Here is a 72089-nt window from a genome sequence, read left to right as displayed (position 1 = left end):
TGATTCCCCGTTATTTTGCTTTGTAATCCAGGGCAGGATTTAGGGTTGTGGGTTTTGAGACACCAGCTGCCCCATTAGAAAAGCCGGATAAGGGACACCCTGAAGGTAGGGTAGCAAGGTAAGTTCTTGAGTGGCCTAGGAGTTAGGGAACTGGCTTGGTGACTGCAGGGTTGTGGGCTCAAGCCCAGCCCTAAGAACATCCATTTATATTAAACAATAGCAGGAGAAAACATTAACTAACATGAAAAGAATGGGGAAAAGGCGAGACAGCAACAGGCCATAGTTTAATCTGGAAAAAAAAATTCCATTTGCAGTGACAAATGTTAAACCTGAGCACCAAGGATGTACTGCGGTTTATTTTTATTAGTCCACAAAGGAAACATTAATAGTTATATTAAAGCTGAAGTCAAAATATTCTGAAATAACATTGCCCACGTTTACACGCAAGCCGTTATTTCAACATCATGTCAACATAATGTCGAGCTGGAGGACTGCTTACTCTGACTCCTGTAACCCTCATTGTAGGAGGAGTAAGGGAAGTTGGGGGGAAAAGTCTCAAAATCGAAATAAGCTATTTTGACTTAAGCTACACAGTTAGTGTAGCTCAAATTGTGTAGCCTATTTCAAGTTAAGCCCTGCAGTATAGACGTGTCCTAGAGGTACAAACGTGAAAGACAGATTTACTCCAGTTTCTAAAAAGGACACTGATTATAGAAGTGAGATTCTGTACATAATTCTCCTCCGCCAACCAAGTTTCAGGTAAGCACCTGGGGAAGTTGAAACTAAACATTCTTTTGAGTGTGTCACGAGATAGATGGGATGCAGGTCCAATAGGATTTTGGCTGCGTTAAAGTATATTGCATTTTTTTTTAACTCTGGTCTCAGCTCACTCGTTCACTGATGCTGTGTATATAGCGATTTCCTAGTTTACTAAAAACTCATTAAAAATAATTTGTGTCAATATTAATGGTGTTTGTTTGCATTTTGTATTCCACAAGCAATGAAACAAGTATAGTCCTTTTGACTCTTGCTTAGTCTTTTTCACTTTGTGCACGTGTTGTACAAAGTCAATGTTAATTTATTTAGGATCCCAGCGTTAAAGGGGTGTATTTTATAAAAGTGGGAAAATGAATACCAAACTATTTCTGATTACATGAAGGTTCATAACCCCAGACTTGCCTTTTTCTGATTTAACCTCAGTTTTGGACATATGCAGTAATAACTAACACAAAACCAGAGAGCTGCCACATATGAAATATGCAATGTTGTTTGGCATTCAAATGGCAACAGACTGGCTCCAATTCAAGTATTTTTATGCAATAGGAGTCTAGAGGAAAGTAGATCTCAAACACTACTGGAGAAAAGTGCCCTCTCTCAGGCCCTAATGTTTTTCTCCACACTCATAATCCCAGAATATTTTTCAGAATATTTAGAGCTGGCAGTTGTGGGCGCTTAGCACCTCTTGGGAACAGGCTTTTAGTAATTATAAAATTAAGTATGTAGTTCAATGAGTTCTTATACCCACTTCACTTCTTAGCTCTACTCATTTCCCAGCAGAAATATGTTAATTATTTAATCTTCTCATCTCCGGATTTTTCCATCCGTTAAGACATTCCTCAAGTACAATTCACTCATGTTCTACTTGTAGTTTAAGCAAGTTGAGCATAAACCAAAAAGGATTAGAAGGAACCATTAATAAAAAAAAAGTATCAGTTTTGTCATGGTGTTAATTATTTGCTGTTTCAAGGCCAGAGCTTGGAAACAGCCAGGATCTATGCCCACCAACACTTCTCCAAAGCTCTTGTTTCTTCTCCAAAGTCTCAGCTATCATTTTTATAAAGTCACAAGGTGTTAACGTTGCAAAGAAATGCTCTTCTGCTCCCAGGAGAAAAGATGACCCACATATGACCAATATCCAGAGAAGCCAGCAAAGAGCCAGACACAAGAAATCTCCAAGAGTGAACGGTCACATTTTTCTCAAAGAGAAGTGTATTTAGAGGCCCAGCAATGATCATTTAAATGTTAACATGGCTAACAATTTCATTCCTCGAGGAGGAAAGTGACAGATCTACACAATTCACTCTGAGCAGAGCCGTCCCATGGGATGGTTCGGGGCAGCAACCCCAGGCCCCATGCTTTGTGGGATCCCACAGCTGCTGCAACAACCATCCTAGGGACAGGTGTCAGGACAACCAGGAGGATTACCTTAAGGGGAGGGGCCTGGCACGGCGTGGCAGCAGGAGTCAGGCCCCCCGAAGCTCACTGAGGCAGTGGGAGCTGGAGTGACCTGGTAGCTTGCTCTGCTGCACCTCACCTCTCTGCCCTCTTCCAGTCCACTGCACTCAGCTTCACTGCAGCAGGTGAAGTGTGGGGCAGAGCCTGTGGCGGTGCAGGGGTTGGTGTGTGTGTGGGGGAGAGATTGCCTTGGGTCCTGCACCTGGGATACTGGGGGTGGTTGCTCCAGGCCCCAGGAACCACTGGGGATGGCCCTGACTATCTAAGTTGGTTCTGCAAGAGGGTGTGTAAGATACCACCACTTACTTCCTCTCCAGAAGGAATCAAGCCTAAGGATCCTCAAAGAGCTCATGGGCATATCAATCTCCAATGAATAGCACAGAGCTCAAGAAACCAGGCAGAGTCAAACATCAACACAGTCCGGTTTTAAACATCAGCACAAGATAAAGTGAGCAGCATCAAATGTTTACCACTCAAACGGGCAGAACACATGCTGAAGGCAGAGTTTGGGTACGAATTCCGCTGCTGTTCCCTACCCCTACCTGATTCCATTTAAGGTTAAATGCTTTACCATAAGATTAACTTGTCACTGTCCTTGACTTAACAATGAGAAGTCCTGTGGCACCTTATAGACTAACAGATTTAATGGAGCATAAGCTTTTGTGGGCAAAGACCCACTTCGTCAGATGCAAGGTGCCACAGGACTTCTTGTTGTTTATGCAGATTCAGACTAACATGGCTACCCCTCTGATTCTTGGGGCATATCCTCTGGCTCCCTTAGTATTGTATTTTTCCCCATGTTTCTTTAGGCAAAACTACCATGTCAGACCCTTAAAAACTGAGTGCACGATAGGTCAAATACATCAGACACAGAGGTTTTGTCATAACTAGGGCTGGCCAAAACCCTGAATTTTCATTTCTTGATCTCAGTTTTACAGGCCTTGGGGGACAGGCTGTAGGGATAACATATCAATGTATTAAAAATGATTCCCCCAAGTAGAAGTGACTCCCCATAATTTGTTCCCCACAACTTAAAGTGTTTAGATTTATTATTAATTCTTCTTATTATTATTATTTGTTAAGATTGTTAAATGTTTAGATTTATCATTATTATTGCCCCTTTAGAATATAATGTATTAGGTCATGTAACTTAGAACTGTTAAGAATATAATCCTATGTAGCCAGAAACAGCCCCTCTTCCCCCCCGCCCTGTGCCCCAGGGCATGTTCAAGCTTGTGCAAGGGGCTGCTTGAAATTGACATTGCAGAGATACATTGTAACAATGCATTGTCAAGCCACTAACTCTGCTATGGGAGCCAAGCCCTGTAATTGACTAAGGGCATTGTTACATAATTGACTCCTGTTCTCTTTAAAACATTGTAACTTTACTCAGCACTCAGAGAATGTTTTAAGCAATACCACCCAGAAACTTTTGTAACTACAACTTTTATTATTATACAAAATACTGTATGAATGTATGAGAGAGTGCTTGGACGATGAATAAATGGTTCTGAAAGGTGCCAGCCTGAGAATACAGCAACAAAGGGCTGAAGAAGGCATCAGGTGCCAGTGCAACCAAAAGGTGTCAAGTGGAGAAAACCAAGTACTGGAGGTCCACCTGATGAGATCACTGACGAGCACCTGGCAGCCACCCTGGAGACATCAGCATGATGCAGCAATTTCCATAGACTGGCATGGGAAGAAATTCCTATAAGAACTGGACTAAAAAACTATGGAATCAGAGTCCAAGGTTCTGCTGCCATCCTACCAGGAGCTTCAGATGCGCATCTGATCAGGACTTCGCTCCCCACTACCATCACTTGTGTACAGAATACCTGGCCAGTATTCTGTCATAAGCAACTTCCAGGCTGGTAACTGTAACAAATACACAGAACCTGAATGAATGGATGAATAAATGTTTATATGTATAAGGGTTAAGTAGTTAAACAACGTTGTTTGCTTCTATCCTTTCTTTATTTTTTTTATTATTATCTTTACAATAAATGTGGCTTTTTGCCTTATCCCCCTCATAAGATCCTGCTTGCTTTTATTTGTTACAACAAGGCCAATCCTCTACTACAGACAACCCTCTAACCTGAAACAAATTCTTTCCAGTAACCACAGAGCACACACCTCCATCACCACCACACAGGAACCCACCCCTGCAATCAACTCTGGTGCCAACTCTGTCCACACATCTGTACAAGTGACACCATCACAGGACGTAACCACATCAACCATCACATCAGAGACTCATACACTGCACATCCATTAATGTGATCTATGCCATCAAGTGCTAGCAATGCCCCTCTGCTGTGTATATTGTCCAGACTGGACAGTCTCTACAACAAAGAATTAATGGACACGAATCAGATATCCGAAATGGGAACACACAGAAACCTGTTGGGGAACATTTTAACTTGCTAGGTTACTCATTAATGGATTTGCAAGTGGCTATCCTCCTACATAGTGTTTTCAGGAACCAGCCAGAGAGAGACTCTGTGGAACTGGCCTTCATATGTAAATATAACACATTCACTCAAGGATTGAACAAAGACTTGTCTTCGATGAGCTGTTATATTCAACACTCAAATGACATCAAAAGCTAAGTATCAGGCATTACAGCCCACACTATTAGCCCCATTTAGCACGGACACTCTAATTGACAAGGGTTTTTTGGTTTGCTTTTCCCCTCCTCCTCTCCGCTCTTTTTCTGCTATATATTTGTGCCCGAGTCCCTTGCTCCATCCTTCTGAAGAAGTGGGTTGTGCCCACAAAAGCTCATGATACTATCTATATTTTTGGTTAGTCTGTAAGGGTATGTCTACACTAGCCCCCTAGTTCAAAATAGGGAGGCTAATGTAGGCATTTGAAGTTGCAAATTAAGTCCGGGATTTAAATATCTCGGGCTTTATTTGCATCTTCCTATCCGGGCGCCATTTTTAAATCCCTCCTAGTCCAAACTAACTGCCCGCGGTTACACGCGGCAGTCAAACATTAACTCGAACTAAGTCCTTAGTTCGAGTTAACTGTTACACCTCGTGTAAGGACTTAGTTCGAGTTAACATTTGACTGCTGCGTGTAGCCGCAGGCAGTTAGTTCGGACTAGGGGGATTTAAAAATGGCTCCTGGACAGGAAGATGCAAATAAAGCCCTGGATATTTAAATCCCGGGCTTCATTTGCAACTTTGAATGCCTACATTAGCCTCCCTAGTTCAAACTAGGGGGCTAGTGTAGACATACCCTTAGGTGCTACAAGAGTATTCGTTATTTAAGTTTTTTTTAGTTACAGACTAACACTGCCACCCCTCTGAGAAAGTGTAAGTAAATTTTTATTGGAAAAGAGTGATGACTCCTCAATTGGAAGAGGCAAATTCCCATGAAAAATTTCAGTTTTGACAAAACTACACTTTTGGAATGAATCTGCTCCATCAAACTTTTTTTTCCAGCAGCTGTAGCTGTAACCATAGTTAACATGACACCCTTAACTTGATGATGCTCCAGTGTCTTATTCATAGTTGCCACTTGAGGCCAATGGAGTGGTAGGCATGTTTGTTTCATAGCCTCGAGCAGGGAGAGTTTTGTTCCTTACACTACTGGTGTACAGTTGAGTGATGACAATTGCATCTGCCTATATATAGCCTCAGTCTGACATTCCTAAATCTGTATTATTGTTTCCGAGGAGAAAGCACATTTCCCCCCCTTCTGCTCATTTCTGGTGTCCATTTCTCTCAACTTAAAAAATCCCTGTAAGGCATTGTCTACATGGAGCTATTCTAAAAAAGTAGTTCTGCTTTAAATACACACTCCACCCTTAATCCAAACTAATTTTTATGTGTAAACTAGCTCTAATTCACTTCTCTCAAGCTATTTCCCATCCTGTAAGACCCCATACCTTAGCAATCCTCCTTCCACCAGCTTATTCATTAAGCTCGCTTGTTTCTCCCATTGCGATGGCTCAGCACGGGCATTTATGTGTGATGACTTTATATGAAAGTTTCAGGGTTTTTTAATTAATATTTAAATGACAGTAAAGATGTTATAAAGCATCACTGACAACATATCATAGAAAACCTCTAGGCTCTGTATGAACACTCAATCCCATTTTCTCTTAAAACAATGCTTCAAACATAGCTTCTCATCACAGGTCACATGTGGAAAGGGAGGCACATTCCACCCCATAAATATTTTAGCCCTTAATGCACACATTTATCAGAGCCTGAGAGGCCCTTTGCTCTGAGAGTGCTTTCTCCAAACACATTCGGAGTAGGAGTGGGTTTGATGGCATGCCTTAAACATTCCAGACATGAATCCAAGCATTGTCTCACTGCATCTCAATATGTGGGCACACCCGGGCTGCATGAAGAAAACCTGGCTAAGTGTCTCCAGACACTGAGAATGTGGGCGGTGCTCACAGGCAGAAAAGAGGCAAGACATGTAGAGAAACTGGAATTCCAGAAGACTGATTACTGTGTGTAACTAAAAACCCACTGGTATCACAAAGGTGGTTACATTTCTGATGCACAGCTTGACTCTATGTGAAGTAATGTAGCTGCCACATTGCAGTTACCTTCCCCTCACTCATGCAAACATATACACCTTGGAATGCACGAGCAGATCCAATCATCAGCCTAAAATGTAAGGTTGTCTCTGAATGGAATAAGTAGTTGAGACTAGAGGTGTCACAGCCTGTTTAATTGGTTAACCAGTTAAACAAAATGTGAAACATTATCTTTAATTGGTTAATTGATTAAAGGAGCAGGTCCCTGACCACAGTAGGCCAGGAATTGCACCAGTCTCTTCTGCTTAATCATTCACATCCTTGTTCACACACACACACACACACACACACACACACACACACACACACACACACACACAGGCTACATCTATACTGCACCTCTCTTGTGCAAAAGCTTATGCAAATGAAACAGATCAGCATATTGCCATGCTTCATTTGCATAATTAATTAGTTGTGTAGATGGCTCCTTTTGCACAAAACCTCCCTGTTGTGCAAGAGCCATTCTTCCTCAAAAAATAAGGAAGAATTGCTCTTGATCAAGAGGGGGGTTTTGTGCAAAAAGGAGCCATCTACATACCTCCTTTTGGAGCAGTTTACAGAGCTCTGTTTTGCGCAAAAGTGGCTCCTAATTAATTATGCAAATGAAGCATGGCAATATGCTAATCTGTGCTTCATTAGCATACACTTTTGCACAAGACAGGTGCAGTATAGACGTAGCCTAAGAGTTAATCTCACAACAGCAGAAGGAAGCTTTTCAGTAGTGGATGCATGATGAAAGCAAGACCTCCAAAATCCAAGACCCTTTCAAACAGGATCATTCTCTCCTAGGGATATTCTTACCTTCAACCATCCAATGCTCTTATCTTAAATGGACCCAGGCCAGAATACATATTTCAATTTAACAATTGCTGTGGTGAAATCTGTCCTAAGCAGCAATCCATTTGTTATAGCAACTTGCCTTCAGATGACAAAAGGAATACTGGGAGTACCAGACACGCAGGAAATTCAGGCCAAAATTTCCAAAAGCAATCACTGATTCTGCATGGACAACTTAAATGTCTGGAATACCATTTTAGCAATTGCTGACCCATACATAATTCAACTTAAAATAATTTAGACCTTCAGATGCTCCTCCACCCCTGGAAAAAGTCCAAATTTGCAAAAGCTGGGCACCCAAAATCAGTAGTGACTTTTGAAAATTTTGACTTTGGCATGTAAGTGAGACATATTAGTACTGGTGGTAGTAGCAGTACTAGTAATCATCATAATACCGATACTTAGATATACAGAGATTTCCACCTGTATTTCTCAAAGCAACTTATAAAGGAGGATCAGTACAGGCAGTCCCCGAGTTATGAATGGGGCTTTTCTCGCCCCGGAGGACTGGAGCGGCGGGACGCCCAGATGCGTTGCAGTCCCGCCGTCCCCGTCCTCTGGGGCGAGAAAAGCTGCTCCACGTCTCCCTGGTCTGCTGGGGGTTGTCTCTGAATGGAATAAGTAGTTGAGACTAAACCCCCCCCAGCAGACCAGGGAGACACGGAGCAAAGCCGCGGAGTGCGCCTGGGCTGTCCCGCTGCAGGCGTGCTCCAAGGCTTTGCTCCCCGTCTCCCTGCAGATCAGGGAGATGCAGAGCAAAGCGGCGGAGCACACCCGCAGTGGGACAGCCCGGGCGCGCCTGGGCTGTTCCGCTGCGGGCGTTCTCCGCGTCTTTGATCCCCGTCTCCCTGGTCAGTAGACCAGGGAGACGGAGCAAAGCCATGGAGGATGCGGGCGGTCCCGCCACCTGAGTCTCCCTGGTCTGCTGGGGGGGGGGGGGGTGCAGCTAGTGCCCCCTCTCGCCCCCCAGCAGACCAGGCTTTTCTTGCCTATGCCTGGGGTAGAGCAGCTGGGACGCTGCCGGGTTGGTCCCGCAGCGCCGCTCCTCGGCGCTACTGGAGCAACCCGGCAGCACCCCAGCTGCTCTGCCCCAGGCGTCCCCAAGTCAGCCGCTGCTGAAACTGACCAGGGGCTGACTACAGGAAGCCCGAGGCAGAGTTGCTCTGCCCCGGGCTTCCTGGAATCAGCCGCTGATCAGTTTCAGCAGCAGCTGACTTGGGGACGCCTGGGGTTCTTAAGTTGAATCCGTATGTAAGTCAGAACTGGCATCCGGATTCAGCCGCTGTTGAAACTGATCAGTTTCAGCAGCGGCTGACGCCAGTTCCGACTTACATACAGATTCAACTTAAGAACAAACCTACAGTCGCTATCTTGTAAGTAACCCGGGGACTGCCTGTACTCTTAACAGTCAAATTAACATCTTTGAGCTCTTACTTTATATTTTTAGATGCATTATGCAGACATTAACTAAGTGTTCAGCACCACTAGTTTGTAAAAAAGAAAAATCACTATTCTGTTCTCCCTCTTGCACAAGATTGATTAATTTTGGACTGAAATTAACAATGTTCATTTTAAAATGAATTTTTCTTTATTTTTCATTTTCGCTCTTGGGTTCCCAGACCCAACCCTTTTATTTTTTTCTCACCTCTTTTTTTCCCCCAAGGAAAAGGTGGGAAAACAGGTTTTAAAAAAGAAAAGTATAGTGAAGAAAAAAAAAACAACCCATGTATTTGCAAAAATATCTCAGCTCTCTGTGAAAACCTGCTGTTTCCTTCAGTTTCTATTTTTCAAACCCAAGTTTGCTGTATACATTTTAAACCAGGGTTGGGGAACCTCAGATTGAGGAGCCAGATGCAGCCCCTGACTTGCCTAGATCTGGCACTTGAGGCTCAGGGCCCCTCCAGCTTGGGAAGCCCACACTGGCGCTCCAACCCCCTCCCCGCACTGCCACCCACAAAGCTGGGCACACAAAATCTACTAGCCTGGGCCCCGCTAGGCTCTGGTGCGTGTGAAGGGAATGTGGGGAGTGCCTTTCTCCTTCTCAGTCGGGGACCATGTCAGTGAGGGGTTTTTGTTTGTTTTTGATTTTGGTTTTTGGAGGGTTTTTTTCTTCTCACTCATGTGTGGCCCCCGATTGATTTTTCTGTGGATCAGTGGCCCCCAACTCAAAAAAGATTCTCCACTCCTGTTAAACCTTTAAAAACAATATGATTAAAGCAATCAGTTAACAAGAAAAGGCTGATTCTTTGGTAGTCCAGTCTAACTTTAAAACTTCCTTTCATATACCAGTCTTTAGCTTAACCTGCTCTCTCTGAAGTCAATGAGAGCTTTGCCATTGATGTGAATGGCATAGGTCCCCCAGTTTTGTATATAATTGCTCTCTGAGTTACCTAATTTGACACAGGAAAGCTGCTGCCTTTCTTAACTTTAGGAAACTGTATGTAACTCTGCCAGAAAACTGATTCATTTGTTATTAACGCAACCCATATTTAGCAATGTGTCCACAGCATAGAAAGCATTTACTTCCAACCCCAGTACAGTTGAATCCCCGCGGACCTCTGGATTCCATTTTGCATGTCCAAATAAGGAAAAGCAAGAATTTTAAAAACGCAAACCTGGCCTGAAATCCCTCCCACCCCAGGCTCCTAGAAGCTATTTTTAGGTTTTGAAAAACCTTTTGTCAAACTTCTGAGGATGGTGCAAACCATTGATTTTATTACTGACCCCTGCATACCTAACCTGCAATATATCCTGTAGCATGTATGTGGATTTTATGAGGGGGGTTGGGATGCACAGAGATGGGAATAGGAAACAATAAGGAAAATTGCAACAGCATACAAATCAAAGGTTCAATGGAACTGTAATCCAGTTACTATGTTGCATTTTGGTCCCTATATTAAAAAAGAAAAAAATATCAGAGGGACTGGTTCACAGTGATTAGAGGCATGGACAACTGCCAAATGGAGATAGTTTGAGAGAGCACTTACCTTAGGACCGCGTTTCTCAAACTGTGGGTCCCAACACAGGGGGGGGGGGGTCGCGAGCAACTTAGAGGGGGGTCGTGGTATCTAAGTTTGAGAACCCCTGCCTTAGGAAAAAGGAGTCACATCAGAGGAGACGACAAAAGTAAGACAAAATATTTAGCCGTAGTATTATCATATCCCCTAAGAGCCCCAGTCATGAGCCAGGCCCCCATGGTGCTAGGTGCTATACAAACACAGAAGAAAAAGATGATCCCTATCTCAAGGGGCTTGCACCCATTATGTTGGTGGGCAGCAGCATACAATTCTATATTACAAGTGCCTCCATGTAAGAATCTACTGTAGCAAAGGGCCAAGTTCCAAGTAATCTCCACAGAGTATTCCTTTTTTTGTGTATAATCTGCTTGGGCTTTTGGTGTTCGAGATTTTAATTCTTTTTGTGTGTTCATTGGCTAGCAGGCATGATGGGAAGGCTTTCTGCAAGAGAAAGCCTAAGGTTTGCAGCTCTTTGAGAAGATGGTCAGACACTGGATTCACCTGATCGCCTTGGGAAACGTGTTCCCTACCCAGATCCCCTCAATCAAGAGTGCCTTATCTCTAGTTCTCAGGCACTTCATCCTGGGCTTTGTGATCAGCAGTATCCCAGGGGGGCTGTCACAGTGAGTCATAGACTGAAATTTAGTCTCTCATGTAGCTGGGGCCTGAGCCATTTATTTCTGAAAATCAGAAACAAGTTCTTAAATTGGCATCAGAAGCTCCCTGGCAGCCAAGGAATAAGTCAAATATGCTCACAGAGGCCTAAGACATAGATCAAGTGAGCAGCTATTTTTTGTATGAACTGAAGCCTCTGCCTTGCCAGCACATTCAGCTTTAGACACATGGCAGCAATCCAGCCGGATGGTGATGAATGGATTGTGCCTGTGTCCAGGTCTTCATCTGTGAAGACGGAACCAAATTTCCAGCAATCTGGAGGTGAAAGGCACTTTCAGAAACTGATGCTACCTGGTAGATCTCAAGGCTTCCCACCACTTTCATTAATGGGGGCTGTACACTTTCAATGGCAGGGGGACATAAGAGCTCAACTGATCCTTCAAAAGGTTTCCCTTTTCCAGACAGCATCACTTAGATCTTAGGTTCAGGATCGACCAGCTGCTTTTCATCTAAGATCTTATTTTCTCATGGAACGCTGACATTTTACTCGTCTCAACTTCTCTTTCCCACTGGTCCCCTATTGTTATTAAAAAAAAAAGAAAAAAAAAAGCAGGGATATTATCAATCTCTGCAGGGCCTGGCAGGTGTGGGTTTTGGAAAGAAAAAACAAATTACCTGTCACCTCAATCTCAGTTGTGCTGAAAGGGAACAATTGCAGCCATGCTGCTGTGCTGTGCCATCCTCTCCTGCTGTCTCTCAGTTACAGGCATGGCAGCAAAGCCTTGTCACCTACTTTGTCCAAGTGGGTGGTACAGGGAAAGAGCATGAGCACTTCTATTCACCTCTTGGCAAAAAGAAGTGAGCACTCAGTGAAAGAGGAGGGTAGCAAGCTTAAGCATGACAGGGAATGGCTTTCCACACACAATGCACAATGAGCTCCTGAACATGTTTGTCACCAGGTATCATAAAAGCCAAGAGTTTAGAAAGCTATTAGACATGTTTATGGACAAGTGAGAACATCTAGTGTTCTAGGAATTCAAAGAGAAAAAGCCTCCACCAAAGCCATGAGGTTTGGAAAGGCACTACACAATGATGCTTCATGGCATACCCTCTAACTCAGGGGTTCTCAAACTTTGGGTCACAGCTCGTAAGAGCAAGGTGCCAGTTGGTCACAAGATGCTTTATTCACCTGAGTGTCTGCAGGCATGGCCACTTGCAGCTCCCAGTGGCCATGGTACACCATTACTAGCCAATGGGAGCTGGGGGAAGCAGCGTGGGATGGACCACCACTTCCTGCAGCTCCCATTGGCCAGGAATGGCGATCCACAGCCACTGAAAGCCAGGGCCGGACCGAGTTGGGGGAGGGCACACGGAGCTGGCAGTGGCAGGACGCACGTGTCTGGCCTGGCCTGGCCCAGCCCGGCCCGGCCACCACTGCTGGTGCGCAGCCCACCGAGCCTGGCCATGCAGGGCCCCGCAGCTACGGGGAGAAGGGCGCTGCTGGCCAGCATGGAGGGGGTTAACACGGCCCCTGCCTCAGGCTGCCGCTGCAGGGTGGCTGCTGGGAGCTGCTGCAGCCCGGGGGCCAGGCACATGGCACGTGATGGCAGGTATAAGTGGCACTGCACACCCTTTACAGCTGCCATCAGGCGCCCCCCCTAGGTTGGTGCCCTGGGCAGCTGCTCGGCTAGCCCATGCCTTAATCTGGCCCTGCTGAGAGCTGTGAGTGATCATGCCTGTGGACGCTCAGGTAAACAAAGCATCTACTGGCCAGCTAGTGGCTAATCCTTACAAGCAGTGACCCAAAGTTTGAGAACCCCTGCTCCAACTAATGGGAGGTCGGAAGAAATTTCCCATCTGTATTATCTCCACAATCCTGAATTTTGTGGTGGTCTCCCAAATGCCAGTCTGAGTCAGACTTTGGTCCATGTTGCCTGGTATTGTGTCTCCAGCAGTGACTCCTTAAGGCCAGTGCATCAAACAAGGCAGTTGGAGTGATCAACCTCTGTCTTCTTCACAAATCAAGCCAAGGTTTGCACTACCTTCCTACACTTAGGGAATGTGATGGGGATTCACTTTGCTGCTAGGCATTTCCAGACTCCCACTACTGGCTTTGGTGTGGAGTCCTATCTCATAGACATCAGGGTGGCAGAAATTCACTCAGAAATCATTCCTGTTTCTCTAAACAACTGAGAGCACTGTTTCTTCTTGCAGCATAAGCACCAAATGCCCTTTCTGACAGCCTCTAGTCCCTTCTTGAATAGCAATCCCATCATCCAGTAGAAAGAACTGACAGCAAGAAATAGGGGTGGGATTTCCTATTTCTTCTCTGGCCACCAAAGGATTTAGACGAGAAGAGGGCCCAACTTCTCTCTGTCTGCCAATCTCCAGACATGCTCAGCTCTGCTGCTGATCTGTGGGTTTGGAGTTGCACCAGGTAGTTTAAAATACACACCTCAGTGTGTGTGTGTGCTTTGTGTCCATTTTTAGCCAAAGGCATAGAAAACACGAGAACATAATGTAAATTAAAATGTGAAAAACCTAATATGAAAGGAATGAAACAAAAGGCAGCTCCTCCCTCCTGAACCAAAGCATGTGGGTGAAGGGGTATGTTACTAAAACTGTGATCAGTGGTTTTTTGAAACAAAACTCTCCTAGGTTTTGTTACAAAATTTTGAACTCTCCTCAAGGTCGTGTGAAGATTCATAAACAGCCTGGTACAATGTAAGCCATTATATCAAAACTCAGGGTTTGAACTAAGTTTTACTTTGTGATATTCTTTTCTTTAAGCCCAATTTCAAAGCATAACTTGGAGGGAGAGAACTGAAATACACGTCATTATAAAATGGGTTTTAACAGCTTTAGTCATTATAGCCACTGTTAATCTAAGGTGTTATCTCGGTTTTTAAAATTGGGTTAGCTGGGAAGTAGGAAGTCATGCCACTAAAATGAAATGCAGCCTTGGTTGTTAGACCTCCCTTCACTCCTCAGACTAGCCCAGGATTGAAAATTCACCTGTGTGGAAGTGCTGGTCTATATTTAGATTTGATGTGTGAGAACCAGGAGAATTATAGAGTCCTATCTGCAACCAGCATGCTCTTCAGCTTCAAAGACCTAAACAGTTGGCCCAGGTTATCTGAGGTACCATTTCACAACATCTGATCATGACCTTCCACATCAGTTGCTTCTTGCGTAACAGTGTAATTGCTAATGGAGAGAGAAACCAGCACGGGCAGGAGATAGAGCTCTCAACTGGTCAAGTTTCAAACTCACCCCGGTAAGACCCTTCGCTCCTTCACAGCAAATTACCAAACCTTTGACTTAGATTTCCCTTGAGAACACCGCAGAACACCATGAAAAAAATTCCAAGGAAACCAAACCAAACCAAAAATACATAGAGAACAAACCAAATCCTAACCCTGATGGCTGGCAAAAAAAGCAGATAAATATAACTTAGTGCACATGTTATAATTTTGGGAGTCCACTGTAGTCCACTGGCTAAGTAAGAATTATGTAAGATAAGCCTTTTCCAAACTTGTTACGGTAGAGCCCTTGTCTCATCTCCTCAACAGGGACACAATGAGTGGGAACGCTGATTTATCTATTTGCAATCAAGTATCTAAACACACAATTAACTTTAAGCAAACGCTTAGGCGCTTCATGTTTCCAGTTAAGCATGTGCTGAAGTTACCTGAGAATGAAGTGTCACAGTCTCACAGATCTCTGGTTTTCCTTCAGTCACTCATTCAAAAGCAGGGTAACATGCTCTTCAGCCATGTCACTGGGATGGACAAACACACCTCAGCACACCCCACTCTCAAATTCTTTACCAGTGAGTAAAGGGATGCATGCCTTGATCCAATCTAGTACCATCCATGGGGCTGCCCCAGAAGTTCATGGATTCTCAGGACTGAGCCAGAGTTGAGAACTTCACTGCACAATGCCTGATGCAATATCATCAACCACGGTCACTCTGACTGGCACAATGGTGCCCAATAGACTATGTGTGTTTGATGATCAAGTATGTAGCTAAATCAGAGCCTGTGTTTCAAGCTTCACAAAATTGCTCCCCTTAAAATGGCTTTTGTACGCTTGTGCAATCTGTATTCAGCTGGGGCCTAAACCACAGAATCCAATCCAAGCTGTTTAGCTACTCAGAGTCAGAGAGAGTGATCTGACCTAGGTTTTGGGGTTGTACATTACAGAAGAGGTAGTGAGCTTCAATGTGTTGAAATGGCTGTTTTGGCTGCTGTTCCCTCTTTATTTGGTACATGTCTAAAGGGGGTTAATTATCCCCTCTCTCTAGACTTGATTCCCTCTAGCTCAGAGTTTCTTAAACTGAGGCAGTCGGAGGTGTGCTGCGGAGAACAATAGAAAGGGGCAAGTAACCCTTTTTTGGTCAATTTTTCCCCGTCTTCCCCCCCCCCATTTTTGGGGGGTCTCAACAAAAAAATCCTTGGTGTTCCTCATAAAAAAAATTATTGTTGTATGTTCCTCTGTTTTAAAAAGTTTAAGAAACACTGCTGTAGCTCCTCCCATTCCTCCTTTGCCATTATTAAGCCTTCCAATTTGTATTTTTCACTGGATACTGGGGTAACCTTCCCTTTGCTTTCCTTCCTTTGTAGCACAGTCACTATTAGAGTTCAGTTTTTAAAAAGAGAGACTGGGCATGAGACAAGTATCGGTGAGTACTTCTAAAAAGTATGGAACATGGACAAATTCCAGTTATAACGTTGGAGTCAAAGGCACAACAAGAACACGGAAATCAGTGAGGCTATGTCTAGACTGCAAGCCTCTTTCGAAAGAGCGCGTCTAGACTACAATACGCGGATCGGAAAATCGATCCACTTTTTCGAAAAAGAGCGTCCTGACTGCTGGACGCTCTTTCGAAATTAAAAGCCACCTGGAACCGCTTCTGCCAGGGCATGGGGGCAGCATTTCCTTCCAGGTGCTGCTGTCTGCCTGCCCTTTGCAGAGACGCGGCGTGGTTAAAGGGACACTCCTGAACATCCGTTGCTCTGCTTCTGCAGCTGCCTTTGCTGTCCCTCTAGGAGGTAAGCAAGGCATTGCAGTGCTGGTTTGGAGTGCTCAGCTTCCTGGGACACCCCAGCAGCTTTTTTGTTTGGAGGTTTTTCTGTTTTAGACCCATTTTTTTGGCATGGAGCCAGAGCTGCCCCTGGGCAGGCGATGGCCCCACGCCATCATACTGCAAGTGTTGCTGCATCTGCATGACACAGTCATGAGGCTCCTTCCCCATCTGGACCCAGACCAGAGGTACGAAGGGATCGTCCGTCAAGCAGCCACACTGCCCTTGCCTCCAAACTTCTTTGTGGACAGGCGTGTTTGGAGGCTTGACACCAGCTCTGAATGGTGGGACCGGCTCGTGATGGAGCTCTGGGATGACCAAGAGTGGCTACGCAACTTCCGGATGCGAAAGACCACTTTCCAGGAGCTGTGTACCTGGCTCGCCCCTGCTCTGCAACGGCAAGACACCCACCTGCGGCCCGCTATCCCCCTGGAAAAGAGGGTCGCCATTGCCCTCTGGAAGCTGGCAACCCCCGACAGCTACCGCTCCGTGGGACACCAATTTGGAGTGGGCAGGTCTACTGTTGGATCCATCCTGATGGAGGTAAGTCATTGTCTGGGGACAGTCACAGTTTGGGGTGGGGGGAAGGGAGACTGTCAGGAAGGGCAAAGTGGAGTGTGAGTGGGAGGGAACTCCTCCACTCACCCTGAATTGTGGGGGGGGGGGGGTTCTGAGGAGGGGATTCCTGGGCTGTTTGAGAGGGAAGGTGGGCGGTGGGTTCTCCTCCTAAGAGATAAGGCACCCCTTCTAACATTTTGTTGTCTGTCTTGTTCTGCAGGTGGTGAGGGCCATCAATTCGGAGCTGCTCAACAGGCTCATCTGTCTACCAGATCTGGACAGCGTCATGGCCGGCTTTGCTGCCCTTGGCTTCCCGAATTGTGGAGGAGTGCTCGATGGGACACACATTCCAATCTGTGCACCGCCCCATCGAGCAGCCCAATTCATTAACAGAAAGGGCTACTTTTCTATGGTCCTCCAGGCCCTGGTCGACCATCGTGGCCAGTTTTCTGACATTTGTGTTGGGTGGTCAGGGCGGGCACATGATGCCCGCATCTTCAGGAACTCGTACCTCTACCGGAGGCTTCAGGCAGGAACATTTTTCCCGCATCACGACTTTGCAGTTGGGGATGTGCACATGCTGGTGTGCATAGTGGCTGATGCGGCCTACCCCCTGATGCCGTGGCTGATGAAGCCCTACACCGGCCACCTGGATGCGAGCAAGGAGCAGTTTAATGCTCACCTTAACCGGGCTCGCAACGAGGTGGAATGTGCGTTCAGACGTTTAAAAGGCAGATTCCGGTGCTTACTCACACGCCTAGACATGGGGGAGAGCAACATCCCTGAGGTGGTGGCTGTGTGTTGCGTTCTCCATAACCTGGTGGAGAGGAAAGGGGAGGCCTTCCTACCAGGGTGGGGTAGAGGTGCTGATGGCCAGGAGAGGCACTTTGCCCAGCCCCGGACAGCTGCCATCCGCCAGGCTCACCGGTCTGCTGTTTGCATACGGGAGGCCCTACGGGAGCAATTCTCAAGTGGAGGCCACTGACTCTACTGAGGGGCTTCTGCCTGGGGACTGGGCCCTGGCCCAAAAGAAGCTTCCCTCTACAACCCATCTCCTGACCCTGTTTGGAGAAATCATTAACACCAGGGTTTGTCTCAAAATAATAAGTTCTGTTTTATTTTTTTAAATATCACTCAAAAATAGTATAACTGTTGCAAACATAAAAAAGCTTTTGTTCATTTTTGATGTAGAAAAAACTATGTACAATAAACATTTTGTTGAACACTTTCTTTGTCATTTAACTGGGGTGATGGGGGTGCTTGAAACCTGGAGGGGGGAAGGGGATCAGGTTGCACGGTGCTTGCCTGATCGCAGTCTCCTGCCTGGGCCTCGTGTTCGGGGTCCATCATGGCCACGGGATCGGGTGATGCACCTGTCGGTTGGCTGGATAGGGTGCTCTTGGGACGGGGAGGCCTGGGGGAGAGGAGGGCCAGGGGGAGAGAGGGGCTGAGGAACTGGGGGGGCTGGGGGAGAGGGAGGTCCAAGGGGGGAAATGGATGCTGTTGTGGAAGGGGGGTTTGGTGGGGCGGGGTCATGGGGTGCTGGAGGAGCAGGACCAGGCACAGGAGCAGGCAAGCCGCAGACCTCCCTGAGAGTGGCAGTCAGGGACGTGCGCTGCTGGACCAGCTCCTCCATCAGCCGGTCACGCCACCGATCCTCTGCCTCCGCCCTCTCTCGCAGGATGGAGTTGAGCTCCTGCACGGCCTCCACATGCTGCCTCAGGATGTCCGCATACACACGCCTGTGTCTGCGGCTCCCATGTCCCCGAGATGGAGATGGAGGTGGGGCTGGGGTGCTGCGGCCCTCTTGCACTGCTGGTCCGGCTGTGGAGGAAAAAAAGAAGACACAATCAGTCCTAAAAAACTGGACTCTGGACTGGACTTAAAATAATAACAGGATGGTTTATTAGGGGATGAGCTTTCGTGGGCCAGACCCACTTCCTCAGATCAGAGTAACACGGCTACATTTCTATCACAATCAGTCATGTGTGCAACAGCTGTCCAAAAGGGCATGCCCTCTCCTTGAGACAGAGGAATCAGACATTCTGAAGATAACACTGTGTGTGACCTGGGCATCAGCCTGAGCATGACAGGTTTCCCTTGTGCATCACCCACTGTGCACCCACCTACCTCCCCCCCCTCCGGTGTTACACAACCTCACTGCACTCACCTGCTGCTTCATCTCCTGCGCCAGATGACACCTGGGAGGCCTCTGGGGTCTGGGTGACTGGCTCCAGGGTGAGGGTCACCGTCTCCTCACTGTCCTCCTCTGGCACCATGTCCCCGTCTCCTGAGTGCTCTGGGTCCTGCTCTGGCACGTCCACCACAGGGTCTGCCAATCCTGACTGGACAAAACGCCGTGGTGTGCGTGCTTCACCACCACCACCCAGGATCTGGTCCAGCTCACTGTAGTAAGGGCAGTAGTAGGGGGCTGCACCAGAATGGGAGCTCTCCTCCCTGGCCTTGACATATCCTTGGCGCAGCTCCTTGACTTTGGAGCGCACCTGGTCCTTGGTGTGGGGGTAGTGTCCCTTCTGGGCCAGGGCCTCTGCCATGCGGCCATAAATGTCGGCATTTCGCCGCCTGCTTTTGAGGGCTTGTAAGGCCTCCTCCTCTCCCCAGAGCTCCAGAAGGGTTTTGATCTCTGGCCCAGACCATGATGGTGCCCGGCGTTTGGAGCCCCTGGCTGGGTCCCCAGAAGGCTCTCTGGAAGGGCCAGGAGGGTCTTGGGGCTGGGACATGCTGCACCTAAGTAGCCGTGTGCTCTGGCTCCTTTGCTGCAACAAGTGGCTGTGAGGGTGCCTGTCCCTTTAAGAAATGGCTGCAGACAGGAACCAGAGACATGCAACCCATGCCCCAGATTGTCCACCAGGGCTTCTTCCTGGAGGCCAGTATTTTCGAAAAAATGGCCTCCTCACGTCCACACTCACTTTTTTTCGACGGATCTCCGTCGAAAAAGGCGTTCTTCCTCGTGCAATGAGGTTTACCGCCGTCGAAAGAAAAGCCGCGTTCTTTCGATTTAATTTCGAAAGAACGCGGCTGCAGTCTAGACGCAGGTGAAGTTTTTTCGAAAAAAGGCTACTTTTTTCGAAAAAAACCCTGAGTCTGGACACAGCCTAAGAGAAAAGGGAAAGAAAGAATAAAGTCCGAAGGAGACTTTTGTTTAGTTTTATAAAAGGTTTGTTTTTATGATTTAATGATAGTTTGGCTGTTCCTAGCAAAAAACAGCTCAAAGCTTTTCCAGCTTTGGACTTAGAGAAAATAACTTCTCTCTAAGCCTGCATGCTATAGGATGTTTATAGACCATACTTGTTTTCTTTTTCTGTAAAGCTGACAGGTATATTCATCTGCTTCTGTTTACTGAGCCTCCCAGCTTGCTTGCAGCTTACTTAGTGCACACTAGCATGTTGCAAATTTTTATTTATATATACACACACACACACACACGCTTCAGGCCTGTACGCAGGGTTGGTGTGCGAAAGGTGTGAAAGCACCCCTCCATGGTCCCCCAAGCAAGCATGCTCCAGCTGGCAGGGGAAGGCAGGAGCGGCGTGCTGCCTGGGCCTCCCTCCTCCATGCTCTAGCAGGCCTGGGAGAAGGCTGGGGCTGATTTCCTGGCTTACTGGAGGGACCACAGGCAGTGCATTCACACCCTTGCAGTCTGCATTTACAAAAAAAGCACGCCCCACAGAAATTCCTGCATAATGGCCTGCACTTGTACAGTTTCACTATGATGTTTTCAAAAGAACTTTACCATAGTTTCAGCCCATAATACAATTTTTTAAAGTTGCAACTGAGGCCTTCCTCTTCCAAGTGTGGTCACTTCTGTCAAGTCGACACAAAATATAAAAATTACATTCAAGGTCTTTTGCACCAGAACTTTTGCTTCATAATTTTTTTAAAATGAAATACTGGATGTTCGACTCAAAATAAGAAAACAAAGCACATTTTCATGGTTAGCTGCAAAGATTAGGGAGAATATTACTTGGCATCTTACCTGAAGTTGCACTACAAAATCATCTGACAGGCATTTTATCAACCACTGAACAGTCTGTTCTCATAGTTTTGGAATGTGCATGATGGTAGTTGAAATCATTTGTTTGTCCTTAGTGCTGCAGTGTTCAGTACAGCAGTGACTTCTGGGATGTGCTGAGATTTTCTATAACATTTGTTACTTTTCATTTTCAGGACACATAGCACAGTAAGGAAAAACAATATTTGAAAAAAGAAATAACAAATAAAGGGTTTACTGAGCTCCCTAAATGTTAGTAAAGGGAAACTCATTAGTCAAAGAAAAATAAAAACACTATAGGGCTGGCAAATAGTGTAATTTAGATTCAAATAACTCTATAAAGCCTCATCCCACTCCCGTCAGGTAAGTAAGTACTAAACCCACTTGATAAATGGTGAACACAAAGATGAAATGACTTACCCACCACCTCATAGCAAGTCATTGCCAGAGCAGGGACCAGAATCTAAGCTGTACTGAACCCATGTCTTCTAACTCTAGCAGGAGGTAAACATTCAAGGATATGTGGAAGAAAGAATATCTAGCTAGACCTTGTAAATATCTTCTGGAGACACTGATAAGATTCCATGGTCTGTGTTACATATAGGATCAGAGTCTATAAGCATCGTGGCCTTTCCTGGCCTTAAAAATTATCCATCCATCTCAGCCTCTAAGGTCATAATACAAACAAGCATAAAGGCCCAAAAAACCAAAGTCATTGTCCTTCCTCTATCTCTCCCAGATTCTTGTCCAGATAGCATGTGAGATGTTTCAATCTTTAAAAATCAATGTGCCATCTGTCACCAATCAACACTAAAAGTCACTTAATAAAACCCCTGTTCTCCCAAACAGTATTTTTTTGGAAATACATGTTTGGATTCCTTTTTAAAGCGTCGTTTTCTCTAGTGGTTGTTGTTAGGGACAGATGTAGCCTCCCGATTCAATGGGAGCATTATACTAAACACTTCTTTAGTCAAGTGGGACACCGACCACCTGTAATAGTGACCTCTGCACCGGCACCACAACCCTAATCCTGGCCCATTGAGGATATGGAGCTCCTCACTCATCCCTCATTGGCAACACCTGCCCATGAGGCTGGGTCAAACTCCTCACTTTGGGTGCTGCAGCTTGGCACATGGTGTTGCAGTACCACTCAAGTGTGGTAGCTTTGGTTTCATGATTTCTGCAGGTGAAACTGAACCCATGTGAGAGTCACTCCTGGGTTCTGTGAACCTTTTCTACCCAATTCAATACTTGGGCCAATACCCAATTCCACAGCAGCTGGTTCCCTTCCAATCTACTCTAGAAAATGGCTAATGATAGAAGAATGGCTACTTTTAAATCTATGAATGAATGCCTAGTCAGGTTAAAATATTCCATCTCAGGTTTCTGTGTGTTACCATTTCTAATGTCTGAATTGTGTCCATTAATCCTTTGTCATGGAGACTGTCCAATCTGGCCAATATACATGGCAAAATGGAATTTCACAAACCAACTACGGAGAGAGAGAGAGAGAGAGAGAGAGAGAGAGTGTAGAACTGACCTTTATATGCAAATTGGACATGATTTTCCTTGGCCTGAACAGACTTGAACTGGATTATAAAACCAGCTTTCCTTACATTCAACACTCCATTGACATCAAAAGCTAAGTATGGGACTCTCAGCCAGGAGCGGCCCGAGGCTGGGTGCAGCAGCTGGTGCTCTAGGCTGGGCTGCACAATCGCTGCCCCTGTCTGCACAGCCGTCAATGACCATGACATCATCACAGGGTGCCCCCAGCAACTGCCTAGCTCTCATGGGCAGCTCCTGCTCCTAGCCCACTCAATTAGCTGAATTAGCACTGGACTACAATCAACAGGTATTTTTTTTCTTTCCCCTCTCCCTTCTTTTTCTGTTATATAGTCTAAGGGTCCCCCTTTTTTTCTCCACTCAAGGTCCAAGGTCAGCTAAAGAAATGAGTTTTGCCCACAAAAGCTCATGATCCTATATATATATTATATATGCTAAAACAAAAGCACTGAAGCCAACATGCAGGTGGCAGGTAGATAGCGAACCACCAGCATGTAACAGAGCATGCCTCGTCTTTATTCTAAGACAGTTCCAGCTTTTGCAAATTGAGTTACACCAGGCCTCTAAATTACCAAGACTCAATTCCTTGAAAAAGCATTAGTTGTTGCTGCTGCTAAGTAAACAGACTTCAAGAGCCTCATCACAAGGATAATTTCAAAGGGAGGATGTTTTTAGTTCCATCTGCCTGCAATCTTGTTTCAGTATGCAGGCCAGCTAAGGTATGTCCAAACCAGATAAGTTAATAGCCTAGGGTCACAAATGGAATGTAACAAATATAAACTTTTTTTTTTTTTTTGGACAGAAGATTGGAAGATAATGAAAGTCTGGAATATTCTGCAGAGAATTTTTTGTAAATCAAGTAAATGGATATTTTCCCCCCTCAGGGAAATGATATTATAAAGAGAAAACATTCTCACTCCCAGGTACTTATAATAAAAATAATAAATTTTTGCATTTTCTAAATTCTTCTCCTGCTCCTTTAGGGTATATCTATACTGCAGGGTAAAAGTTGAATTAAGCTACTCAACTTGAGCTAGGTCATTTGCATAGCTGAAGTTGAAATAGCTTAATTTGGTTTTTGGTGCTGTTTGCACAGCAGGAAGTCAAAGGAAGAACACTCGTCCTTCGACTTTCCTTACTCCTCGTGAAATGACCGTTACCATGAGTTGGAGTAGGAAAGTCCTCCCACTTGCCATTATTTCAAAATAATAGATTGTCATGTAGACACACTCTTTCTTATTTCAGAATAACTGTTAATTATTCCGAAATGATGCTGCTGTGTAGACATACCCTTCTACTGTGAATTTTAGAGGTAATAAATGATGCAAGCTTGACATGCCAGGAAACTGAGGTGCTCTATCTGCAGAAAAGTGCATGGAGTAACTGTGCATATTATGCCCCCAGGTACTTCACCCACCTCTAGGAAGGGGCACTTCACTTCTGTGAAGCTGCAAAATGTCATCTGAGGTTAGTCAACGAAAGAAAAAATTGGGGGAGGGGGATATTAAAGTTTGTGGCTACAAATGAAGTTCAACTATGCTGTGTCTGACAAGGCTATTTATTTAGTGGGCTACTACCAACACTTTTGGAATTAATAAACTATTTTACCCATTGGTCTTCAACCAGTGAACAATGAAAAATAATCTTGGAAAGTCTGTCTCACTCTGGAGGCTGAACATGTAGCTGACTTAATTAGAACGTCCCAGGGAACATACATGCTAGCTTCCCTTGAGAAGGGAAAACATCAAGAGCAATAGCAATCACCTCTGGGCTCTGGGTGAAAATTCATTAACCAGAAACGAAAGGAAAAGGCTTACATCCAGCAATTGACCTGGAATGGGATTATGAACTAGGAAGATCTCCTTCTAGCTAACTTCCTCCTATCCTATCAGGCACAGTATTAGTTTCAACCTTCTAACAAAAAAGAATTAAGTGAACTGCCTTTGAATATCACGCATGGCCATATCTCCCAGCAGACATCATCCTACGAAGCAAAAAGAAGGAAGAGAACCTCTCAGTTATCCATTACTGGGGACAGAGAAGACCATACCGTTTGAGCCTATGAAAGTTGGATTCCCTCGTCTGGAGGCCTAGAAATACCATAATATAATGTAATGAAAAGTGTGCAGGCAAAAGACTGTCACTTGCTAAGATTAGATTTTAGTCACTAGTGAGTATGTTTCCTTTTTGTAACCATACCTGCCTCTTCTGCTTAGTATCACTGAAATCTCCTTGCTTTATTAAGAAACTTATTCTTGTTTTATTACAAAACTATCTCACTACTGTGGCTTCAAACCAAGTGTAAATCATCAGCTACCCTAGCAGTCTGATGTAGGCTCTGTCTCCTTGGAGATAACAAACTTGGTGAGGTCTATGAGTGTCTAGTCATCTGGTGGCTGTAAGGGGAATTTTATGGAACCACGGGAAGCTTGGCCACATCCCTGTTAAGTGAACATCTGTTTAACTAAAATCATGACGGACCACAGATGTTGCTGGCCCAGAGAGTGCCAGACTAGACAGGTTTAACCTGTATTTACAAAAACTTAGCATTCGTGCTGCCACATACTTAACACAAGGCTCTGCTAGCTGCTTTGCAGAAGGTATAAAGATAAGATACGTATCCCACGTGAATTCTTCTTCAACCTTGGAATGGAAACCATCAGCCCCAAGAGAAATGAAGGAGATAAATGATAGCAGAAAAAGATAAAAAGACTGAAAAGTGTAAGATGAGAATGATTCTGGAGATCATTCTCTGTTTTTATTTAAAGTCCCTAGCTAGTACTTTCGAATTGCCTGAATTCCAGAATACTGTCCCAGATATCCCAAAACCTCAGCAAATGATAGGACTCAGAATCCTGATTTCTCCAACAATATTCTTTTCAGACACAGTGTTGCTAAAGCTATTTCCCAGGGACAGTTTTTTGAATCTGTAAAACCATACAACAGTATCACATACTCTTAGAGGTTAGTATTGTTCTGCCCTCATGTGTCTTTTAAAGACCTGAGAGAGGACAGTGAGGAAGGAACCCAAGACATGTTGTGGAAATGGTCAGCTATGCAGATGGAGTGAAGAGGGTAGTTTTCCATCTGCCTGGAGACATAGTTGCACTAAAGGGATGTTTTCAGCACATTTAGGCTGAGTTCTGTTTTCACTTTGAAACCTGAAGCCAAGTACGATTTGCCCGTTTCCAGGTTTTATGGTCAACATTTCACATGGTGATCCAAGTGTAGCCACGTGGGCTCGTTTGTCCTACACACTGGATGAAGGCATCTTTAGAAACAGAAAGCCCATCACTGCATAAATATGCTTGTGGTGTGCGACGCTGCAGCTAGCGTGGTGAAAGAGCGTGTCTCATTCCTTCTCAGACAATCCTGTTACTAATAACTAATAATTTTGGAAGAAAATTACTTCTGGAGGCCAAACATGTCAAGTTTTAGCCCACAAGAAATTTATCTTACAGCTGAGGGGCACAAAAAGGACATTTGGAATCCAAACTTAGTGGAGCCAGCGTGACTGAGTGGGGTCATCCGAGCGGTCTTTCAGTTACTTATTGGGCTGAACAACCCAAACGCCCATTCCCACTAACATAGCATCAGAGCCTCTATTCAAGAATAAGAAAGACTGAAGCTAAATACATTTAGGCTACGTCTAGACTGGCATGATTTTCTGCAAATGCTTTTAACAGAAAAGTTTTTTCATTAAAAGCATTTGTGGAAAAGGGCGTCTAGATTGGCAAAGACACTTTTGCACAAAAGCACTTTTTGCGGAAAAGCATCCATGCCAATCTAGATGCAGTTTTGCGCAAGAAAGCCCTGATCGCCATTTTCACCATTAGGGCTTTTTTGCGCAAAACAGTTTTTAGCTGTCTACACTGGCCCTCTTGCAAATATATTTGTGCAAGAGGGCTTTTTCCCCAAGTGGGAGCAGCATAGTATTTGCAGAAGAACACGGACAATCTTACATGAGCGCGTCAGTGTTCTTGCGCAAATTCAAGCGGCCAGTGTAGACAGCTGGCAAGTTTTTCCGCAAAAGCAGCCGTTTTTACAGGAAAAACTTGCCAGTCTAGACGCAGCCTTACAGTTCTGTGTCAGAGTGGAGACTGAAGTTGGCTAATTAAATGGTGTTCACTCATTCTGACCAATATAGATTGCAAGGCTCAAAGGGATTATTGTGATCAGTGGCATGGGGACATCCTTAAGAGTGGGGGTGCTGAAATCTCCCCACTTATCCTGTCCTGCCCCTCCCCAAGCTGAGGCTGGGAGTAAAGCGCTGGCATGTGGGGCTACAGCTGGGACAGAGCTGGCAGCAGAGCCTGTGGCGTGTGGGGAGGCAGCTGGTACCCTGGGAAGTAGGCCAGGAACCTGGGGGTGCTGCAGTCCCTCTCTCCCCCCCCCCACACCCAGAGTTTCCATGCTTATGGCTGTAATCATCTAGTCTGACCTCTTGTTTAACGCAGGTTATAGAAATTGCCCCACATCATCACTAGAGTATATGTAGGAGACACCATGCCTGCTTCATGTGTATTACTCAAGTCTTCAAAGGCTGTGTCAGTGAGAGTTACAAGTCTTTGCATGAAGACCTTACCTCTGTGCACTAATTAATTCCATGTAGACTTTCTGACTCACCAGAGACTCAAAGTAAAAGTTATGTGCAGTATGTGATAAAAAAGGTTTGAACCCACGTATAGGATGAGCCTGTAAAACTGGCAATATATTAGACAGATGTCTTTCGCAACCACCATTTGATTAACTACAATCATCATAAAGGTTCTTAAGGTATGTTCAACATTTCCCTTCCTTCTTACTTAAGTTCAGAAAATAAAACAAAAACAAAAAACCCAACACCTAAGTAGCAGTAGAAGAGAAACTCTGTATCAGTTCTACCTTTAAATTGGGTCTACTGTTATTTCATTCATAACAGTCAGTCAGTCAGATTGGTTGTGTTATTTATCTTATGAACGTATTAAAGTCACTTGCTTTAATTTTTTTCTTGTTCTCCTCACTTTGGACCTTGTCAAGACAAGATGCCTGATCCAGTTACTCCGTTTCAGTTCTATGGTAGGTTTAAATCAAAATGCCCAGTCCCATGTGCGGCTACTTCTAGACTGCAGGCTTATTTTGGAAGAAGCTTTTCCAGAATAGATCTTCTAAAAAACTTCTTCCAAAAGAGTGTGTCCACACTGCCAAAAAGTGATCTGCTTTTTCAAAAGATAGCATCCACAGTGAATGGACGCCATCTTGCATTTAAGCTGTGATTATTATGGACAGAGTAGCCACCAGACACCAGTGCTTTCTCTTCTTTCCTTTTTTTTCGAAATAATTCTCTCTTCCCCATCCACACACGCCTTTTTCTGAAAGAACTCTTTTGGAACAAGGCTTCTTCCTCATAGAAAGGGGTTTATCAATGTCGGAAAAACCCCTCTGTTCTTTCCATTTTTTTTCCGAAAGAATGCGATTGCAGTGTGGATGTAAGTGAAGTTTTTTTCAGAAAAACAGCTGTTTTTCCAAAAAAACTCTGTAGTGTAGACATAGCCTGAATGGTTGACCTCTCTGTCACCTGGCTGCAAGTAGAAGAATCACTAACAGTAAGTGTTACTCAACTTCAGAGATTTCCAATATTTTTATTACCTCCAGGCTACATGTGTAATGAGAACAGCTGGCAGTCTCACCCCAGGTTTCAAGTTGGCTTTCCTTCAGACGACATGAAAGAGTGTTTATCCCACCCAGTTAAGACCTGTGTGCTGCAGCCTATCTGAAGTGGGAAGTATTTCAGCCATGTGTAATTCAGGAATGTGGTCATGTTCAAACAGACAACCGCAGGTTCATAGCAACAGCAAAGCCTTCTTCCTCGAGACACATATTTTGTTATACAACTAGCATTTCTTTTTGTAAGTTCATTATATTCCTAGTAAAGCATCTTTTTAAACAATGTATGTGAAGTTAGAGCTGCTGAACCGTGTCAGGCTGACAGACACAGAAAGCCCCGTCTCCTGTTTAGCCATAGAACAGGTACAGTCATCTGCAGGACAAGTTCTTCCCACCAATGCGACTCAAAAACCCTTTTTTGGGGGAAGACCTTAAGGAGCCAAATGATCATTCAGGTGCCATGGGCTATTCAGCCACTGACCTTTCTGCTTATTGATGGCTAACAGTGATCTTACATTGCTTGGGTACTCATTCAGTGAAAGTTAGATTAAGACTTGTTCCCTCTCCCTCCACCTCAAGTTCTTTTCAGACAAGCCACTGTGGCTGTCTATTCAGTCACTGTGATAGAAATGTAGCCGTGTTAGTCTGGGGTAGCTGAAGCAAAATGCAGGACAATGTAGCACTTTAAAAAGACTAACAAGATGGTTTATTAGATGATGAGCTTTCATGGGCCAGACCCACTTCCTCAGATCAAATAGTGGAAGAACAGTCACTATTAACCCAGCCTGTAAACACTTACCTCAAGGTAAAAGGCTCTGGATAATCATTTTTATTCCCTACTCATTTAATCCCTGTCCTCACTCTGCATCTTCGATATTCTTCCTTTTATTAAAATGCCGAAACTGCAAGCTACTGGTAAAATATTGAAGAACATAAAAATGGCCATACTGGGACAGACCAATGTTCCATCTAGCCCAGTATCCTGTCTTCTGGCAGTAGCCATTGTCAGGTGCTTCAGAAGGAATGGACTGTACAGGTACACATCAAGTGATCCATCCCAAGTCACCCACTTTCAGCTTCTCACAGACACCTGTAGATATGGAAAACAGACTTGAGGGGAAGCTACATGTTGGACTTTCTGGTCCAGCACCCTCAGGACCCGACCGATCCCAAATGAGGAAGTTTGCTGGACTGGGGAGGTCAATTCTAGCCCTCCTGCTACTGGTCCCTCCAGCCCAGCTCCATTCCTGGCCTGGTTGCCAGTCTCCTGTCTGGCTCTCCCCTACTACCAGTTGAGCTGAGCTTGGAGCCAGCAGCAGTGGATGCCAGCCCCATTGCCATGCCAGGCTCCTGGACACCCGAGCCCCCTGTGATGCTGGCTCGCCGGGCTTCCCGACACTGGCTCCTCTGTCCTGCCAGCCCCACTGGCCCCTGCTGCCACACTGGCCCCCCAGCTGCTGGCCCAGCCAGACTCCCATGGCAGGACTCCTGGCAGCCAGCTCCGCTGCCCTGCTGGAGCCCATTGCCATGCTAGCACCCCCTGCCACCAGCCCAACTGGACTCCTGTGGCTGGGCTCCCGGCCCCTGCGGAACTCCCAGCCACCAGCCCTCCCCTGGGGCCCTCTGGTCTTGGAACATCTGTGATCCTGCAGGAACATGGATGTGGTCAGACCAGAGAATCCTGGTTTAGAGAAGTTCAACCTCTAGTTTCCTGCACACATTAAATACCTCCACAAGTTCAGACTAGGTAAGATTCAGAATAATCTAGATCAATGAGACTATCACAGAAAGGTACCAGTAGGGGGTGCCTTCAGGTCAACCATGAGCCATGTTTTGGAGTCACTATTAACTCGTTTTCAGCCGGAATACAAGTATGGTGTTTTCTTACCCTTACTCCTTCAGCTGAAGCTATTGAATCTTCAGCCAAGAATCTAAATAGGAAATGCAATCCTACTTCAATTAAAAAAAGGTATCTGGAGTCCATGCATTAGCACTTAGTTCTTTCTGCGGTCTTGTCTACACTTTGTGGTGGATCAATGCATCAGCGATTGATTCACTGACCATTAATTTATTGAGTCTGCTGTAGACATGATAAATCAATCTCTGACAGTGCTTTTGTTGATGCTGGTACTCCATCAAGATGAGAAGAGTAGCCAGCATTGATGAGAGAGCAGCCCCGTTGACCTTACCACATGCAAGACGCCGTGGTGAGTATGTCATTTCAACTACGCTATTTGCGTAGCTGAAGTAGATCAATGGTGCAGGTAAGTGTAGACAAGGCCTAAGACCCAAATTTAGTTGAAAATGGTTATACTAAATGTAAGTACATTTTAATTGAAGAGTGAAAATGCTCTCTCATCACCCTCCCGCAGGCCAGAACATATTGAGTTTTCAATAATGACCAGCAACTCTTGGTAGATAATATGGTACAGCGCATCTAATACCCTGGGCTCTTAAACCACTTATGTTGCTTAAGAAAGATTAATGAATGCTAGAAAACAAAAATCTTAATATCATTCTGCACCCCAAACAAAAACAAATAAAAAAAACCCAACCCCCCCAAAACCCACAACCAAAATAAAAAGCACCAAAGCAAGCAAGCAAAATTCAGAAAACAGAATCAAAGCTGGTTCTCATGTGTTAAAATAATAAATTGCATTGGCCACATAGTAAGATTATTAACAAGATGAAGTGTATTTGCAGGGTAAATTGCCAATCCAACAGCTATAATTCTCGAGTGAGATTTTAAAAAACCCACCTTTTATTTGCTCAGTTAAAATGAGGTATTTCTGGTTTTACAACACACATGATTGAATTAGGCATATGAGTAAGGTGTACAATGCCAAAAAAAGAAGGGAAAGAGAAATTGCATAGAACTCTCACAGAAGAAAAGAATGAAAATTATTTGTTCTTGGAGTACATAAAATATATTTTAAAAACTGACTAGAAAAGGCACTTTACACCAAGCAGAATCCAAGTTCTGTAAGAAATATTATTTTAGATGCACACAATGCTTCAGTGTTCCATTATATATTGTTTTTATAAGAAAGAGAATATTACAGTTCAGTTTCAGTGAGATGCGGACACAAATATATCAGAAGGCTGACAAATAACAGCCGTCAGCAGCACTACGACAATGGACAAAATACAGTACATAATTTCACTAGATTGTTTTGAAATTTGTGTCACTGGTTGTCTGGTCCCTAGGGTCTATATTTACTGTCAAAAAATAAAACTCATACTGTATTGAATGTGTGTGGATAGATAAATAAATGTATTCCTCCCCTACACATCTCTTTTGTCTCAGTGTGGTAGGGGCCTAAAATATGGAGTTAATAGTCCTAGTATATCACTTGATGGTATTAAAGTGCACAATTCCACATATTCTACACCAGATTTATGGGGAAATCTTCATTTCTGCTCAAACAATCGTGATAGCATATAACATGTACTGCCCTAAAAATAAATCAGAATTTGCAGGTAGGCCTAGTTGCTCAGTGAATATAGCTGCTTAAAATGGGTATTGGTACACAGGATCCCTGAAGCGGCCCCTCATATAGCCCACTTCCTTGATCCTTCACAGAGCATCCTAGATGTGAGGCTCAGTCACTGATGATAAATGTTTCATTGCTCTCATATGCCTCCTAGTGGTGACTAAACTGAGACAGAGGTAACACAACCCTCTTATCAGTCAAATGCTATAAGGAATTACCATGATACAGAAGGAGGTTCAAATAAGGGAAAATGGAGGCCCGGAAAGGAGGCAGGATGAAGTGGTGCAAATGTGGGTAGTCTTGCCCACATTTCATTTGTTTGAAGATAGAGCTGGGAATCTCAGAAGCACAACATTTTTCAGCTTTCAGGTTCTGACTGCCAGATTATGTATTCCACTTCTCATTAAAACCAGTCCAAGGGAAAAGTGAGATATTTTCTTCTCTTCCTGCCCCTCCACAAAAAAACCAAACAAGTTTGAACTCCGTTCAAATTTGGGGGGGGGGGTGAAGTTTCAAGTTATTTCTTATTTTGTCCAAATCAATTGATCTGTTCCTTCTAATCTCTACTCAAAATTGCCCTAACTTTTGCCGTAGGGACTGATCCCTTGGTAAAAATATCTGGTTGAGTCAGGACAGGAAAGAGTAAATTCATATTCTAATATCCAAGGTTCAGTCAAAATAAATAGAGATATATATTCTGCATGCTAAGTCTGATTCTAGTACAAACACAACACATTCTCCTACTAATTTTCATTTGTAGTCCATTACCAAACTAAGGATTTATTGCCTGCAGTTATACACTAACAATCAAAAAGATTCTTCTTTTTGTCAAAACATGTATCGGCTGTCCCTACCTATAACACACATACATATAGAAAATAAAACACGACAACACTCGATAAAAAAAAAAACCAGTTTTGGATCTAGACCAAGATCCAATCTTGGTGAGTAGCCAATCTCCATTATGGGCCTAACCAAAATCCTGATGTCACATATTAATAGTGCATTGACACAAGTGAAGACTGAGCTCACCTGACCACACACTGCATTATTTCTGTGATTAGCTTGTGCACATTGGTACAGCATCATGTAAATACTTGACTTGTCCAGTGGCGAGACTCTGGGAAGGTAACTTCTGTATAGTTATGCAGTCATACTATGAGGGACAGAAGGCCTGGCTGCTCACCAAATCTATAGGGATAGTCAAGTCATTTAAACAAGGGAAAAACCAATTTAAACCTTAGTTTAATAAAACAGAGTGTTATGCATTAGAGGTCTATGGCCTTGACTCATTAGTCAAAGCTGAAATTAAGCTTCTGTTATGAATTGAATAGGAATGCAGGCTGATAGGCCAAAGACAAAACCTTGGATCCAATCATCTCTGAATTTTCGAAACTTGACCCCACCTTTGAATAAAGTATATGTTGTGGGTAAGCTCATGACTTTTTCATGCAGGTTCCTAGGAGCAATCACACCTTTCCCAGGTCATTCCCCACTCTTCCTCAGAATGGCTTATCCCATTGAGCACATTTCTTTTATCCATATCAGTGATATCACAAACATTCCTCCTGAGAGGTCCCAGCTTCTGCGACTTAGTTCTCAGATCTGTCCCTGGGTCCTTGGCTATGGCTGCATCCCTGCTTCAAAAGGTGACCAGAAGCTGCTCCTAAGGATTCTGGGGGCTACTGAAGGAGTCCATCTTGTACAGATGGAAACAACCACGGAGATTCCATTTTGGAGAGGGAAAACTGATAGGCAGGAACTCAACAGCTAAATAAATAACAGTTGAGAAGTGGCCGATGGCAGCAGTCCCAATCCTTACCTATCACTACTCGCAGAGACATCTAGGTGCTCATAGTGTGTGCTTCACCATTGTGATAAAATACCCGAGCTGTGACATTCCATGTGTCTATTCTTCACGTCTAATGCTTCATCTATCTTGAAGAGCAATCCCTAAGTGACACATCTACAAATGATTCAGGACATGGGTTCTCAAACTTTGGACCATGGAACACTGGTGGGTCTGCAAGAGCTGGCTAATTCCATGGCTCTAACTCTCTTTGTTTCCTCTTTTAAGCCACCTTAAGAAGCAGCTAAAGTACATACTTTCCTAATACGTCCTTTCTTTATTTGTAAATTCAATATATCAATATCAATATATATATCCAGGATATTGACACCACCTCCTGGGAGACCCTGGCACAAGACCGATCAACATGGCACACGCTGATCTACCAAGGCTGTCAAACATCTGAAGCCAGAAGGACAACCATAGCACAAGAGAAGCGAGCACTCCGTAAAGCCAGAGTTGCAAAAGCTGCAACAGTGGTGCCCACACATGTCTGCCCAACATGTGGCAGAACATTCCGTGCCCGTATCGGCCTTATCAGCCATTTGCGGACACACCGTGGACAGTCCACAACCCGTTAGATGTCAAGGTCCTCTTCGAATACGATGGACGAACAACAACAACAACAACAACAATTTGTAAATTCTGTCAGTGCTTCAGGCATGTAAACAAGGAGGTGCCCTGCACCATCAGGAAATGCCAGGAGGTGTGCTATGTTATAAATAAGTTAATAAATTTTGAGTTAATAGGTCTCACCTCATGACGACAGTCACACTAGTGTATCTACATACAAGAGCATTGCTTTCGATGGCTTAGTGTTACACAGATGGTTATCTTTAAAAACAGCATTTCATTGAAATATTATACCCCATACAGCTACCAGCAACATTCTATGCAACTTTTTATACATAGATCTGAACAGAAGAATAAGTCCAACACAAACATTATCCAGTCTCTTTGTGCCACTACCTCTCCATTGCTTGCAGTGAACACTGGCAATCTCTAGTTCAGGGCGTGAAGTGATTGAAATAATTAGTAGTTAATGAAAGATTTAACCACAAAAACGTGCACACAAATCCTTGTGGGGCTTCTTTCCTGCACTCAGCTTCTCCCTCTGCACCCATGTCCACATCCTCAGCACAGCGGTAGCTTTCACAGCACTTCCCTTGAGATCATGCTGATGTTTTACCTTTTTTACAAGTGAATGTTAGTGCTTTGGAAAGATGCAGGATTAGGGGTAGAATAGATGAGGTGCTGTACCTGACAGTTGTACACGCACTAAAACATATGCGCAACACAGATAACAAGGTTGCATATTTCCCCTATATTGCCTCACCAGCATGCTTCATCTCTCTTCCAGAGAGTCTCAGACGGGGTAGCCATGTTAGTGTGTAACTTTAAAAACAAATAGTCCTGTGGCACCGTAGAGACTAAAAAAAATATATAGAATCGTGAGCTTTCATGGGTAAAACCCACCTTCTTCAGATGAGTTGGACTATCATCCAGGGAGGCAGTCTCAATGTTCCGTCAAGGGTTTACTGTCAGCTGTGATAGTTGATTTTACCACCCAGCAATTGTGCTTAGACCACCCAATCTTTCCACACAGGACAAACCTCTTTCAAATATTGGTGACATTTTTATCACCATCGTGTCAGATAATTTTCCATTTAAAATTTTGCTTTGTCATCTGTTATCCTTATGCCCCACACTCAGCTGCACTTTGTACTCTGTCAACACACAGCAGCCAATAGCAAATAAATTCAAGAGAGTTTTGACTACATAAAGTAAAACAAACAGAACCTTTCACTCCCATCATCCAGTTTTCTATTTAAATAAATACATTAGAAGGGCTAATAACACAGACACATTATTCTGAATACACTGTAAAACATTACCTATTTAAGCCTGATAATTCTCTTTTGAGGTAGATACATACAGTAAATCAGATTAGCATACTAATACAAATAAAAGTTATACATACACTTGTGTGCAGGACTTAAATTCAGTTGTAGCCATTAGGAGCAGAGTTCTGGTAAACATTTTTCAACCCCATGTAATTTTTATAGCATAGGGTTTAGGGTGGGTGGGAAAGGACAGGAGCCTTTGGGAAATATCCTATGAGAATTTAAGTCCTGCCTGTACTTCAGTCATTTAATGGTCATACAAATATTTTCTTCAATCCTGTGTCATTTGCATTCAATTCACACTACAGAGTTTTGCTTTGAGTTCTGTGCTAAAACCGTCTCTAGCTAGAAGTGAGTCTAAGACACCAAGCTTAGACCCCAAAGTTTGCTCTGATTGTGTGGTTTTGACTTCATCTACTAGAAAATCTGGGTTAGTTGCAAAATTCAGATCTCAAAGGGAAACTCAGTTGAAGCCATCATGTTCCATATTAAAGGTAAGGCTGGTCAAAAGATATATATTTTCTGCAAAATATTAAGAGGGAAACAAAATATTTCTTTTCTTTGAATTGTTTGTGCAATTTTATTAGCTAAACAAAAACTTAAATTTGTAGATTTTTGTTTCTCAAAACTTTTCTTCTTATTTTTTTCCACTATAAAACAAGGGGAAAGGGGGTTTTAGGCAGGGAGATGGGGAGAAAGTCACAAAAAGTAAACTTTTCTTTTTTCCAATAAAAATAGTTTTGCTGGAAACATATTTTGAACAGTAGTAATTAAAACCACACAACACAAACAGATAAACCATATTCAGGTTTGTTCAGAACTTGCCCAAAGTTCATATGGAAGGTTTGCAAACCTTAGATGACCCTTAGCAGAGTTCTGAGTTTAGAACAAAAGCAGATGATCACCATGTGGTTTGGAGTGTTAAGTAGATGGTCACCCACATGAGAGAAGTAGCAGGAAAAAGGTGAGTGATCTGGAAGTTGAGGGGATGGTCAGCTTGGTAATTTAAAAAAAAAATACTTTTGGCAAACACAATCACTTCTTTTTACAAATAAAATAAACAGAAATCTTAACAAGTTATTCTTCAACCCACTGATAATTAGTTCCCTGGCAGTGGTTTACAAAAGGGTGAATGAACAGCAGGGGAGCCACCAATGCCCCTGTTATTTTGAGATAAAGGACAACTCTGAGAATGCATCCGCTTCATGGGATCAAAGACACCATGCTGCAGCAGAGTAACCTCTTCACAGTATGATGTTGCATTATGAAATAATCTAGAGTTCAGCAACATTGTGTAACAGCCCCTGACAATGCAATAGTGTGAAGGTACAAACTTTGTGAGGTAGTATCACCTCATCACCAAATCCTCCTCTCAGTTCAGCTGTTTCAGCTTGAAAATTGCAAGGTTTTGTGTATAATTATAGCACTATTATGACTGCAATTAAAGCTTTGCCCATCTCTAATGTCCAAGCTTGAGGGTTTCTGTTCTACAGCCAGTGGAAAGGAGTTACTTATATCCAAGAATAGTGATAGAAATGTAGCCGTGTTAGTCTGGGGTAGCTGAAGCAAAATGCAGGACAATGTAGCACTTTAAAGACTAACAAGATGGTTTATTAGATGATGAGCTTTCGTGGGCCAGACCCACTTCCTCAGATCAAATAGTGGAAGAAAATAGTCACAACCATATATACCAAAGGATACAATTAAAAAAAATAAACACATATGAAAAGGACAAATCACATTTCAGAACAGGAGGGGGATGCGGGGGGGGGGGGGGGGGGGGAGGGCGGGGGGGGGGGGAGAAGGAAGGAAGGTAAGTGTCTGTGAATTGATGATATTAAAGGTGGGGAGAGTGGGATGTTTGTGAGTTGTCACAAACACTCAAGCTATCTTACCCATTACCAAGATAGTTTCCCCAATTATCACCTCTAATACCATTAACTCACAAACATCCCACTCTCCCCACCTCTAATATCATCAATTCACAGACACTTACCTTCCTTCCTTCCCCCCCCCCCCCACATCCCCCTCCTGTTCTGAAATGTGATTTGTCCTTTTCATGTGTGTTCATTTTTTTAAATTGTATCGTTTGGTATATATGGTTGTGACTATTTTCTTCCACAATTTGATCTGAGGAAGTGGATCTGGCCCACGAAAGCTCATCATCTAATAAACCATCTTGTTAGTCTTTAAAGTGCTACATTGTCTTATATCCAAGAAGTGTGCTAACAAACTGATGTACAGTTGAATGGTGCAAAGTTTTCGTCGCCAGCGAACCAACACAATTTCCTGTTACTCTAGAATCTAAACCTTTGTTTTTAAATGTCTCTAGCCCTTATGGTTCAAAGATAACCTTTACAGTATTCCCAAGAGCAAATTCACCCAGTGATGTCTGCCTGACTCAGAGAACCTGACACATCCCCTCTCAGATCTATTAGGTGTCCTTAAATCATCAATGGCTTGTCAATGGTGAAGCCTAATTATCATAATTTAAAACATGTAATTTATCAATATTTTGCTGCTGATCAAAACAAGTTATTTAAAAAAAGTGTAGGATTATGAAATGAGCAGCAGCACAATTTGTGAGCAGCATCTTACTCTGCCATCACAAGTGAGTGCAGTTTGAGGGAATGCCATGAATGATTCCCATCAGAACCTTAATTTGCTTTCCAGACATTAAATCAGAAACTCAGCACAGGTAAGTCTCAAACTCTCAAGTAAGTTACAAAATTTACAGTGACTTTACAGTAGATTTTGAGCAAACCTGTGCAAGTTCAAGGTTTTTTTTTGGGGGGGGGGGGGGAGAAAGGGGGCATAAAACTATGTAAAAAATGACCAGATGCCAAACAAAAACTTAGCAATGTTTGCAGTCTCTCTCTCAAATAACACTTAGGGAATGAAAAACCACGTGGATTGAAATTGGGATAGGGGATAAGGTTCCTACAAATGAAAGCACCAAGTTTTGACTAAATTTCAGTCTACAGTTTGCTACATTTTGTCTGAAGGCTCCATTTCAATGAACAAAACCTGCTGTGTTACTACCATGCACATAACAGCCTTTTGTGTACAGAGCTTCCCCCTCGCTCCAAACTTTCAAGAGAACTCAAGAGAATTTTTTTCCCCAAAAGAAAAGTGCATCTGCATCCTGTTTAGTGGAAGTCCCTTAAAATAAGAGATTGGTTGAAAATAAAACCTTAGAGTCAAAATCCTCTGAGAATTGTAAGTTTAGATCCAATGTCTGCACCTCCAACCAACTTCTATTTAAACCACTATACACAGTATAAAAGCTTCCCTCTGAACTATAGGGATGCTGTTTTTTTTTAAAAGGAAGTCAGAGGAAGCTTCCAGTACAATATAAGATAAATTAGCAACTGCTAGCTGAGACCAGCACAGTTCTCCTTGATGTATCCAGGTGGAGGATCCCTTCTGTCTGATCTGGTAGAACTGCTCCCAAGGGATCAACGCTGATTTTTAACCTGACACCTAGGTTAACACACAGGATGTAATTCCACAGTGAATCCAGTTGCTGCGGAGACAATGCTGCTAATTGGTTATGTCTGTTGTAGTGTCTGGCCTCCTACTTGTAGGCAGACAACAGCTTGCTGTATTGCAGCAGATGGGTGCACAACAGAGTCAGATGGGTAGTCACAAAGAGCCATGCAGCAGCACTCAGATATCGCTTAGTGTGCAGATCAAATCCATGCATCAATGGAGGGAGTGGATCCTGATGTGGATGATTTTCAGCACATTTTCCTCAAAAACACCTAAATTGATATTTACACTGAAAGTTGTTGACATAGATAAAAGACTCTAAATCTACTGATTAGAGTGAGAGCGCAGTCAAGATTTAGTTACAACTCAGTGCCCTTCTAAAAGGAGGTTGTTTAATGCAATAACCGTTGCGGCAAAGTCAACCAGCTCCACAAAGTCCGATGTAATTATGTTCACACCCATAATACCTGGTTTCTGTGTCTTTATCCAGTTCAAAATCATAGGCAGGTTCCTAAAGAAAAAAGAAAGAGGGATGAATGTGTTATGGAAGTACCTTGATTTCTGACTACATGTAACATTTTGTGTGTGCACAGCAGTAACATTTTATGCTTGCACAGTATATTTTATCCCCAAAGTAGCAAACCTATATATACACACACCGCACTCTTAAAATGCAAGCACTCTGGGGAAAAGGGTGACAGAAAACAATACACTGCACAACCATTTGCATGTGGGCACAAATATTGGACAAAGTCACCCGTGTGAATACTGTAGGATTTTTAGTGATTTTGCTGAACATTTAGAACCTCAGAATTTAAGGCCTTGCAGTTGTTTCTTTGTTCTTCTTTTGTCTGAGTGTATACTGATCTGAAGGCCTAGTTCACAGCAATTAGTCTGGTATTGCTTTAAATCACTGTTAAGTAGGGATGGATGAAATGGTCTGATTACTAAGAACTGGACAACTTTTCAATCATTCCTTGAAAAGAACTTGAACAAAGGATTTGCAGAAGTTTTTGTGCTTCATTCAAACTACAATGATGTGCATTTGTGAAGGAGCCCAGAATAACTCATTCTACGAACGCCATAGTGTGCCTGTTGTTTTACAAGCAGACAGAAAGATAGGCTTCCTCCCTTTGGAGCTCGTAATTCCTAAAAGGAAATACAAAAGTAAAAATGACCCACAAAGGAAGTCATCAGTAAACAAAAGGAGAAGATAAGGGTGGAAGCAGTTTTTCCTCATGAAAAATTAGTCACTTGTAAGTCATTGTGTTGATCAATTTCAAATGTTTCTTCATTAGTTAGAACTTAATGCAAAATGGTTTAATATCCATGTTCAGGGTCAACAATATCAGAATCAGAAGACAGAGATCCAAAATTTTACAGCCAAATTTGAATATATAGAACAGATAGGTCTCATCTGACTGCGAATCAACACTGCATGTGGCTGCAAGCAGATTTTAACCTGTGAAGTATTTGGACTTTTTAACAAGTCTCATTTCAAGCTTTCAGTGTTTAAGCAGGACTTCTCGGTGTCTTCCACAGGAAGTTTTGCTTAAAATCTGATGACACATTATGACTTTATATTTGAATTATTGTTGGAGACACTCAGTGGAAGTAAATAATTTTAAGGAGGGATTTGCCCCATGAGAAACACACATTACAGCTTACTCTGTGCCTTGACAATAAATTTACCGATGTTTTATGAAGAGTTTTGAGCACGAGAATGGTCCTGTGAATTGACACATCATATAAATAGTAGCCCAGTGTCTGAGAGTCTGTAATGCCGAAATGCTGGCTGTTCCCTCTGGGCGGCCCGTGCTGCATGGGGAGTGCGGGGCCCAAACGGCTGCTTGTGCTGCTTGCTTCCCCGCGGCGGCCCAGCTGAGTGGTGCAGAAGTCAGCCGAGCGCCACGGTGGGAGGCGAAGGGGGGTGGGGCGGTGACGTGCGGCATGACAGTGGCTCCAGGCTCCGCCCCCTGGCCGTGAACATCATCTCCCAGCTCCCCTTGCCTCCCGCTGTGGCGCTCGGCTGACTTCTGCACCACTCAGCCAGGCCGCCACGTGGGAGCAAGCGGCGCAAGCGACCGTTTGGGCTCCGTACCCCCCATGCAGCACAGGGAGTGTGGAGCCCCAACAACCATTTGGGCTCCGCGGTCCCTCGAGTGAGAGGCAGGAGGGGGAGGAGAAGTGAAAGAGAGAGACAGAGAGAGAGGCAGGAGGTGGAGGAGAGCTGAGAGAGAGAGGGGGAGGACGTAGGAGAAGGAGAGAGACAGAGAGAGAGACGGAACAAGAGACCGGAGGCTCAGGAGAGAAGACCAACGTGGAGGAGAGACCTGAAAATCCTGTCTTATGATGGGCTAATTGGCTAGTACTTATAATATTTTACATTTAATATATACTAGAAAGAACCATTTTGTATCCATGAAAATTAAACTGTCTATTAAGTATCTTCAGTTAAGATTAAAAAGCAATTTAAAATTTTTATAACCTTACTTCTTCTTTAAAAACAAAAACAAACAGGTGGGTGAGGTGATATCTTTTCTTGAACCAGCATCTGCTCAAGAGAGAGAGACAGACAAGCTTTCAGGCTTACACATCAAGCTTGTCTACACATAGGCTATGTCTACACTGCCCCCTCTCGTGCAAAAAAATATGCAAATGAGGCAAAGGTGGAATATTGCCATGACTCATTTGCATAATTAATGAGGCTCCATTTTGGCGCAACAGGCTTTTGTCTGGAAAAAAAAAAGAGGAAGAACGGCTCTTGTACAAGAAGGGGTTTTTGCGCAAAAAGGAGCCATGTAAACATCACCTTTTTGCACAAAAGCCTCTTGCACAAAAAGGGAGACTCAATTATGCAAATGAGGCGCAGTGATATTCCACGTTTCGCCTCATTTGCATTTTTTTCCACAAGAGGGGACAGAGTAGACATAGCCATACAGTGCTGCAATGGTTGTCACCGCTGTAGCACTTAGTGAAATCACTGCGATTAGTGACAGGAGAACTTCTCCTATCGTTTCGGGCACTTCACTTCTCTGAGAGGTGTTAGCTATGGCAACAGAAGAAGTCTTTCCATAGAGACAGAGTTGTCAACATCTGGATTTCACTTGGTGTAACTGTATCACTCAGGGGTATGGATTTCCACAGCCATGAGGGACACAGTTATACCAAGTTAAGTCATTAGTGTAGACCAAGCCCAAGCTCTTGTTCAGGTCTGGGAAACTCTCGCAGAGCATCACATCTACATACAAGACTGAACAGATAGTTTAGCATAAGTAGTTGACATACATTTCAAGGGACCATATTTCAAGGTGAAGTGGCCTGTTAAGAGCCCTCCAGTCATAGAAAAGAGGGTGCAGGGAGAAACAGCTGGAGGAGGAGGACTTATTACATGTCATAAATTCAGTCCATGGCTTTTAGTGTTTAGCAACATTGTGGATTTAATCTCCTAGGCTCATCTTTTGAAGATGTTGTGCAGGTTTCATTTGAGGAGAAGGACTGAGAGGTCAGATATAGAGCGATCATTGTGAAAAATGTTCACTCACATGTGGTTTTGTCTCGTATTATTTTCCTATGTGAGTTCATTCAAGAGACAACACACCTTTCAAGATCCATAGATTCTATACATGCCTCTCACATGTGGTATATCTGGTACGCCAAATGCCACAGTAGCAAAGATGGGGTGAAAACTGACACACACTGTGCTCTCACATGTTATGTTCCATCTTGTATTTAGCAGTGACAATGAGTTAGTTTTTCAGATCTCAAGAGCTCTGTGTAAGCTTGAAAACTTGGAACTCTCACCAACAGAATTTGATCCAATAAAAGATATTACCTCAGTCATCTTGTGTGTCTAATATCCTGGATCTTACAGCTTACACAACAGTGTGTACTCTTAAAGCATTTTAGCACCATCTAGTGTTTAATGTGCAAAAACAAATTGCAGTCTTAGAAAACAAGCAGTTCAAAGTATTTGGCTCAGAACACTTGGATACTAACACTATTTCATGATTTGGTTTTAGACATTCTGTCAGACTAAACTGGAACTTTATGTCCTAACTTCAAGCGCAGGAATTTCAGTATTGCTGTTATGCAGGTATTTTAGATTGCAAGTCTTTGGTCCTTTGAGGAGGGCTTTTAAAGAAACAGAATAATAGTATCATAGAAGTGTAGAACTAGAAGGGACCTTGAGAGATCTTCCAGTCCAGTCCCCTGCAATTGAGACATAGCTAAGTATTATCTGACAGACTAAGCAAACCCAATCTTTTTAATCTTTAATGAAAGGTCATGTTTTTTAGACTTGATCATTTTTCTTCTTCCTTGACTTTTTCCAATTTGTCTCTTTCCTGAAATGTGGCACCCAGAACTGGGCACTTGGAGTAGAGAGATAAAAATCAGCATGGTGTAGAGAGGAAAAATACTTCTCCTGTCTTGCTTACAATACTCTTGTTAACACATCCCAGAATGATGTTTGCTTTTTTTTTTTTTAAACAACAGTGTTACATTGCTGACTCATTTAGCTTGTAGTCCATTATGACACACACACACACACACACACACACACACACACACCCCTGATCCCTTTCTGCAGTACACCTTTGTAGGCAGTCATTTCTCATTCTGTAAGTGTGATTGTTCCTTCCTAAGTGGAGTACTTTGCATTTGTTCTTATTGAATTTCATACTATTTAGTTCAGACCATTTCTCCAGATCATTTTGAGTTATAATCCCATCCTCCAGAGTATTTGCAACCCCTCCCAGCTTGGTATCAGCCACACATTTTATAAGAGTACTCTGCATGTCATCATCTAAATCACTGATGGAGATATTCGACAGAACTGGACCCAGCACTGATTCCTGTAGGACCCCGCTCATTATGCCCTTCCAGCTCAACTGTGAACCACTGATAACTACTTTCTGGAAAGGGTTTTCCAACCAGTTATAAAGGTACCTTGCAGTAGCACCCATATAGGTTGTATTTCTCTACTATGGTCGTGCAAGACATTATCAAAAGTGGTACAAAACCCAAGATATACCACATGTACAGTTTCCCTCCGTCACACACACACACACACACACACACACACACACACACACACACACACACACACCTACCTTGTTACCCTGCCAAAGAAGGCTCTTGTGTTGATTTGTTCTTGTGATTTGTTCTTGACAAATTCATGCTGAGTGTTACTTATTGCCTTATTATCTTCTAGGTGTTTGCAAACTGGTTACTTATTTGTTCCATTTTCTTTCTGCGTACTGAAGTTATGAAGACTGGTTTGTAATTCCCTAAAATATCCTTATTCCCCTTTTTATAGAATGACACTATTTCTGTCCTCTTTCAGTCTTCTGGAATTGCTCCTGTATCCCATGAATTTTCAAAGATAATTGCTAATGGCTCAGCTTTCTCTTCAGTTAGCTCTTAGGATGTATTTCATCAGGCCCTGGTAACTGAAACACATCTAACTTGTCTAAAGGCTTATCTACACAGGCAAGTTACTGTGCTCTAACATTCTCACTCAGAGGTGTGAAAATACACTCCTGAGTACAGATAGTTACAGCCCAGTACATAGGCTCCCAGGAATGGGAGTCACGCTCCCAGCTATACTAGAGATGATTTACCTAGAGTGCAGGGAAAAACGTCTCTACCAGATGTTGTGATCACACTGCTGTGACAAAGGATATGAATTTGATCTTGCATTTTGTCAACCAATATCATGGCTAAAAGCTTCTGCTTAATATATTAACCATGATCCACTCTCAGAGCATCCTTTGTACTTATGCTAAAAGAAACTGTATTTGTTGATGAATTGTATACAGGCAGTCCCCGGGTTACGTACAAGATAGGGACTGTAGGTTTGTTCTTAAGTTAAATCTGTATGTAAGTCGGAACTGGCGTCAGCCGCTGCTGAAACTGACCGCCAGTTCTGACTTACATACAGATTCAACTTAAGAACCCCAAGTCAGCTGCTGCTGAAACTGATCAGCAGCTGATTCCAGGAAGCCCGGGGCAGAGCAACTCTGCCTGGGGCTTCCTGTAGTCAGCGCTGGTCAGTTTCAGCAGCGGCTGACTTGGGGACGCCTGGGGCAGAGCAGCTGGGGTGCTGCTGGGTTGCTCCAGTAGCGCGGCTCCTTGGCGCTACTGGACCAACCCAGCAGCACCCCAGCTGCTCTGCCCCAGGCGTCCTGATTCAGCCGCTGCTGAAACTGACCAGCAGCGGCTGAATCAGGACGCCTGGGGCAGAGGGCTGGGGTGCTGCGGGGTTGGTCCAGTAGCGCCCAGAGCGGCGCTGCGGGACCAACCGGCAGCACCCCAGCTGCTCTGCCCCAGGGTCCACAACAAAAGCCTGGTCTGCTGGGGGGGGGGCACACTAGTTGTGCCCCCCCCCCAGCAGACCAGGGACACGGGGAGCAAAGCCGCAGCGGCGGGGTGCCATGCCTCTGAGGCTTTGCTCTGGCGCGGGACCCGCTTTGCTCGCGGTGCCCCTGGTCTGCTGGAGACGGTCTCCAGCAGACCAGGGGCACTGCGAGCAAACCCGCAGCCGTGGCGGGGTCCCGCGCTTCTGAGGCTTTGCTCTGGCAAAGCTGATTCCAGGAAGAATCTGCCAGAGCAAAGCCTCAGAAGCGCGGGACCCCGCCACGGCTGCAGGTTTGCTCGCGGTGCCCCTGGTCTGCTGGGGGGGGTGGGGGGGCGCAGCTAGTGTGCTCCCCCCCCCAGCAGACCAGGCTTTTGTTGTGGACCCTGGGGCAGAGCAGCTGGGGCGCTGCTGGTTGGTCCCGCAGCGCCGCTCTGGGCACTACTGGACCAACCCCGCAGCACCCCAGCCCTCTGCCCCAGGCGTCCTGATTCAGCCGCTGCTGGTCAGTTTCAGGAGCCAGAGTAAAGCCTCAGAAGCGCGGGACCCCGCCACGGCTGCGGGATTGCTCGCGGTGCCCCTGGTCTGCTGGGGACTGTCTCCAGCAGACCAGGGGCACCAGGAGCAGCTTTTCTCGCCCCGGAGGTCAAGGTGGCTGACCGCTGCCTGTGAGCTCCGGGGCGAGAAAGCCCCATTCGTAAGTGCGGATCCGACATAAGTCGGATCCGCGTAAGTCGGGGACTGCCTGTATTAACTCTGTTCTTGGCTACATGTAGGAACTTTCAGGGATAAGATGAATATCTTGTTAAGATCTACCAAGTTGCACCTGGTGGATGGCTGATAACGGTGTCTTGTGACTTTATCTAGGTCAAAACTAGATAAGAAACTGGTAAGAAGTGGTTAAACCCTACTTTTGTTGTAAACCAGGTCTCTCAAACTCCTGGCCACTGTGCCCATCCCTGGCTAGAGTGATCGTGCAATCTGACCTGGAACTCCTGGTAGGCCAAGGGGAGGGGGCTTCTCCATTACCGGCCCCCAAGCTCCAGCTCTTCCCACCATTGCCCTGCCCTCTTACCCCATGGTACTCCATCCCCAAGGACATGGCTTCAGGAATCACCAGGGCTGCTGCCATAGGGATTGGGGGAGGGGCGGGGGGGGGGGGCGACTGCTGCTGTGGCACCAAGTTTTCCTGGTGATCCCCAAATCCAGGTCCTTGGGGACAAAGAACCATGGGGAGTCGGGGGGGGGGGGGAGGGGAGGGCAGGGTGATAGTGGGAAGAGGCGGGGCTTTGGGACTGGTAACAAACAGGTCCCTCCTGGCCTGCTGGAGTCCTGGGCTGGATTGCAAAATTACTCTGGTCAGGGATGGCCCACCGGCCAGGAATTTGAGACCCTGTTGTAAACAAATGTATTAATATCAGGAGAAGTAAGCCCATAATTCTTGACTACTGAAAGACTCGACTTCCCAGATTGAACTGATAAAGTAGTAGCACATTAGCTGGCTGAGCTTTATCTGACATCTCATCAATACCCTAAATTCAATCTTACCAATATGTTACCTGGGATGTTTGCACATAAAGGGATATTTTGTGGTTTAGTTTAACTTCAGGGAGACAGATACTTATATTTGATTACTGAAAGTAACAATATATCCAGAAAGATCATCTACTGGTATGTTGTTAATTATTCAAGCACAGGCTTGGTAGTTACTTGCTTATTCATTGTAATTGCAATGTAAAAACGTCAAACAAGGTGCTGTGGAACCAAGACAAATCCTTACCTGTGAACAAGCGTATTTTTGAGGCCACAGATTAGATGCCGTGCAATAGTTTTGACCCTGGGTGTGAGAATAGCTTGAGAAACATGAAAAGTTCCATGTTGAGCCCGCTCCCCAAGAGTGGTCTCTAAGAACTGTAATAGCTTGTGCACGTTCGTTGTGTTTGCCCAAGGTGCTGGTATTTTATTCCCTGGCCATAGGAAAGAATATTCTTGATACAGAGGGTAGTGGTAGAAAATGAGAACCTAAATAATGGAAAGATAGAAAAGGATGCAAATTAAACTGAATCATGATGTTCTGGGTCAAAATTTGCAATTAAATATACCCATGCCTTCCATTGACGTCTGACTATACATATGTATAATCCAGTGAAAATCTGGCCTCCTGACTTTGAACTAGTACACTGAAAACAATTAATTCTCTAAAGTATTGCCAGAAATGAGAAAATGATTTTGATTATCTAGAAATTCAGGACTAGAGAAAAAGGAGAATTTATAGGATGAAATTGAAACGATATTTTAAAATTTGTACTTAAATAACATTCATCTAATCTTACTCTTAACATTTGTCATGCAGCATTGCCAGTATTACTTTTCTCTCAGGAAAAGGATGGTGGCAAGTTAGGAACTAAAATACTGTACAACTTAATTCAAATTAACTTGCTGTGATACACTGAGCTGGATCATATACTGGTGTTCCATTGCCATTTATGGACTGGAACACCAAAGTCAATCTCTTTGTCAGCTCTAATCTGCATTGTACCTTCAGGAGCTAACATATCAGAATTTTAATCCTGGTGCCATGTGAATATAGGACATTATGCTCCCATATTTTATGAAGTTTTTGTTTTTGAATATGAATATGTTTTGTGCAAAACGGGCATGTAACCTATCATCGAAGAGCTTGTTATTCCCCCCTGTGTACACTCTATTTGTGTGCAAGTGTCACACCTGCATTAGAAGTTAGAATATCAAGTATAAACCTGCCTATTGATCTAGGTATGCTAGTGAAAGACATCAGTGGTACTTAAGGAACTTAATGGCTCATTGCTCAGGACAACAACCCATGAATAGTATTGTGCTTTCTGTAAATTTGGATTAGGATTGGTCTTGCTAAGATGTGCCCAGGTTACCTGATGCTGGAACCCATTTTCACTGTGGCACTTTTCCACGGAGGTGTGAAAGGGGTGAAGCTGAATACAAAGAATTCCCACCTCAGACTGAATACGTGAAAGGATCAAGCCCAAACAAGGAGGTTGTCGAGCTTGTGAGAAAAGATTATTAGAACTATTTTTAGAGTACTTGTATCTGTTATCATTTGCAACCCTTTAAATCCTACTTTTATATTTAATACAATCATTTTTGTTTATTATTAAACCCAATGTAAATAACTGTTATGGGGGGATGGGACAAGAGCTGTGCCAATCTCTCTTTCATTGATAAAAGGGATAAACATCTCATGAGCTCACACTGTATAAACTTTACTCATCATGAGGTGGATTTATTCAGGATTTTGGTCTCACTGGAGCTGTGCACCTGGGTGTTGTGTCAAGTCCCTGAGACTAAGCCTTCCCAGAGTTGAGCTGCTCTCAGTGTCTATGTTGCTCTGCAATGGGCTGTTACCCCAACTGTGTGCCTTGGTTGGGGTTCTGGCTCAGCAGAAGAGGGTGATGGGGCACCCCAGAGGGCAGGTAGGTGAGCTCAGTGGTATGATCAGCTCATCAGGTGAGTTTTTAAAGGGGATCTCTGTGACTTGACCCATCACATTGACTGTGTTGTGACTGTCTGAGAAAAGTTTGAGTTGGTACGTTCATATCCACAGTTAACATTAAGAGTGTGTCTAGACTACCTAGTTTTGTCGACAAAAGTGGACTTTTGTCGACAAAACTATACCAGCGTCTACACTACCGCTGAGTTCTGTCGACATAACGTCGACAGAACTCAGCAGTTTTGTCGACGCTGGTATACCTCATTTTACGAGGCATAACACCTTCTGTCGACAGAACTCTGTCGACAGAAGGTGTTATTGCCTGTAACATTGCGTCCAGACTACGGAGTTCTGTCGACAAAGCAGCTTGCTTTGTCGACAGAACTCAATGTGTCTGGACGCTCTTTGTCGATGGAAGTTTTGTCGACAGTATCTGTCGACAAAACTTCCGTCGACAAAACGCGGTAGTCTAGACGTACCCTAAGTTTGGATTCAGCATTCTAATTCAGCACCTCAGAGAGTTTCAAGCTGGAATCATACTGTTTGCCTCTATATGCAGCTGAACATCCTAGAAGTTTTTAAAGGAAATGGAGCTAAACCAGAACACCTTTCATTATCTGATTTGACTTGGGGTTCCTTGCCTTAATCAAGTAGAATCCTATAAGCAAAGTGAAGATAGCACACACATGACTATCACTAAAGAATTAAATAGAAGCATGGGGAATCTTTTTCTTCAAGACTGTGCATTAGTGAGCTGAAATCAACAAACATTATAGTCACCATCTCAAGCACCAACATGGATGGAACACAGATGGTTTTCTCCTAAAACACAGGTGAGAAGTGATTATGTATTAACTATCTGTAGAATTAAAATTCTTTTTCTTTGTGTGGGCTAATTACTGGAGGACAAGGTGCCCTCACAAACACCAAGGCAACGCTTCACAGAAGATCAATTACATATGCAAGCTTGTTTCTGTCTTGCATATTTGTGAATTCCTTAAAAATGAGGCCCTGGCCCTGACGCCACCATAAGCAAATAAACAACTAAAATGCTTGGAATCTTATTAGACATGCTTTATCATTTGAATGGTAACATTTTGGGTTTAGACTCATTACATGCCTTTCCCCACCTGTTGACTCTTCTCCCACAGGTACTGCAAGGTCATATTTTCTACATGTTCCATTGTGCAAAGTGTTGACCCAAATGCTTCCTGGATCCTGTTAATCAGATATATGTGGTGCCGGTATTCCATGGCATAGAAGTGATTGAAATCCAAGAAGACGACTTCTTTGGGATGCTGGGTGAGGAAGGTGTTTATTTCCATCAGTCCGTCCCATACTTTGATGCCAAACAAGCCATGTATGAAGTAGATCTCCTCTCCCACTTCTCCCGGTTTGGAAGATACACGCAGATCAAAGTAGCGGATCCCACCTTCTAGCTGTTCTTTGAAGGTTAGGTTTTGAGTCACTGACCATTTCTTCATCAGCTTCTTCACCAAAGAAATTTTAGCCAAACGTTTGATTGCTGTGGCTTGGTCAGGTCCCACAGGAGATTTCTCATCCACCCAGTAGCTGAAAGAATCATGTGATCCTAGAGATTACAAAAATAATCATTTGAATGTTATAGCATCTGTCCTCCATGGGAAAAGGTCTAGTGATAAGGTACTAGATTGGGATTCAGGAGATTTGAGGTCAATTCTTGGCTCTGTCATAGGACATTTTGTATTACCTTGGGTAAACCACTTCATCTTTATGCCTCAATTTTTCCCCATCTGTAAAATGGAAATACCACTTCCTTATCTATGTCCTATCTTTATGTCTTATCTATTCATACCTGATAGATTTTTAGGGTTAGAACAATCTCTTAAGAGATGTTTGTACAATGACTAGAATAATAGTCTAGATCAGTGTTTCTTAAACTTTTTAAGACTGAGGAACACCAAGCAATAATATTTTTTAATGAGGAACACCAAGGATTTTTTGTTGAGGAAACAAACAAACAAAAAAGTACAGGGGGAAAGGGGGTTAGGGGAAAGTTATTGAGAAAAAAAGGTCGTTTGCCCCTTTAAGGGTGGCCATTTTGAATTCTGTTGTTTTTTGCGGCACACCTCCGACTGCCTCGCGGTGGAACACAGTTTAAGAAACACTGGTCTAGATGATGATAGAATAATGAATAGCCATCATAAGGAGAATCTGCTGTCCCATTCTCATCTTCTATGTTCATACTCCTCTGTCCAACCAGGAAACAAGCCAACTATTTTTACAGTGCTTCCACTATGTGGACACAAGGGTTTGAATCTGATCTCATGCTAATAGATGAAGACAGCACTGAGCACTAGAATGAACCAAGATTATCTTCTAATAAAGTATTTATTACAGTCTTACTATAATAACTGTCAACAGTTACTTAAAATTACACTTGACCATGGGAAAACAAACTGAGACCCTAAAATCTTGGTCATTCTATGGGACAGATGCCTCCAGCAGCGGCTAAATGAAAAATCCTCAGATTGCACAGCCAATCAGTCTCAGGCCTTGACCGTGATGAATCATTTCTGGGCATCAGATGACTGAACTGTCTTCATGCTCAACTAATCCTTGGCCTTTCTGCTGACTGATACAACCAGGTATCAGGTAGTATCCGCTGTAATGATTTTTTTTTGTTTTTTTTTTGGTATTAGTCGATACCGCTATTCCAGGCACAGGACTGAAAGCAAACTCATTTAAAACAGACCACTGCACAGTCTTTTTGCTGGCAGTGACATGGGATCATTACTGACCTTGTAAAAATGCAGGAAGGTGACCTGAGCTATCATCCTGCTGCCCCACCCAGTCTCTGCATGAGAGAAGGGAATGTGCCCGTCATGCAGGATGTCAGCAGTATGGACATGTGACAGAATCTGACAGGGCAATCATGCCCCTAAGCACTAAGTAACACTCACAAATAGAGCTCAACCCCTCACAAGTCTAATAAAAAAGTAGCAATAAAGAACCTAGTAAGAAAGTAATTTTAAAAAAAACCTATTGCAGAGTAGGGCTCCCCTGTTACCGCTTGCAGGGCATGCAAGAGGAGGGTGGCTGGGAGCCGCTGAAGAAGCCCTCGCTTGATGGCAGTATGAAGCACCTAAGGAAGGCTGATCTTAATTGGGGCAGTAATACTGAGGAGAGGCAAGGCCAAAAAAACAGCACTTAGAGGCAACCCTGGAGTCACCTGTCAGAGGCAACATTGAGCAAATCTTGTGATAGAAGAAATCTGCCAGCCGAAACTCCAGGTTTAGCTAGAGTCCCAACATCCACCACAGTGAGCTGTGGCTCTAGCCTCTCCATTACCTGGCTCCTTCGACCTCCCAATGAACAGTTTGCAGCTTCTCTGATAGGCTATGCCCACTAGACATTCCCTGAAGGAGACAGGAATTCCTGCTGTTAGGACTGGAACTGGAAGACCAAACTACATCCAAATAGCCCTGGTCCTATCACCAGGCTGAATCTCGGAGGATGCTGCCCTGGAATGCTAACTCCATCAGCTCTTTCTGTCCACTTTGCTGAAATAGATGGAGTGTGCACTGACTCCGCCAGACTACGTAATATTGTAGTATATTACAGGTGCCAACATTCCTTGAATCCCATCTCTCCCCTCCCTGAAAAACCCAACAATTCTCCTGCCACCTCCCTGAATCCTCCTGAACAATCTCCTTGTCTGATTCTTTCCCCCATCTGTGCTCTGTAAGACATTATTAAGGTTCTTAATTTGCTTTTAAAAAGAGACTTCATGTGCCCTGTCTATTTGATAAGCATTTCTTGGGTGTGCATGCATGTGCTCACTTGAAGACTAATATATTTCCTGTCATGAAGTATCAGAGTTGTAAATGAGATTATGATCTCAACTGGATTATTTAATTAGGGTTATTAAATCCACGTGAAAGAATACACTTTTCACAAGTCAAACATCAGTTTCCAAGTTCCCACAGCATGCCAACAATAATAAGCATAAGAGGCTCCCCTCCACTGTGTAACTCCACACATTGTTGTGTATATGTGGGTGTATATGCGTGGGAGGAATCTCTCCTCTGCCATCAGCATGGTGCAATAAGGGAGAAGACAGGAGAGTAATAATTTTGTAGTTGCAAGAAAACAAAGCTATTTTACATTGCTTGCCCTGCAGAGTGAAGGATTGTTCCCCACAAGTCTGATTTCATATTTTGTAATTACAAGACCCTATTGCAGAGTGCAGTATTTAAAACAGGATAAATGCAACTGGTATAAAACAAAGGGATGATTCCCAGAACTGGAGGTAAGTAATGGCATCAGAGTCTTGTGTTTTTCAAGCTACCTCCATGCACGTGGCATTAGACAGATGGGGGTGTAATCACGGAGTAGCCTCACGTTTCATAAAGCACACAAACATCTAATCCAATCAAACTGAGTCCAAGCACTCATGAACACCTACAAATGTATCACTAACAATGGAATACTGTTGAGGGTGGACAAGTATGTTAACAATTAAAAACCCATTTTACAGATCAAAAAATGAGGCACTAAAAGCTCCAGGGTCTTGCTCAAATCTTTCTGCAGACCGGAGGCACAGTGGAGAACAGAACTCAGGCCCTCTAAATCTCAAATCAGAACCAGCTCTACTATGGTGGACTGGGGAAAAACTGGCATTTTGTGACATTAGATGTTATTAGTATTCAGATAATAATAGCATTAGAATTGCTTTGGTGCTGCAGCTTCAAACTCAGCCTCACTGTCAATACCCCTAGATATCAAGGCTTCATTTGGAATCATAGGAAAGCATAGATTACGAAATGGTCTCTAGCCTATTTCTCCCCCAGCAAAGGTTGGCTACATCATAGAAAGCTATTCACCTCCCCCTATCCCTCATGTCTGCCCAGACATTCAACTTAAGAACACTACATCATGGTTACATTCCTTCTTAACACCAGATTGTTACTACGATAGAAAGCTGTTGTAATTTAATCCTAGCAAGTGCAACTGTAAATTCATGCCTGCTTTGTCACTCCCACTGTCTACGTTAATTCCCAAGTTAATTGTGTGTTGAATAATGAAAAATAATAAAGGCACACAATTTAAGTGTTTTTGTTCTACTCTTTTTGTTTCAGTTGTCAAGAAGCAGCTTTTTAGCTCCACATCTGCAACTGTTTCTAACTTGTCAATTTCTCACATTTTTCATGTTCCTTAGATTCATGTAGTCAAATTAACAGGTCAAATCAATCAGTTAAATCAAGCCAATGCAGTTAAACTACAAAAATTGGTATTCCGTCTTAAACTTAACTCACATGAAACAGTGAAAATAAAAAATGATCAAGAAGTGAACTTTATGTATTCCTTTTTCTTGTCACTGCATAAAGGTGACAATGAGAAAACATTGTCTTTTGATTAGAATAGGGTGTGGGTTGAAGCAAGAATTCTAGGTCCTAGTCAGTTAATGACTTCCTGTGTGACCTTAAACATGTCAGTGAACTAATCTGTACTTTACCCTAACAAGGATGTTGTGAAGATTAGTACATGTGTAAAAGGCTTTGAAATCTTCCAAGATAAATCAAACATCAAGTGCAAAATATATTGTCTATACACTGAAATATAATATTCTCTTTTCTGGACAAAAACATATCTAATATCATCCACTACTAATCTAGCTTTCTTGGCAGTAACCAATATTAGGCTGTGGACTAGTCTAAATAAGTGGTGGAAACCCCTTTTCATAGGGTTTTTAGAACCAGGCTGGACTTCAACACCAGACAATACTGATGGAAATACTGCTGCATTTTCAGGGAAATGGACTGGATTAGCAGAAAGATTTTTCTCATTGCTGACATCTATGGTCTGATTACTGGAACATAAAGAACTTTGTATATAACATTTCAGTGAGTACCTGGCTGGGTCCATGAACCGCACCAGCCTATTAACAGCATTAAAATGTCAGTTGTGGACTCTGGTGTTAATTCTAGGATTACCTTAGCTGCATTGATGCCAAACTTCTTAGGGCAAGATTTTGTCTCCACCTAAAATACATTTACCATTGGTAACCAAAAATATATAGATACAGCACAAAACACAATCAAAAGCATCTGGAAATACACCAGTCAAAGCTTCAAAAGTAACAGATCTAGAAGCCATCATGGAAAAGCTACCCTAGAAATGGCCAAGGAAAGAACAATATTCTGCTATTTTGCAAGGGCCAGACCTGCTCTGTACCAGTCATGAGGTCTGTTGTGAGACAGAAGAACCTCTGACAAACCCTAAAGGCTTCAGGATACAGGTCATGAACAATCCAGATTTTCTAATCAAAAGATTAGTGGCTTAAAACATCTTTACTAATCTATTTTGAATAGCACATTTGACTTGCATGTTACCAGGCAAGAGAGGGGGAGGGAGGTAATAACTGTCATAGTCATGATTAACTATGTGTCTCTCATAAACTATGTAAGTAAGCATGTCCATCTTTAATAGTATTTTAATACAATTCCTTAGTTAATTGTAATACAGCAATTCAATAGGGGAACACAAAGCCTAGTAACTTAAAAGCTTCCTAGAATTATGTCCTTTCAGTTCAGGCATAGGGTATTTTGCTGAATTAGTGGGGAAAAAGCTGTTGAAGAAATACTTGTCAGAAACACAATACTGTATGTTAATTTCCTTTTCTATCTCACTGGCTCAAATGCAACCCACAGTTATTGGCTGTCAGCTGTTGGCTGGCCTGTGCCAAATGGATTTTGTGACCTAGGTCTATTACTTAGCATATTGCTGTCAGCATTGTGAAAACCACCAGCACAACTGGCTGTCTCAGCTGAACAGAGCAAGACATGGAGGTTATACTATCCTCTGCTACCTTGAGCCTGCATTGAGGCTCAGAAGGAAGTGGTTGGCAAAAACTTACACTCTTGTTCCTGCTTCATGAGTGAACAGAGGAGTTGAATCTTGGAGTATTTTTGGCCCTGGATCCTCCTTAGAAAACAGAATCATATTGCGTTAGCATAGCCACAGTTTGTTAAGACTCCACTGGCCTCTCCACTGAATCAATTATTTTCATTGCAATGGGAGAAAATGGAATATTTTGGTACTTGTGTGCTCCCTGTTCATGATCTCTAGATTATGCCTTCGCCTGCAGGGAACTCAGAACTTTTAACTCACAACTTCATTTATGGACAGATGGTCCCTCAGGGAAAGTAAAGTGAGAAATCAAATAACTTCCTGGCTCGCAGTTAGAACAGTGGAAATGGTAATGTCAGGAAATGTTCCTTCTAATTTTTTCCATCCATGTGAGGTTTTTTTGCACCCACGTGCAGAATAATTTTTTTTATGTGCACTGAGGCATGTGTGAATTACACATCACCAATAGAAACACAAAACCTAGGTGTGGGTATTCTGCTTATCAGCTGGGCAACATCTGAATTTCTCCTGAGTGGCTGCACACTGACCAAAACGATCAATTTCCACACTGGATCTTAACCATCTCCCCACATTTTGTGAGGCGAAGCAATGAACAGTAAAGACTTAAGTTGGAATTGAAAAAGAAAACAGGAAGATTCATTTGTGATGGAATTAATCCTTCTCCTTAGGAAATCATCTGAGATACTAAAAAATGTACTAGGGAACCACCACAGCAAGCATCAGTTGTTTATGGGGAAAGGTGCAAGAAATTCCACAGTAAGCAGTTCTGGGATAACCTGGCTACCAGGAGAGGCTCTTTTTAAGACCTACTATTCAGAAGCTGGTATCCAACATTTCATATCAGGTTTCCATCACTGCTGTGAGATTATTTTCCTTTAGTGGATAATGCATCATTGCTTGGAGAATGACCACTGATTTGGGCAGGAAACCAAGGAATGGATATTAAAGAAGTTAGCCTTGCATCTATTTTTGATCTTTTCTTTTCCAAATTTCATATGCTTCACCTATCATGAGAGTCCAATCTTTAATCAAACAGATGGTCAGCTCAGCTGTCTGTGCACTGAAGCAATGACAGGATCCCCTCAGTCAGCAGCTTATTCCATCAGGGCTCCTCTGGAGATCCAGCTGCAGTTTCATGTTGCTCCCTACTTGAATGGGGCTATAGGGTCAAGACCATCTACCACTCTGGGAGGTGGGGGGGGGGGGGGGAGGAAGAGGGGCAAATTCTTATGGGCAAAGGGTCTTATAAATGAAGATAGAGAAACTGGCACAGAGAAAGTGCCCCTCCCCCCAACCACAGAACCAGAATCACTTGTCTTCCAGTTTTCGTCCTAAGAATCTATCACGGCTTCCTTTTAACTAATACTTTCATTTAATGTAGCCAGTTAAAATGCAAGCCATCCAGGCAACATGCTCTCAGTAATTACCCAGACGTCACAAATATCTTGGCTACACCCACCTTTGGGAGGTGCTGAAATAGTTGTGCACAGTTGCACCCATTTCAGGTATGCCATGCACACCGCATGCTACATAGGCAATATGACCTCTTTTTCATAATTTCATCCATTCAGAATTTGGAACTATTTGCCCTTAAACAGGTTCTTGTGAAATCAATAAACCAAAGTGCACTTTATTAGGACACATGCCTTTATGTTCTGCGTAACTGATACTCTTTTTCACAGGTGAGGCTGGTAATATTGTCTATTAAAGTTGCTTGAAAACTTCCCCAATTGTAAGACCCTTCATAATATTGCCATGCTTTAGTTGTTGGGGCTGAGTTGTCTCCATCAGGTTTAATAATTTTTTAGAAAATTTCAGCCAAAATTGTTAAGACCTTTTGAGAATGTGGCTAGGGGAAAATGCACTGCTTTTGTGCATGTTAACAGATTCCAGGAACTTTTTCTTTTTACAACTCGGGTGCCTCTGTGCTTTAGAGTGGGCTTTGATATTTAGCAGATATTTTAAATGGGTATGTGCCTTCCGCCCTTTCTGTGAAAATCTGTTCAAACCCGGCCCTAAGTTATAAAAATCACATACTCATTAGGGACAGAGTCTAGCAGCTAAAATATCTCACTGAATATGCTCCATCAGCTCAAAACTCCATTGTGTGGGTGGACTGAGCATGTGCTACACCTGCAGAGAAACTGAGCATACTTTCTCCAATCCAGAGCTAGTACAGCAGTGAAATCAGACCCTCTGTGTCAGGAGTGGCCAACTCATTCCAGGCAAAGAGCCAAGATATCAGTGGATCCAGTGCGAAGAACCGGGGCCGACGCTATCTTTAATGCTCCATCTTTAATGGCCGCACTGGACGGCTCCCCTGCCCCAGTTTTCAGGTGTGTGGGGCAGCTTTACAAGACCGGGAGGGGGGGGGCGCTTCACTAGCCGCACCTTGGGGGGGAAAAGAGCCGCATGTGGCTCGCGGGTTTGCCACGGCTGCTCTATGTAATGGCTGCTCTAAGCTGGGCCCAGGCAATGGCCCTAAGAGCAGGGACTCTCTCTCATTCTCAGTGATCCCCTGCAGGCACCCAGGCATTGCGGAGGAGGAAATTACACGAATAGAATGCAGACAGGGAAGGGAGTAGATCTGGACAAGCAATCTGGGGAGAGAAACTGCAGATGGTGAAAGAGAAACTGACCGAGTGGTTGGGCAAAGAGAGTGGGAATGGGAGCCTGGAGAGCAGGGGAGACTGGAAACTGGTGAAGGGGTGGACAGGAGGGCTGGTACTCTCTTCCAGTCTCCATGTGCAGCATAAACTCTGGTATCCGTCTTTGGAACCATCCAGTCTCCACTGAGCCATGTTATGGTTGAGTTCCATCCCATGCTTAGAACCAAAGGAGCAAGATCCTGGCTATTCTTGAATGCACATACAAGGTGGAGAGGTCCGAGACAGGAAGTACATAGACTTTGCTCCTCCTAAGACAGCAGAAAACCAAAATCCTCACACTTTTTCACTTCAAGGGGCAGGTGAGGCATTGTGAAGCCCAAGGCATTACACATACCAAACACTAAGTACATAGCTGAGGCCCATCAAATTCTTGCATACCTCCAGTCCGTGCACCAGCAAGTGTTCTAATACCAAGTCTATAGGAAAGGCCATGGTAAATCAGTCAAAACCAGTCACTGAAGAGCTGCCTTCTTATCTCTAAACACAGTACCTGCCTTAGCACTCTGCCAGCACCATGCCTCTAGCCAGTACCAAGCATAGCTCAATTTACTAATATAAAGTCTGATATGGTAAAGAAAGAAAAGCACACAGTAGCTCCAGATGTGTGCCAAAATTACAAGACTTAATATTTCCTCTGGGGAGAGGAGCCACACCAGGCAGGAGATGCAATTCACCACCAAGACTTAGTGCTAGCAGATGTTACATCTTCCTCTGGATATGGAGACCACAAAAAATTACTGTCTCTTTTAATTCCATGTAGTCAATGCATTCGAAGCACAACCCTTGTAGCCAGTCCTCTTTCTGGAGCACAGATATGACCATTCCATGTACTTATGAGAGAAAGGGTTTGATTCCCCTCTAATAACACATTACATCTGTGCTGGGGTATATTCAACCTCTGTGATTCCCAGCTAAGGCTCTCCTGGTTCTACTACACCTACTGGAAGAAGCAGTGAACTGAGAGAAAAACAGCAGCAAAAGTGGGTTTTCCAAGTTTGTCAAGAGAGGATGCTCTGGAGAAGCCATTTTGGAAGCTAGAGAAACCTGGCATTCCAAGGGCTAGAGGGGTTAGTGACAGCCAATCCGGGTCTTGCTGGCCCAGATAAAAGGAGCTGCCAAGCCTTAGCCATGCAGTTGCTATTTGAGACCAGAGGCACGAAGAAGGGGTCTCTCGCCAAAAAAGACTAACCATTAGACAGAGTTAATGGCTATCTAAACTTACACAGCTGTGACTACAGAGAGAGAAGACCCTGAACTAGGGCTGAGCTAGAAATCCCTGGAAGGAAGAGGCCCACGGAAATAGCAGTAAATTCTTGAAGTGACTACAGTGTGCACGGTCCCTGGGTTTCCCCTGCCACTGGTCAAGTGGCATAAACATACAAAAGGAAACGGGGCTTGTCTGGGCATCTTAGCAAAGGGGTGGAAACCCTAGTGAGGGAAAACAGATTATTTATTTATTGGACTATTTCAAAGCCTCGAAGGGGTTCACTTGGACTTTGTGAGTTGGCTGGGGGCCAAACTGCTTAGGACTCACAAAGGTTGATGAACATCCTAAAAGGAGCAGCAAGGGTGAAGAAAGGTCTGTGGTGTCATCCTCCGCTGGTGGGAGGTATTCATGAAGTCAGTGCCTCTTTACAGCATCCCTGCTAGAGAAGCCATAATTTGACTTAGAAAGCAGGCAAATAATTATCAGGAATGTAATTTTTAGGCTAACATTCTACCAGTTCAATAGAAAAGGATATTACCGTTAATCATCACAGTGGAACTAGGGCTAAGCTCACAATAGGTCTTTTCCATTTATAATTGCTATGAAACCAAGTCTGCCTGCTGTGAATGCCACTCTTCTGAGCCAAAACATACTAGCTAGGACAAAATTAATACCCTACTGTCCCATTCTTTAATCTAAGTTATGACCATCTCCAGTGAATCCCCTTCTCCCCCGCATCTAAGGAGCAAAATAGACAACTCTTTTGCTCTTCACTATGATCCAATGTGTGGAAGGCTGGACTAACAAACTGCTCAATAATATTGCAAATGTATATCTGCCAACTTGCTTTGCTGGCTCATTGAACAATGGAGACAGCATCTTATCGTGACCTGAATAGGTGATTAGGACTGCAGGAAGAAAGAACAGTGTGCCAGAGAACAAACAGAAAGTTCATCCTGTCCTAGTACAAAGAATTATGTCAGTCTGATGAAATTGGGAAGCTAGCTAGACCATTCCACAAATACCAACAAAGATCCCAGGCTTCTGGCCAGATATCAAATCTGAACTGTATTATTGGAGAAAATGTTTAGAAAGACAATTCATTGAAAGTACAACTACCATAAAACCATGCCCCCAATTATTTTGTATTTTGCAAAATGATCAATTCAGTGATTAGCCATTCTTGGTATATTCTTTAAAAAGTTTTATTTACTGCGCTGGAAAAGTAGCATAAGCAAAGTTTTGTCAGAGATATCACTTCTCACATTTATAATGCAGAAAAGAAGAATACTAATAAATATACAAGATGGATTACTTTTGTTACGAGATGGTAGAAGGCAAAGAAATGTACAAATGGCTCTCTTTTTCATATACAGTATTTTTGTGCTGAAACATTTGTTCCTTTTTTGAGAACCACAATACCCTTTTATATCTTGTATTCGTGTTAGAAAGCCTTCACAAATGCCAATTTTAAACTAATCTTCATGTGGATTAGATACATTTTCAATAAAATGGACATATTTTCAAGAGAATTAGGTTAATGAAATTGACAAATTTTATCAGCAAACTACATCTACTTAAGTGTATCACATTATAATGGTGAGTTAATTTTTGATTGCTTTTTTTCCTCTCTTTCTACAAAAAGAATAAGTTACCCTGCATTTTATTCTTGATATATATATATATTTTCAGATCTATTCCATATTTAGTAAAAACATGAGTAGAGCCTACAGTGAAACTGCAGAGGTAAACAAAGCTCAGCTGTGTAGCATAGAACAAAATTCAAATCTGGGTTCAAATTTCTTAAAGGATACTGTACCTTGATTTCAGGTTAAATCAATATAGGAACTGCCTCACTGAATTTAACTACCAGTCTGTCTCAACTGAGGCCATCACCAGTTGCTTCAAAGTCAGAAACAGGCAATAACCTGTACCCAGGGAACATTTCTTTCTAGTCCATTTAATAGCTAGAGGTTGGCTTATACCTTTTAAGCAACAGGATTAATCCACCTTAAATCTCTTACTTATAAAAATAGTATTTATTGTTAAAACTCTGGATATTGTGTGTTCTGTATACATGTCTAATCTGCTTTTGAGTACTGTCAAATATCTAAGAATTGAGCTCCACTGTCTGTGTGTTGTGTGTAAAAGTATTTATTTTATGCATTTTGAATGTTCCAGCTATCAGTTTAATTAAACATATCCTTTTTCTTGTATTCCCAAGCAGTCCCAAAAGATGGGATATTTGGAGGATGAAAGGAACAAATGCCCTCAAATTAGGTAATTCCTTGATTTAAAATCAAAGGGTTACTGGTAGCATGCACTCCACGAGGAGCCCTAGACTTTACTGTTTGGCTCAGTTTCTTTCTTGGGTATTGTTTTTAGTAGGTGTTGAAGGCACTTAAGTCTTTCAGTTATCCAGCCTAGTCTATGAAGGATTGTTCTCCACAGACATTTTCCAGCATTTTGTCCTGTCGGATTAGATAAATCCCAAACTATGGAATCTCTTTTGTTCAATAAAATGTTATGGTTCTGTGAAAAATCACAACATTACTTTGAACATACAAAACAAGAGCTCAACATGTTCAGATCTTCAGGTAGTCAGACACGCTTGCCCTTTTCTCTCTAAAAAGAGGAATGAACAACTGATTTTTTCAGCGGAAGGAGTTAGTCTTCTGAGGCAGCTATTCCACATCAGCACTGTGTGGAGCAGAAATGTGTATTCCTTATTTCAAATAATAAAGCCTCCCTCCATGGTCATGATCCTGACTCAGTATTCCTTAATAAACCCACACATTGCTGTCAGCTGCTTGAATCCCTTTCCTAAGGCGGCTTTATCTACAATTAAAATGACATATAGACATATTGTGACAATGTTTTGGGTAAGTTCAACAGTGAACTGCCTGTAGCTGAGCTGCTCTAGGGCTTCATGGGAGTTGTAGTTAGAGTGCCTCAGGTCCCAGTTGATTGAGACTCCAAGGGATTGCATCTCCTGGAGCATACTAAAGGCTTCCTATGACAATGGCTAGCACTTCAATGAATTTGCCACACTATCCATACTGGGGAGGTTACGATGTCTTTAGGAGACTATTGTAAGGAACTTGGCAGTGATGTATGTAAGCAGAGTAGAAAAATGAAACCTAAGATGCAACCTAATTGCAGTCGGCACTAGAAATTTTCACAGGTGATGTTTACAAGTAATAAATGTTGCTGCAAGGCTCTCCCTGTTCAGTGCAGCCTAATGGATAGAGCACCAGACTGTGTGTAAGGAAACTTGGGCTCAATGCCTGGCTCTGCCATTGGCCTTAGACATTTCCCTTTCTTGAATCTCCGTTTTTCCCTCTGCAAAATGGAGGTGATGACACTAACCTACTTTGTGAAGTGCTGCGGCGTCTATAGATGAAAAGTGCTGTGAAGAGTTAGATTACTAAGTACAATGAGACAGTGCAACCAAATAGGCATAAGAGACAATATTTTAATAGTGCCCCCTATACTTGAATCTGCTAAATATAAAAATATTAAGCTGGCTTTCAATTACACGGTGACCTTTGCTCTACAAAGCAACACAAGCAGTCTCTACTATAAAGCATTCATTTTGAATGACTAATTAATATATGTAGTAGGGATCATTTTTACATTACTCATCAGTATTGCTCATGGCTAAGAACATCATAAGTTATTAATAATTAAGTATCGCCCCAGCCTGCCTTCAGCCCTACTTAACAAGATGAAAAACATCTTTCAAAAGTAACATTAAAAGAATTAGAGTATGGGAGCAGGAAAGGAAACAGTACAGATAAAACATCAGTTCTTTCAGAGATGGAATCTGTTTGAAATACACACCTGTTCCCATATTTCAAACAGATATCAACTAGAATTTACCTTTACAAAACTTGAGTAAGTATTTGTAGTCCAATTTAGACTTTGCCAGTACTAGAAAGTTTAGTTTCTGAATATGTTGTTCGCTGTGGTTTCTCTCTCATGTTTTATTGATCTGTTTTTACAAATAGAAGCCATCTACAAAATCTCTCACTTGGATGAGAGCTGGTCAAAGGCTAGGAAGATGACACTTGCATGGTTGTTTACATAAGTCTAAGCACTAGTTTGCTGTGACAGGTGGAGTTATATTACTTGTCATTTATAGGTATTTGCACAGGCAACAAGCATCATTGAAAATGTTTTTGAAATTCACGTTCTTTATTTTTAGCACAAATGAGAAGTGCATTTGAAAAATACTTTACAAAAGTAAATTATTAGTTATTCTCTTTTGAAAGCTTTCAGGTCATTCGGGAACAAAAATATTTAACAAAAATATTGCAACTTAGGCAGCCAAACACAAAATATGAACAGTGGAAGCAAATGTTGTATGATCTCACATGTAAGCCTAACGTTATTTGTACCAAGTGTCTGAATGATAGATAAATTAGAAGAAAATCAGGACTGACTCAAACTCTTCCCAAACTAGAAGGAACTAAGGTAAGCCTGATATTTCTGAAGCAGCATAAGGGTACGTCTACACTACAGAGGAAGATCAAAGCTGCTGCTATTGATCTTCCATGGTTCGAATTAGTGGTCTAGTTAAGACCGCTAATTCAAAGCGAGGGGGCACTCCAGTCGATGCCAATAACTCTGCTTTCAGCAGGAGTAAGGGAAGTCGAAGGAAGAGTGTTCTTTCAACTTCCTGCAGTGTAGACAGCACCATTATCTTGAATACTGCGTGCAGATATGGTTACCTCATCTTCAAAACAGTATCTTGGCATTAGAAAGAGTTCAGAACAAAATGATTAGGGGTCTGGAATGGCTGCCAGATGAGGAGAGAGAAAAGCTTGGAAAAGAGACAAGAGGTCTATAAAATCATGACTGGTGTGAAAAAAGTGAATGAAGAAGAGTTATTTACTCCTTTCCATAACACAAGAACTAGGGATTAAACAAATGAATTTAATAGAGAACAAGATTAAAACAAACAAAAGGAAGTACTTCAAACACAATGCACAGTCAACATATAGAACTCCTTGACAGAGAATGTTGTGAAATCCAAGACTATAAAAGGGTTAAAAAAAATAACTAGATAAATCCATGGACAGGTCCATCGGTGGCTATTGGTCACTGTCAGAAGATACTAGGCTAGATCGACCTTTGATCTGACCCAATATGGCTGTTCTTATGTTCTAGTATTCAGACACAATTTTTACTGCTAAAAGAATAAAACAAATCTTCCGTAAACCACGTAAAAATACTTGCTTTACAGCGCTGAGATTTTATTTCTGGCAAACTGAAGAAAGAGCTAGTGTTTTCCTGAAAATTATTGTGCGGTGATAGTGGGGTTTTTTTAAATTATTTGTTTTTGCCCGTTCTATCCTGCCCTGGCATAGTATATTTTAGTTGGATAACAAGACTATCCAGAATGGTTATAACAAATATGACAATGCAAATAATAATGTAAGGGACACAAACTCATGTTTCAGACCAATTTATAACTAATGGATGGTTGGGAGTAAGCTTCTGTGAGGGAATGCTATTGTATGATAATCCTCTGAAGCAGGTGGTCATAGTCAGCAATAGGTACTGGACTTAATGGTACAGCGATCTGAGCAATTCCTGTAAAGCTTTCAACAGAAAGACTGGTATGTTAGACTCTCATTCTTTTTTAACATCCTAGGGGTGAGATTTAGACCCCACATGGAATCTCTATGATCTCACAGATTCTGCGTTCCTCAGTTCCGGAAGGTGTTCAGACATAGGCCCTGCCAGAGAACTACTATGATTCATCTGGTCTGGCATCCTGGCCCCACAAGGAACCAGTGCTGGATGCTTGCGAGGAAAGATCACTCCCTCTTCAATAATTTACCCACTTGTGCAATAGTACACCCTAGAGGTGCGTGGGATGAGAGAATGTTTCTTGCCCTCAGCGGGTGATCAGCTGATCCTCAACAGCAGAAGGTGATGACACCACCCGGGAAATATCGCAGCAAGTCGCAAGTAACCCCGGGCGCACTTGTTTCGAACAATCCCAAAATTAAATCGAGGCAAGACACACACAGCCCAGCCCAGAGCAGGTCAAAATTGGGGGGGGGGGATTTCTCAAATCTGCTGCTGGAGCTGGGTGCTCAAAGGGATAACGAAGGCAGACTTTGCACGGGTTTTGGGGGGAAGCCCCCAAATAATCAGCCTCCCTCCTCCCCCCCCCCGCAAAAAAAATCAGCAGGTGCGTTCACACTGCAGCTCCTAACCCTGACAGATTGCACGAGGATCAAGTCTCTTTACACCCAGGGCGGGCACCGATGCCGCCCCCTCCGCGACAGATTGTGCGGAGCAGTTCCCAGCCCATCCCGGGGCGAAACCGGAGGCAGCCCCACCGCTAGGGGGGAGCCCTGTGCGGGGCGGGCAACGGGGTCCCTCCTCCGCGCTGCCTGCCCCGCGTACGGCTCCAGAGCCGCCCTGCCCCCCAACAGCACCCCCCTCCCCCAGCACGCTGCTGCCAGGGGTGCGGGCATCTCGGGTGCCTCAACCCGCCGCCCTGCCCTCCTGGCGCCCCTGGGTGCGGAGCGGTACCTGGGATGGCCAGATGGGCCAGCGGGAAGGTGCTGAGGGCGGGGGCGAGGGAGCCCATCCAGTCCGCGTTGCTGCTGCCCTGCGCCATCCTCCTGCCGGGGCCGGGGGCTCGCCCGCTGCAGAGCCGCCGAGAGGCGAGCGCGGAGCTGCCCGGGGGCGAGCAAGGGCAGAGCGGCGCCGCCCGCTCCCGCCTTACGGGCCAGGTGCTCGCGCTCCTCGCCCGGGCCAGGTGCCAAGGCGCCCGGCTGCAGCACATCCGCGCGGCCCCTGGCGGAGCAGAGATCAGCTTTGCCGGCGATTGGTCAAGGTCAGGCTGAAGCGCCCGGGCGGCGATTTGCCTCCTCCCCGCAGCTGGCTCCTTTCCCAGTGGGCGGGAGAGCCGGGGGCAGGCTCTTTTCCCCGCGCTGCTTTTGAAAGCGGCGGCCGCGGGGCCAAGCAACAAGTGGAGAGCGGGGAGTGAAGGGAGACAGAGCGAGCGAGCGGCGCTGGCAGCAGCAGGACTGCCTGGGTAAGAAATCGCCACTCCCGGGGAAACCTGCAGAGCAGAAGGGGGAGCCAGGAGCAGCGAGGTCCCAGGGAATCTTTTCATGCAATGGGGCTTTAACAGAAAATACCTCGTTTGTCAGCACTGCAACCTTTCTATAGGAACAAAGGTGACTGGTGGTAGCACTCAGGAGGTGCACTGCCCCCTCCCCTGCCAACATTTTAATTGCTAAATGGGGTACTCCCATAGGCCCTGTCCAACTGGGTGGCCTTTCCTGCAGGTATCAACCACCCTATGGGAATGCAGCAGTTTCAATTCATTTATTTGGCAGGTCCAGGATGGCATTTCCAGTCAAAAGAAAGTCAGACTCTAGCCTCTGGTGTGTCTACACAGCACCCAAAACTCGAAATAAGCTATGCAATTGGGGTGTCTCTAGACTACAGGGTTTTTTTCCGAAAAAAAGTGGCCTTTTTTTTTCTAAAAAACTTCCCCTGCATCTAGACTGCTGCTGCGTTTTTTTGAAAGTAAATCGAAAGAACGTGGCAGTTTTTTCGACCATAGAAAACCTCATTTTACAAAGAATAACGCCTTTTTTGAATGTGTTCTTTCGAAAAAAGGCGCTATGTAATGCAAACTGCTTTTTCAAAAGAGAGCATCCAGACTGCCTGGGTGCCGTCTTTTGAAAATGTGGCTTGCTTTTTCAAAAGTACTGGTTTTAGTTTAGGTGCTCTTTTTCGAAAGTATCTTTTGAAAAAGCCTCTTTTGAAAAAGTCGTGTAGTCTGGAGGTACCCTTATTTTGAGTCTATTTCAAAATAGCTTATTCATCATTTGGCACTGTCTACACAGCGCCAATTTAGAAATAAAGCACTATTTCGAGCCATCCCTTACTCCTTGTAGAATGAGGTTTGCAAGAGTGGTGAAATAGCGTGTCTGCTATATTTTGAAATATAGCAGGTGGACATGTTCAAAAGATGCAGGGTAGCTATTTCAGGATCCTGGAAGTATCCAGAAATAAACTTTGCTGTGTAGACATATCCTATGATTAAGGCACTCTTCTAGGATATAGGAGAGGGAGTTTCAAGTAGGAATGTCACTGGTTAACCAGCGGGTGAAGGGGTGCTAGAGCCTGGCCTGGTCCAAGCACCATGCCTCAGGCAGGGGACTTGCTCCAGCCTGGCTGGGCCCAAGCAACTCCTGCCTGTAACAGGCCAGACCTAGCCCAAGCAGCCCACGGGATCCCATTTAAGTGGTTAACTAGTAAAATGAAATGTTTTACTTGTGAACTGATAAAATGGCATTTTTACATCCCTGGTTTCAAGTCCCTTCTCTGTCTCATTGCATATCACAATCACTGGGCCATACAATACCACAGGTATGCATGGAACAGCATTCTGGCACTTATGCTTGATGGAGGACGACATTTTGCTGTCCAAAACAGCACCCTGGTTCTATAACCTATGGTTAGGGCATTCACCTGAGGGAGAGAGAAGGATAAAGACTTGTGCTCAATTCTCTGGTGTGGAGCAGTGATTTGAGCCTGTGTTTCCAACATCCTAGAAGATGAATGCCCTAACCACTGAGTGATTGGGTCTTCAGGTGTGGGTCAGTTCTCTCAATCTCATTTTTCCTCATACAGATTTCAAAAGGGCTTTCTTTCACCCCAGTGCTGAAAGGATAAAATATTTGGAATCTCAACTTTTTTCAGGATAGGAAGACGTGCCCAGCTCTAGCCGTGACAAGGGAAAACAAATTGCATGGTCCGATATCAAGTTGTACTTCCACTGCACAGTTTGCAACAGCCTCAAATAATGAACTATTAATCCTTTTAAGATAGTGAAATATATGCAGATGCATTCAAGGTACAAATTGAAGTGAGCACATCATCTAGCTCATGGAAAAGCATCCGATACAACTTTACATTACTTTTGGAAATACACTTTCCAATCAAGGGTGGGCATAGCAATGGATTGCCATAGTGTAAGTGTCTATTGATAGTGACAACAGAATCCTAGTCACTTACATGCGTTATATGCAAAGGGTTTTTGGCCCATCATTCCCCAAAAGCATCATTTCCTTATCTTCATTACTCTACAGTGTAGTAATAATTCTCTGAATATTCAGTAATAAAACATACTTCAACTATCTGGAGGAGACCAAAAGCCTAACAGAGATGGAATAACTGTGCATAGATCAACTTCTTAGGCAGGAACTGATCATATAAAATCTCTTATAAAATTCAAATGTATCATATTCAGATATTAAACATTTACATTGGTACATATGAACAATAATAGGGCTCTTTGGACTATCATTTTGTAGCTTCAGGAGAATGGGAATGAATGATGCAAGACCACGCTGTCTTAAACACAACAATTATGTAAGGCAGCCAGGGCCACAACAGTGCCTGGGCTACAGGCAGCTCCACACTTAACAACATTGCCTTCCACACTTTCCATTTTCTGAGCCTCTCTCCAAGCGCACTTACCTGCTACATAGCTGGGCAGCAGCAATGGGAAATCTGTAAGAAAAAGCACATGGCAGATCATTTTATAGAATTTCTATAGGCTTATTCTTAGCACAAGATTTATATCCTTACAACACAACTACTGATCACTCTGTGGTCAGAAAAGTGTAGTCTAATCTGTGCTTTGTTTGGTTCAGCATAACTAGCTGAGAATACGTGACTTGTCCCTTGGCTACACTGTACTGCAGTGATCAGTGCTGTGCTGGCTAGTCACCCCTTCATAATTGTTTGCTAAGAGCATACATTTTATTTGAAAAATAAAGAAAACAAAGCTTTTATGGTCACAGAGGGCCTCCATGTCTACTTCTAGCTACACCTCAGCCACAGTAAGTCTTTTCAGACTTCAAGAAGGCCTTAGTTTCTGTGGGCACAATAAAGCATACCTCTTGAATAACTCAGCTCATAGTGCAATAAATTAAGGCACATGCTAAATTTAAATCATTAGCAATTATCTTAGCAGCTGTTAATATGAGTCTGTGATAGAGCAATGTGCCTTATAGGCTGAGTAACAAAGAACATTTTTTTCTTGTTAGCCATCCTGTTTGGCTCTCTCATTTTCAGATTCAGTGGAGCTCTTGCAACATGTCCTGGCTGTCCTCCTAGGTTATCTTCCTGAGGCTCTCTTGTGCCTGTGATCAAACAATTTCCAAAACAAGAGGAAAATCCTAAATATTGTATTAATCCCCAATATCCAGGGCTCCTGCTCTCCCTCAAGAATTCATCCTGTTGTCAAATTGGAAGCAGCATAACTTAGAAGAATGGGCACAGCCTGAATTTTAATGCCATTTACCACCCCACTGTTGTGTGACCTCAGACAAGTCATACTTCTTTGTGCCTGTATCACTGATAGGCTACGTCTACACTGGCCCCTTTTCCGGAAGGGGCATGTAAATTTCATGAGTCGTCATAGGGAAATCTGCGGGGGATTTAAATATCCCCCGCGGCATTTAAATAAAAATGTCCGCCGCTTTTTTCCGGCTTTTAAAAAAGCCGGAAAAGAGCGTCTAGACTGGCCCCGATCCTCCGGAAAAAGCGCCCTTTTCCGGAGGCTCTTATTCCTACTTCAAAGTGCCCGGCAGCCACGCAACGTTGGGGACCACTGCCATACATTATTTAAACAATCCAGCAGTTCCCTCCACTTAATGCTTGTCACTTTTGAAATCTGTCACCATTTCTTCTTCACAGTCCCCATATTGCCACAGAGGCTCTTAAAAAGCCACGTGTAGCCTGCATTCTGAAATCTGATACCTAAGGATTACATTTTTTTCATTGGTCCTGGTCTTGGCATCTTGGATCAGCCAGGTGAAGTACTTGCACTCTACATCATCTCTGCTTTTTTATTTATATTTTTTTTGTTGCATTAAGTCAGGATATGCACAGCTGGGAAAAGTACAGTCAGATTTCTTTCCCCATGCAGTAGGACCCAGAAGTTTGGGCGAGTATGCTGTAGTTCTCTTCTGAAGTGCACTGTGCCAACAGCAGAAACAAGATAAAAGTCAAATCCCACAGTTCAGAATCTCAAACTCTTCTCATGTGAAGCTGTCTTGTAAAAAAATAAAAGGGCCTAATCAGGAACCAGTAACCATGGAAAAATAAGAAACAACAGCAAAGAAGGACCTTTAATTTCTGGATCATTGAGTTGTGTTTTGCTCAGTTTAGAAGCTTGCTTTATGTAAATTTCAGTGATTGTTACTAATATTTGGTGTCTTAGGGCACATCTAAACTACATTCCTCTTCCGAAAGAGAAATGTAAATGAGCCCAATCGAAAATTCAAATGAAGCGCGGATTTACAAATCTCACGCTTCATTTGCATAATCACGTGTGAGCGGTTTTTCAAAAAAGAAACCACAGTCTAGATGGGTTTCTTTAAAAAAAAACAAGAACCCTTTTTTGAAAGAACCTGTAGTCATTTTTTCAGGAGTACAAGTTCTTTTGAAAAAGGGATGGTTTTTTTTTTCTTTTTAGAACCCCTCTCTAGACTGCAGTTTCTTTTAAAAAAAAAACCTTTTTTGAAAGAGTGTTCACATGATTATGCAAATGAAGTGCGAGATTTGTAAATCCACGCTTCATTTGAATTTTTGATCGGGCTCATTTATATTTCCCTTTCAAAAGAGGAATATAGTTAGGACATACCCTTAGTTAGAAGGCAGTGCATAGCATGCCTGCTTCCCTCTACATTTTGATCCCTCCTTCAGTCATATTTTAACTGAGGTCTACATAAGAAAAGTCATCCTGATGTATTATGTTTTAACATCTGCATGTTTTTCTGACCATCCCAATGATGCAATGCCTTGGTCTATATTGCACTGTCAGTCAGCCAGAGGAACAGCTGCATGTGGTAGAAAGCTGACTCCACACCAGGCTGCTTTATGTCTGGTCAAATATTACCCAACCAGTACAGCAGTAGGAATAAGCAACACTTTGGTTCCTCTTTCACATTGGCTAAACAACAGAACTGGAACAAGAGCTATCAATATCTGGACCTGTGATGAACAGAAGGCGGGTTGTGATCTAATTAGGGAAGAGGACAGCAGAGAGTCAGATGTCATCTCACCCCAACTGGCACCAAAAAGGAATTCCAAATTTGTATTGGCATAAAATGTAAAATCCACTGAGCCAGCTGTGAACTTTTGTATGCTTGCGAGGCCTGCAATTATCACATTACTGCCTCTTCTATGCTTGCTCACACAACACACCTGTTGTGTGTGCATGCATATAAACTCATACACAAGATTCCATCTGTAGCCACAAAAAAGCTGAATCAGATCTTACTCACACTGTTGTAATTCTATTCATGGAGTTACTCCAACGGAAAGCAAAATTGCAGCCGAGTCAGTCCTTACATAACTGCTGGATTAAGGTTGTATACAGTAGTTGAGCATTCAAATCAGGAAATGCAAACGGTAAGATTGCAGCTGCCAATTTACTTTGGCCCTTTGTCCTTAGACATTAAGGTACAGGATAAAATTTAGGGTACTTCTATATTTTGAGCTGGATGTATAATTCCTAGCTCAAGGAAAGACAT

At 43.5% G+C, this 72089-nt stretch overlaps 1 protein-coding gene across 1 annotated transcript; it reads right to left on the bottom strand.

Annotated features, from left to right (window-relative positions):
* Positions 1–37490: 37490 nt before the first annotated feature.
* PLCXD2 (phosphatidylinositol specific phospholipase C X domain containing 2) lies at positions 37491–66332 on the bottom strand. Its single transcript, XM_006116853.5, has 4 exons — positions 66055–66332; positions 49845–50305; positions 47011–47252; positions 37491–39383 (listed from the first exon to the last, which is right to left on the bottom strand). Exons 1-4 carry the CDS (start codon positions 66308–66310, stop codon positions 39239–39241), a joined length of 1104 nt encoding a protein of 367 aa, XP_006116915.2. The 5' UTR covers positions 66311–66332; the 3' UTR covers positions 37491–39238.
* Positions 66333–72089: the final 5757 nt, after the last annotated feature.

The sequence above is a fragment of the Pelodiscus sinensis genome, chromosome 1 (genome assembly GCF_052426305.1).
Source record: "Pelodiscus sinensis isolate ZL-2025 chromosome 1, ASM5242630v1, whole genome shotgun sequence".
Classification (NCBI taxonomy): domain Eukaryota; kingdom Metazoa; phylum Chordata; order Testudines; family Trionychidae; genus Pelodiscus; species Pelodiscus sinensis.
The sequence above is the reverse complement of the archived record's forward strand: the minus strand, read 5'-3'. Positions and strand labels throughout refer to the sequence as shown.

Excerpts from the sequence above, each read along its gene's own strand:
- PLCXD2 (XM_006116853.5), bottom strand. The coding sequence starts at position 66,310 with ATGTGCTGCAGCCGGGCGCCTTGGCACCTGGCCCGGGCGAGGAGCGCG. Across the intron at positions 50,306-66,054 it reads GGCCCATCTGGCCATCCCAG|GATCACATGATTCTTTCAGC; the intron begins GTACCGCTCCGC and ends TGTAATCTCTAG. Across the intron at positions 39,384-47,010 it reads AAAAATACGCTTGTTCACAG|GAACCTGCCTATGATTTTGA; the intron begins GTAAGGATTTGT and ends TTTTTTCTTTAG.